This window comes from Schistocerca piceifrons, chromosome 6, assembly GCF_021461385.2.
Source record: "Schistocerca piceifrons isolate TAMUIC-IGC-003096 chromosome 6, iqSchPice1.1, whole genome shotgun sequence".
NCBI classification, from domain to species: Eukaryota; Metazoa; Arthropoda; class Insecta; order Orthoptera; family Acrididae; genus Schistocerca; species Schistocerca piceifrons.
The window spans coordinates 407,616,105-407,677,052 of NC_060143.1; the positions used below are offsets into that span (position 1 = coordinate 407,616,105).

At 39.2% G+C, this 60,948-nt stretch overlaps 1 protein-coding gene across 2 annotated transcripts; it reads left to right on the plus strand.

Annotated features, from left to right (window-relative positions):
- Nucleotides 1-18,087: 18,087 nt before the first annotated feature.
- On the plus strand, nucleotides 18,088-54,371 carry LOC124802590 (conserved oligomeric Golgi complex subunit 8). Of its 2 annotated transcripts, none has more exons than XM_047263466.1 (9): nucleotides 18,088-18,244; nucleotides 25,656-25,727; nucleotides 25,828-25,952; nucleotides 26,375-26,650; nucleotides 30,210-30,423; nucleotides 51,820-51,983; nucleotides 52,067-52,348; nucleotides 52,428-52,772; nucleotides 53,840-54,371. In XM_047263466.1, exons 1-9 carry the CDS (start codon nucleotides 18,190-18,192, stop codon nucleotides 54,089-54,091), a joined length of 1,785 nt encoding a protein of 594 aa, XP_047119422.1. In that variant the 5' UTR covers nucleotides 18,088-18,189; the 3' UTR covers nucleotides 54,092-54,371. The 2 variants fall into 2 exon arrangements, with proteins under 2 accessions (XP_047119422.1, XP_047119423.1); XM_047263467.1 differs by having other exon boundaries at nucleotides 25,656-25,722.
- The last annotated feature ends 6,577 nt before the right edge of the window (nucleotides 54,372-60,948 follow it).

Below are 60,948 nucleotides of genomic sequence, written 5' to 3' on the forward strand. Positions count from 1 at the left end.
TACTGGGAGAGCTGAGACTGGGATGATACATTTGATACCCTCATATTCCCAAAAATATTTCAGCCATTCATCAAGAGACAGTGAAACTCAATATTTTCAGATACATATTTAACAGCATGCTGCACTTGAAACTGTAGAGGCAGGCAGGATTTTCTGACATAATAGCTCACTTAACAACCACAAATAAGTATTCACTTTATAAACTAAAAATAACTCCATTATATAAACACAAACTCTGTAAAGTTACAATGTTTGTTTACTTAAGAGAACAGAACAGGAAATGCTGGGAAGATATAGTCTGATTGTAAACTAAAAAGTGAGCAGAGCTTGTGTTGGAGGAAGCGACCTTCCTCGGGAGAATGCGACAACTGCCATATAGGTTGACTAAGAATCAGTGTCATAGCCACTGTAGAACAGTGTCCAGAGATTTACATTGATTCAGTGCATACGTATTCCATGTAGTGTTAATGCACCTCATGGAAAATAAATGCCCCTGGGCATGGCTGCACACTGTATCTCCAGTGATTCATAAAGTGAGCTGCAGAAGGGTCTTATAACTTTGCGAAACACCTTGCAGTGATGTAGTGGCACAGAGTGAGTTTGCAGAAGTATGAAGGGGATAAGTGCATGACCACAACATGGCGACCTACCTTCCCACACATTTCTAACCTACACTTCCTCTTTCCACCCAGTACACAATTTATCCATTAATACATTCCTAATCCATTTATGTGTGCTACATACACTTAGTATTTGTTCTCAACCCACTTTATACCATTAAAATGCTATTTTTAATAATCTGCAATTTCACATCCACTGCAACATGGAGATTATTCGTCCTAGAGAAAAACTGAATAGGACCCTTTTTGTAGGAAAATTAATTTACTTCAGTTTTGTACTGGGAAACATTTTCGCTAGAAGCTGCCGCTTCTGAGCTATTGAAGAAAAACATAAAAAAGTGGTTCGATTACTACAGTCATTTGTACACGAGAAAAGTCCACAGCTCGTGGTTGTGAGGTAGCATTCTCGCTTCCCACGCCTGGGTTCGATTCCCGGAGGGGTCAGGCATTTTCTCTGCCTCTTGATGACTGGGTGTTGTGTGATGTCCTTAGGTTAGTTAGGTTTAAGTAGTTCTAAGTTCTAGGGGACTGATGACCATAGACGTTGAGTCCCATAGTGTTCAGAGCCATTTGAACCATTTTTGAACAGGAGAAAAACAGCCTGCATCAGTGGATCAACTAATAATTATTAAATTTGGAATTATCAAGAACTATGCACTACTGTAATTGTGCCAAGTCCCATTGCATTTATATTGACTGAGTTAAGATGGATTATTATGACAATTACATATGCTCTGCATTTGGTTGTCTCATATGTGACGAAAATAATTTTTTTATCTATTTATATACACTATCTTTTCTCGTGTGAAGGTGATTGTAATAATCAAAACTGGTACAGAAAAAAATACACTTGTACAACTAATGGCACAAATACACTTTTCCAAATTATCTAACAGCTGTAGACAGTCGCCTACAGAAAGCTCTAGAAAAAAGTGGCCTTTGAAGGCCCTCTCCCTCACACTTCCACTGCCATGCTCACACACCAGCATTCAGTAGTTAGTTTCTTAGTTATTTAATATTCCATGGATCTTTTGCATGATAAATCATAATGATATGGAATGAGTCATTTTACTTTCAAAACTCATATTAATTAGTAACTATGGCAATGCAGAATATTTATAATTTTATTTTTTTATAATTTTATTTTTTTACATATACAAGGTGAGTAATTCCTACCCAACACCTTCTACACATTACAACAACAGAAATTCTTCTGTGGAATAGAAAGCATTGTCGAGGAGGAACTTTTTCCGTTTGTTTTCAAATTTTACTTTGGTGTCTGTCAGACATTTTATATCATTGGGTCAGTGACACAACATTTTTGTTGCTTCATCATGCACCCCTTTTTGTGCTAAAGACAACCTTAGTGTAAAGTAATGAATGACTTTTTCCTTCTGGTATTGTAGTTATGTACATCATTGTTCATTTGAGCTGCACATGATTATTTACAACAAATTTCATGAGAGAATAAATATACTCTGAATCTGTAGTCGGAATGCCCAGCTCCTTAAACAGATCTCCACAAAACGACTGTGGGTGAGCACCACGTACTGTTCTTACAGCACGTTTTTGAGCAATGAAGACATTCTTACTTAAACATGAGTTGCCCCAGAACACTTTTCTGTATGACATTATTGAATGGAAATGCACAAAATATGCCAACTTACTGATTTGTCTGTCTCTAAAACTTGCAAGGGTTGTAAGTGCAAATTTGGACGAACTAAGTTGTTTTAGTAGTTCTGAAATGCGATTGTTTCCAGTATAAATCTCATCACTATGGACACAAGAATTTTGAAGCTTACATCCTATTTCTATTTTCCTCATCATGTGTTACACTTATCATCGGTGTAGTACTCCTTGATTTGCAGAATTGAATGTCTTGTGTTTTTATAAAACTGAGGGTGATACCATTTGCAGAAAACATGTCAATGATAAATTTAGGAACATTGTTTAGAATTTCTTCTTTTTATTAATGTATACTTGGATTTATTGCAATAACAGTGTCATCTACAAAAACAGCTAATACTGCTTTCTACATGTTAGACAGAATATCATTTACATATATGAGAGACAATAGTGGACCCATGATAGGCCTTGAGAAACCCCAAATGTGATTTCTCCACAGCCAGAATTATGTCCCTGTCCTGTATAGGTCGTATTACTGACTACAGGAAAATTTAAAATTTTGTTCATAACGTATCCTTCTACCATTCTACAAAAATTTGCTATTACATGAATTTTTCCCATAATTTTCCTTCATGGAGTGAACTATCAATGGGAGGTGCAATACTGAACTACACCCTTCCCCTTCACTGACAACTCCACCAACAACATGAAGAGATTCTAGTCAACATGTATTCACCATTTCATCTATGATGCATATGCTATAATGTGGCCATTTTAGTCCTGCGGGTGGGTGGGGGGGAGGGGAGGGTGGATTAAGGCTGCATATAAAATACCAGTAGGGCTCAGAACTACCAAGCACAGCAAAGAATTGCGCTCTATCCATACCAAATTCTGTGTGTGCTCCACTTAGTACTGAGTATTACATGTCTCATTTTTTTCTTTGCCTGTTTTGAAATAAGTGAAGAGACTACTCCCAGTCCATCACGCGGTTTTAAGTACAGGTCTCACAATACCAGAAATGTTGACCAAACATCAGTTTTGCTTTTGCATACGCACAGAATGTGGATGAGGGCTCCAGCCTTATGAGAGGGAGGCAGGGCTGGTTCACCCACAACACTGTGTTCTCATTTGTTTACATTCATGGCCAACTGCCTGTGGTATCATCCAGAGATTCCAGTGCCACACCAAAGTCGGCAGTAAAGACATTAGCGATATCTCGCTGCAATCTGCAATGGCAAATAGGAGGCGCTCCTGAAGACTACTCCGCTCTCTCAGTACTGCAGCGCCTTTGCACTGAGGTCAATGTAGAGCCAAGCATGGAAGATCTCTGTCCAGTTTTTGTCCTCAGCTTCAGCATTCAACATAATCTGCAACACAGTGTTACTCAAAGTTTCAGTGGAACATGTAGTTGTGTTAACATTGAACGTTGTACTTCAAGAGAACTGTGATGCTATCATACTCTATGATGGTTGTGGCAAAGATCTGTCTCAAGTTACATAAAACTTTTTATTCATTCATGTAATAAAGTGAACTGATATTTCATCTGTTGTAGTAAAAAATGAACCAATTCCCAGATGACTCAAAGAACTGACAATTATGACCAGACAAAAGTAGTTTCGCATGGTCACAACACTGCTAAGTTATAGTGTACTAAACAGACATACAACATTCACACTTCGTAAAAAAATATTTCCATTACGTGAAAATAAATGAGGCGTGAAGAGGGAACAGATTTTAACGTCATATGGATGATGAGGCCATTACAGGTGGAGCTCAGTTCTGATTGAACGAGGATGGAAAGGAAATTCTTTTCGAGCTTTAAGCAAACCACACAAAACCTACAGCTGGATGGTTACACAGGAAAGTAAACTACCGTGCACTCGTATATGAGTCCATTGTGCTACCGATACGTCAGCTCAGTGAACAAATTAAAGCCCTTCAGAGTAAAAAAGCTGGATCCTTAGACTGTTTCGCAGCCAACAATGTCATAAGGGATTTACACAACTGCGGTGTGTTCCATCCCAGATGATGAGTCGAGCAATTTAATCTCAGTACAGAGTGAAAAAATCCGTGACAAAATAACAAGTTTCAAATTTACCACATTCCTCTCCGTTGCATAGTGATTTTACTTCTGTTGCGTTCCAATATATTTGCAGAGAAGCAAGTAATAATGACACAAAAATATGAAATAAAATGCTATGTGTAAGTGCGACACCAGAGGCAGTGTGGCAGACGTTTTTGCTTCAGAGTAACAGTGCACATCTGTAAGTGAGTTTAAGAACTGTACAAGCAGTAATAGAACCCATTCTCTCAGTTTTATCCCGTTCTCCTCACATGCTCACCTAATGCTCTTGGTCTTCCTCGTTTCTGGCGATGTAAGCCAAAGTAAAGGCGAGGTCTGTGACATCATTTCACTTCTGTGATGGCAGTTGCAAGAAAATAAGGAACTTTAGCAGACAAACATGCACCTTTTCTGCAACCTCGCTATTCACGGTATTGCCACTCCATTGCCGAGTGCGAAGTCGAAATTGATGAAACATTGCTTTCTTGGCTGGTAGCAGTGAATGTGTACTTTAAGTATGCGCCATTGTAAGTTATTTTAATAAGGAGAATTAAGGTCATGTTGTACTGTTACAACGTTTTGCACTTCATAGAGTCTGATCGTCGTCTCCTAATTATCCAACAATCGAATTCTGTTGAACCATTAAGGATACTTCACATTAAGTACATAGAATTTCACCACTCGTAACGTTAGTGCTGGCCGTTAATACAATATGAATGAGTGCACCGTTGGGCGCATTTCGTGACTGACGATGTAATTTATACAATTTTTTGACAACAGTGACGAATTCATGGATTTTATTATTTTATGTCATTGATTTTATATCGTCTAGTATAGTGTAAATATTTTTATGAACCTGATGGTGGTGTGTGGACACGGTTGTTCAATAAAGGAATTTTATCAGCAGCTCTTGGCGGTAAAGCATGATGTTCTACATATGAGCTTTTGCGCACCACCTTCTTAAAATATACGAAACTTTCTTTAGTCATTGTCTTCGTTTTTTCATATTTCATGGAATATATCAAATAATATCCTTGGTGCATCCAGAAACAATTTGGCTAGCCACATTTCTTGACCACCAAAATTTAATTTTCATTAAAATCATATTTACATCTTCTCCTCCACTCTTCCCCCTCATGCTTTCTGTCTTTGTAATTCCCGATGGTATTATTCATTAACAAGCATCATTTTGTAAAAATATTTCACTTATCTCTCTGTCGTAAGTAAAAACTTTTAATAAAATGTTATATAGAACAGTCTTGATCACATAAATACTTATATAAGTTCTATATCAGAGTTCATCAAACTGCAGCCCACTAGCTGCATGTAGCCCCAGTCAAGTATTCGGGAAGCCCAAGGTTCTCAGCCATTTTTTATGACAATAAGCATCTAGCAACAAACAGTCGAATCCAAAAACAGTCGGATAACATTAAAAGCTTCTTAAGAGTTTACTTTTGCTACTCAGTAATAAACAAAAAATGTGCTTAATTTTAATTGATGTTGGTGAATATGGCCATGAAACAAGCAAAGTTGGCTGCTTACGTCAGAGGTAGAGGGATAAGTAAGTGCAACTACTGTGAAGTTAGAGGATGTGAGAGAGGAAAGTTTTCTTATTTGTGTTCCAGTGCTGACAATTCATTGGCCTATGTGCCTCATGTCGATGAGCTGATGCAGCATAAATTTCGAATGGAAGCAACATGGATTCATGATTCATGAATGCGTGTCATAGAGAAGGTCATCTTCAAATGCTGCACATATTTGCAGCAAAGAATGTGATATTACATTAAGGCCATTGTAATACAATGCAGTGAGTAGGAGAAAATGACATTCAAAAATTTAATAAACACTTGTGATTGTGTCTCATACTGCATAATGCACTTAAATATAACAGCTGTTCTTAGGAGTTCAACTGCCAAACCTGTCACTTAACAGACTGTAGACTACCGATCCCGACATGTGACCAGTACAATTTCTCCCACTTCTAAATACGAAATCACATAGATTGATGCTCTTGATAGGTCTTCATTGTGTTGCATGGGACACGTAGTTTCTAAAACAGCCATTTGTTGTATGAAGTCATACTGCTGGAGGACGGCAACTGTTCGTTCACTACGAAGAAGCGAAAGACATAGCTTCACATTTTCTTACAGACGATGAAATTACGCCTGATTTAGAGAAATATTTTGATGACATTGAAAGTGAGTATAACGAAATCGACGATTCTGATGACTGTCCTGAGTCTGTGCAAGATGAATTGTGTCAAACTTCAAGTGAGTATTTCGCGTTTTGATTTCTCAAAGAATTCGCTGGAACACTGCGTTTTTTCTAATGTCTCTTCATTTTCTCAACCATGGAATACTTTTTTATTTGTTGTAAGCAAACAGGAAAGGCTTCAAGAAAAGACACTACATATCAGTGCAATGAGTGCAAAATACTCATGTACAAAAAGTCTTGTTTCAAAGTATATCAACCAAAACACTACTACATGAAAGAAATGTGTCATAATTCATACATGTGATCTAGAAGAAGTAGTTTCAGGCTTCCATAAAAGGTTAGTGCTACAGTTACATGCTGGCTACCATTCTTAATTAAAAAATACTAAAAAACCATAAAAATGGTCAGCATCCTGAGATAGAGCAAGGTTAATGTGTCCAGAGTCATAGTGCTAATCAATTAATCATCTGCTCACACAGCCAACATAGCACCACTTCATCAGACAATTAAAGTGTCACAAATTTCGGGTCGCTGAGAGTCATAGTGGCCGCGGCCTTGCCTCAGTGGATACACCGGTTCCCGTGAGATCACCGAAGTTAAGCGCTGTCGGGCGTGGTCGGCACTCAGATGGGTGCCCATCCAGGCCGCCATGCGCTGTTGCCATTTTTCGTGGTGCACTCAGCCTCGTGATGCCAATTGAGGAGCTACTCGACCGAATAGTAGCGGCTTCGGTCAAGAATACCATCATAACGATCGGAAGAGTGGTGTGCTGACCCTCGCCCCTCCTATCCGCATCCTCCTCTGAGGATGCCACGGAAGTCAGATGGTCCTGGTAGGCCACTCGTGGCCTGAAGACGGAGTGAGAGTCATAGTCATTTGAAACAGAACAGTCGACATGAAGTATTCCGACCCGTACTTGGAGACCAGCAGTTTATCGCGCCCTTAGTATGCCTAGTCTATTAGGGGCTCTAAACATATAAGTACGGAGGTCGAGATACCACCCCACAGTGTCGGTGTTGTCTCTCGAGCAAAAACGTTTGAAGACTCCTAGTTCATTGCGATCGCAGTTTTTCCCAATATGTTTATGAATATTATCAAAATTCTTAACACTCATTAAATTAAAACATATTGTTACAGACTCACCTGAAGTTTTGTTTTGAAAACTGTGCTTCGTTTTTTCTGTTGGTGGTAGAGATGGTACTGAACATATCTAGGGGTGGAATAATCACACACTATGGTGCTTCCAGTGAGGAGGAAGGGGGCAAGTGAATGAGTATCTAGTGTTGGAGCATTGTACTGATCCTCAACATATCTGTGTGTGGAGATGTCACTGGCATAGTTAGACCATGAGTGGCAGACTCTGCAAGAAGACAATGCTGTTGGTTCCAACTGTAGGTTGTATTGTCCCTGATTGGAGTAAACCGTTAGACTTGGAGTCATTTATGAAGCCTGGTGATGCCTCAGAGTACTGTCCATGGGCTGTTCGTTCATAGTAGCTGGTGGCAATGGTGGTTTGTAAGACTGCCCACAACAGAAGTGGTTCTAATGGCTGTACAGGATGTCCTGTGTGGTGACTTGTAAATATTAGTCAGTCATAGGTGGCTTCCACCGTGGTTGAAATTCAGTCCTGTGATCTGCCCAAATTGCAAGCCCATGTTTGATCGCTAAGTCTGAAATGAGAGATAGTAACATTCTTCGCTGTCTCCCATAAACTACTTCAACTATGTTTCTTCCTTTTATTGATAGTGCCCAGCATTGGTTCATGTTGTAACAGTCAGTACTTACCTCATTCATTTGCTTATCTCATTTCTCCGCCATTCTCTCTGTTTCTCTTTTACCATCATGGTGAAATGGTGCTGTGCTTACGCTTACACGTTTAATATTCTGAATTCTGATCATATGGGAAGTTTATTAGTGTCCATACACTCATGGAGTAGAAATGGATTAAAATTCAGACTAGCAAAACCTAAGCAGAAAAGATGAACTCCGTTTTCAAATTTTCTTTTACAAATGAGAATCCAGGGGTATTTCCACATTACAATTTTCATGCCACTGTGAAGATGAGCATTATGGATTTTAGCGTCATGTTGGAAAACAGCTGAGATCTCTAAAACAGCAAGATGTCCGGGGCCCAGTGCAATCGCTATCAGATCCTGTTCCAAATCTGAAGAAGAGATCCTCATTTAGCCCTAATCTACCATAGATCCCTCGAATAAAAGACCATGGCCAACAGTTGAAAGGAACCTACCTACAAGAAGAATAGTAGATGTGATCAAAAACACTGTCATCAAATTTTCTTGACGTCCATTTCTTGTGGAATCTTAGAAAATATTCTGAGCTCAACATAATGAAGCATCTTGAACAGAATGACCCTCACCATGCCAACTAGTATGGATATCGAAAACATTAATCATGTGAAACCCAACTCATACCGTTTTCACATAACAACCTGAAAGACAAGGATCAAGGCAGGCATGTAGATGTAATGTTTCTCGATTTCCGAAAAGCATCTAACCCAGTACTACACCTATACTTATTATGAAAAGTATGATCAAATGGGAATCAACCAAAATTTGTGATTGTATTGATGATTTCTTGTTTGGGAGGACACAGCATGTAATCTTTGATGCAGAGTCATTGAAAGATGTAGAAGTAACATCAAGCATGCCCCAGGGAAGTGTGCTGGGACCCTTGCTGTTCACAATGTATATTAAAGATATCTTAGACAATATAAATAGTAACCTCAGACTTTTTGCAGATGACGCAGTTATCTGTCATGGATTACTGTCTTAAGAAAGCTGTGCAAATTTTCATTCAGGTGTTAATAAGATTTTGAAGTAGTGCAAAGATTGGTAACTTGATGGAAATATTCAGAAATGTAAAACTGTGCACTTCACAAAACGAAAAAGAATGCAGTACCCTATGACTAAATCATCAGTGAGTCACAACTGGAATCAGTCAACTCATACAAATACCTGTTTATAACTCTTTGTAAGGATGTGAAGTGAAAACATCACAAAGACTCAGTTGTAGGAAAAGCTGGTTGCTATAGTTTGGTTCAGTGATAGAATACTAGGGATTTGCCATCAGCCCACAGAAAAGATTGCTTACAATTCACTTGTACGATCCTTCTTAGAAAATGACTTAAGTGTGTGGGGTCCAATTCAGATAGGACTGATAAGGGATACTGAATGTATACACAGAAGGGCAACAGTTTTGTTTGACCTGTAGAGGAGTGTCACAGAGATGATGAAGAAACGCAGTTGACACGTCGCTAACATATAATATGTAATATGAATAATAAAAGTCTCAACACACTGGGTTATAAATAAAGTTACTTCAGCATTTGTCCATGACTCTGCATCCAGTGTAATACGCTGCTTCATCCTTGCTGAGAAATCTTCAGTTTAGTCTAATTTCGTTCCATACCCTTTATGATCGTACTTCTATTAATAAGTGTTGGTATGGTATAGAGTCGAATACAATTGGTAGTGCCATCCATTGTGACTGAGCAGTTCTAGACACTTCAGTCTGGAACTGCGCTACCGCTACAGTCGCCTCAGGCCTAGATGTGTGTGATGTCGTTAGGTTAGTTACGTTTAAGTAGTTCTAAGTTCTAGTTGACTGATGACCTCAGATGTTAAGTCCCATAGTGCTCAGAGCCATTTGAACCATTTTGGTAGTCATGAAATAGCACATCTGCCTGATTGTCTTGATCAATGGCTTTCATGATGTCACTAGGGGAGAGTGGCAGCTGAGTTTTTCATAGTCAGTGCTTTTGGAATCCATACTGGTTGGCATGGAGGAAGTCACTCTGTTTAAGGTACCTCATTATGTTTGAGCTGAGAAAATGTTGCCAGTCTGTAGCAGATCGATGTCAATGATATTGGACGACAGTTTTGTTGATCTTATTTTAGATAGACAGGACTGTGGTTTCTTCCAGTTATTGGGCACAGATTTTTGTTCTAGGAATCTACTGTGTTATGATCTACTGTGTTATGATTAAAAGAGAGGATAATGGGCACATAAAATCTGTATATAATCGAATAGAGATTCCTCAATGATCTGGTTCACAACATCACTGACACTACTAGGTACATCACTCATCTTTGCAGTGGTGTGTGAATTTAATTGATGCAATGCTCCAGGATTTTACTTTGTAAATGAAGCTCTCAGCCGGCCGCTGGTGGCCGAGCGGTTGTAGGTGCTTCAGTCTGGAACCGTGCGACCGCTAGGGTCGCAGGTTGGAATCCTGCCTCAGGCATGGATGTATGTGATGTCCTTAGGTAAGCTGGGTTTAAATAGTTCTAAGTTCTGGGGGACTGATGACGTGAGATGTTAAGTCCCATAGTGCTCAGAGCCATTTTTGAAGCTCTCAAAATTAAGTTCATTTTTATTTTGCTTTGCTTTCCTTAGTTTTTAGTTCCTGTGTCAGACATGAGTGTTTTGACATGATCTTTGACACCACTGATAGATTTTTTGCATATGAACAGAATTTCTGTGTATTTCGGTATGATTTTCTAAAGGTTCTTGTTGGAGGATTTACTCATTGCCTCTTTGAAAGGCAAATGTTTTTCATCTAGCATCTCTGTCTATACTCCTGCACTTTTGTTTTGTACATATTGTGCAATAGCCCCTATTTTTTAACTGAATTTTCTCATTTTGAGAAGACCGAAGGAGCGATCTGTTTTACATGCTAAGAACATTCAACAGTCTAGATTGCATAAATATTTCTTTATTTAAGACAACCGCTTTCAAGAGAATTTGTTGTCATCTTCATATCTTGAAGTAGCTTCTTGTTATGAAATGTGATCATTTTACATTGGACCTCACAGCTAATTATCATATGGATGAAACTCAGCTTATTATGAAAGGTTTGCCATAACTAAAATTTACCTGTTTCTTTAGAAGTCTTCTTACAGAAACTGTATACATGAAGGGCCCCTCCCATCTCAAACTGTTCTACAATTACATACCAAACCAGTGCTCGATCAATTCTTCTTCTAAATTTCAGCTTATTAAGATAAACCATGGGTGAACATTTTGGTAATGGAGATAAATAATTTCCACATCACTTAGGACTTTCTGAGTATATTTTGAAATGTTAGATGAGCGAGTACCTGTACTGCACTACAACTCTTATTCTATATCTTCTTGGTTGTTTATAAATCATGTACCCCATCAGAAGCTCTTATCAAACTGTCATTCAAGTCATAATAACTTATTTGATGTCATTCCTTGTTTGTTTTGATACCCAAGCTTTTGTCCCTCTCCTAGTCATAATACTTAATTGAGCATCAATTAACTGACTGATGTATTATATTCTCTAACACTTTTTCATACTAGTATGTCACAAATAATGATGTGATTCAGTGCACTAAATCTCGGAATCTCCAGTAAAACGTCGTGATTTACATTGCCCCTATAAAAGCCTAAAATGAAAGAAGTGTTACCAGTAGATAATTAATCATTCTACTTTGTGGAAAAAATTATGCAGTAAAGAAGATAGATTTATAATAAAGACCTCCAATTGTCAAATATGCTGTAGGGTACCATAAAAAGACAAGCAACAACTGTCTTCAGTAGCAACTAAGAAGTGCATGGTACATTGATAATATAGGCTATCTGTAAATCATATTTGCTTCAATATTTCTCAGTTTAACTCTACTCTCATATGTTACTTATGTAAAGTGGCAGTTTGAAGATAAGCTGTAAACTGTAATCAGCGTTGGAAAAGAAATAAATTATTGCAGAAATTACTGGTTCAGCCACGTCAGATATTTGGTTACACACAGGGTTCAAGATATATGTACAGTGTATGAGAACTGTCGCAGAATCATGACACCTTTAACATAAAGCCACCAATAATTGAGATCCACTCCACAGATAGACATCTAAATATGATTGTTGATGAAACTCATTATGGATTGGGGTGTTTCAGTCTTTTCTGAGACAACCTGTAAACGAACGAATCACTGAAATTAAACCTTTCAATATGGCGTCAAATGAAATAGTATTGGCGGATATGAATGTTATAGTACAGGTTACGGAATTAGAGCTGTGACAATAGTTAAATACAAGGAAGAAGACGCAACCCATATCTTGGTTCTGAAAACAGATTTCGCACAGGGAAAATGAGGGGTCACCAACACAACTATGAAAGACATAAGACTCAAACATGAAAATACTATGAAACTTCCTGGCAGATTAAAACTGTGTGCCCAACTGAGACTCGAACTCGGGACCTTTGCCTTTCGCGGGCAAGTGCTCTACCAACTGAGCTACTGAAGCACGACTCACGCCCGGTACTCACAGCTTTACTTCTGCCAGTACCTCGTCTCCTACCTTCCAAACTTTACAGAAGCTCTCCTGCGAACCTTGCAGAACTAGCACTCCTGAAAGAAAGGATATTGCGGAGACATGGCTTAGCCACAGCCTGGGGGATGTTTCCAGAATGAGATTTTCACTCTGCAGCGGAGTGTGCGCTGATATGAAACTTCCTGGCAGATTAAAACTGTGTGCCCGACCCAGACTCGAACTCGGGACCTTTGCCTTTCGCGGGCAAGTGCTCTACCAACTAAGCTACCGAAGCACGACTCACGCCCGGTACTCACAGCTTTACTTCTGCCAGTACCTCGTCTCCTACCTTCCAAACTTTGCAGAAGCTCTCCTGCGAACCTTGCAGAACACTCCGCTGCAGAATGAAAATTTCATTCTGGAAACATTCCCCAGGCTGTGGCTAAGCCATGTCTCCGCAATATCCTTTCTTTCAGGAGTGCTAGTTCTGCAAGGTTCGCAGGAGAGCTTCTGTAAAGTTTGGAAGGTAGGAGACGAGGTACTGGCAGAAGTAAAGCTGTGAGTACCGAGCGTGAGTCGTGCTTCGGTAGCTCAGTTGGTAGAGCACTTGCCCGCGAAAGGCAAAGGTCCCGAGTTCGAGTCTCGGTCGGGCACACAGTTTTAATCTGCCAAGTTTCATATCAGCGCACACTCTGCTGCAGAGTGAAAATCTCATTCATGAAAGTGCTGTCTGCAATGGCCAACAAACTAACAGCTGGCGCGTAAAAGCAGGTTCACACACGCAACAAAAGTGTCACCACAGCTAGTGGCATATTGCATCTGCAGTGCAATTGCATGTGTGAACTCCCAGTTTTTAGGTGAGAAACGCAACTTTTTTTCATGTCACAAAAAGTTCAACTTGGTTGTACTTTGTTCCGCCACTTTCCTGACACCACTGCTCCCTGGTGGCCTAGCGGCAGTATTTCGAAACACAGGTATCTATTGCAGTTGTTGTGGAATAATTGCTGCTGTACTCAATTCGATTTCAGAGTGTTTTCATTTTATTACTGAAAAAAGTGAAAAAAGTGATTGGCACATACACATTTGCAGCTTCTGGAAGTATAAGAACAACAACTTATGTTTTATATCCTGCAGCAGTGTGTGTTTTCGGTAGAGGTGGAGGGAGGAGGATGGGAGCAAAACCAATGACTTATCCCATACAATCTTAAAAGATTTTTGGATGAATAAATAAATAAACTTCATATATGTAACCAAAAAATCAAGCGGTATAAACTCTGTGATTTGTGAGACCAAACATGGTTTAAATTGTGGATTATATGCAGTAAATAGCTCCCAAGTGTGATACGGCAGCTGTTAAACTAAAAAGTAATTGTTTGAAAAGCGTGTATTAACGAATACAATAAGATTCTAAAATTTTGGTGTGTCTGCAGACGATATTTGCAGGCCAACTGTTGATTTAGTTTGCCATTGCACACAGAATTTTTGTCTCTGAGTCTTATTTCTTTTATAAATGTTTGTGGCCCCTGATTTATCCTTGTGCAAACACTATTTTTGGATTCAACATTTGGGGTTTGTCTTCCTTGTATTTAACTCCTGTCACAGCTCTCATGCCATAACCTGCACTACAACATACATAGCCATCCATATAATTTCACTTGATGCCATATTGAAAACTGTACAACTACATAGAATTTCTGACATTCTGTGTAAACGGTAACTCATGATGCCACTGTAGAAGCCAGAAGTTGTAGCGGCACATTAGCTGCATGTGCGAACCCAGCTTAAACATCATTTGCAAACGCAACAATCTTCCAAAATATCAGAATCTTATTGTATTCGTTGATATAGGCACTTCATATAACTAGTTGTAGTTAAACAGCTGCCACGTTGCACTTGGAAGCTATTTTCTGCAAATAATCCACAATTTAAACAATGCCTGGTTTCACAAATCACAAAGTTTATAAGACTTGCTTTTTTGGTTAGATATATTAAATTTATTTATTTATTCATAAAAATCTTTTAAGGTTGTATGGGATAAGTCATTGGTATCGCTGCCCCCTTCCGCCCCCCCCCCCCAACCACATACACACTCACTGGTGCAGGAAATCAAACATAGGTTGCTGTTCTTATACTTCCAGAAGCTGCAAAATGGTATCAATTTTGTGTACTGTTTTCACTTGTTTCAGCAATAAGATGAAAACGCTTAAATCTATTGAACTACAGCAGCAATAATTCCACAATAATTACAGTATAATGCTTGTGTTTCGTATTGTATTACTGGCATAGGGCGGGGGGGGGGGGGGGCGAAATGGTGCAATAAATTACAACCAAGGTGAACTTATTGCGGCATGAAAAAAGTTGTGTCTCTTAAGTTGCGCTTCTAAAAGAGTTGGAAGTCCTGTTAGATAAGGCTAGCAGGGAATTCCCTTATATAATTGCAGCTGGTGATCTAAATACTAACACTTAAAAGACAACTGTTACATGAGGTGTTTTCAAGATTTGATTTTAACTTATGGACTTAATTCAGCAGTAGACAGTCTCACAAGGTGCTGTAAAAATACAGAAATATTAATATATCACATGATCACTAATATACCACAGAGCAGGCAGACAGTACACGTCACATACATAACCACTGCAGACCACTATCGGGTATTAATTGAATTAGCAGGCAACATAGGAAGGCCAGAAAAAATATTTAAAGAGTTTAGACAAATGAAACAAACATAGACAGGCTACAACAGCTACTGGAAAAAAGGAGATTTTAGTGAAGTATACTTAAAAGAAAACCTAGATGAAGGATGGGAATCATTCTGCAATACATTAGGCCATAACATAGGTGTTGCATGTCCATTAGTATGTAGGGAAATAAATAAGAAAAATAATAAAAGTTGGGTCACAGTAGAGCAAAAAAGGAAGAGGGAAGAGGTGAAAAGTATGTATCAAAATTGTTGGCTATGGCCAATCTGAGAAAACAGTGATGCATATAGGGGAAAGAAGAAATCATACACCAAACTGTACAAGAAACTAAATCGACATATTATGAAAACAAGATAGCAACTTCAACAAATACCACTAAGACCATATCGTCTCTCATAAATGAAGAGAGAAAAGGTGTAGGTGTGGAAAAGACCGATAACATAACACTTGAGGTCAGTGGGAGGAAACTCAGGGATGAACAGAATGTCAACAACGCTTTAAACAAACACTGTTTTGAAGTTGTGGACAAATTAATAACCCAAAATTATACTACCAAAATAAAAACAATAAATATTCCATATGAGACAAAATGCTTAATCATGACTCCAACTAATGACTCAGAAATTGTAAAAATAATACATAGTCTAAAAACAAAAAACACTGAGGGACTAGATGTTTTATCCCCTAATGCTGTTCACGGTGGTTAGTAAAGCCATTAGCCGGTCTGATAAATTTATCTATAGAAAAAGGAATATTTCCAATGTGCCTGAAAAAGAGTAAAGTAACCCCTATATATAAAGTAGGCTGCAAGAAAGACCTAGGAAATTACAGACCTATAGCTATTACATCAGTAATCTCTAAAACAATAGAAATCACAATAAAAGACAGAATAATAAACTTTATACAAACATCTAATATTCTCAACGATGAACAACATGGGTTCAGAAAGGACAAATCTACCAAAACAGCAATAGCTGAATTCGTAACACTTGTAACTGAAGCACTTGATGAACAGAAGAAAGTCTGTGGTACATTCATAGACCTATCTAAAGCATTTGATTGTTTATGCCATGACACCTATTAGAAAACCTTCATTGTTATGGTACATGAGGAAAAGCAGTAGACACCATTAAATCGTTTTTTGATAAATAGAAAGCAGCATGTAGAAATAAAGCAAAAAATGAAAAATAACATTAAAAGTATCTTTTCAAATTTTGAAATTGTGAAATATGGGGTTCCTCAAGGATCCATCCTTGGTCCACTACTTATACAGTAATCCTGTTTGTCAATAATATGACCAAAACATTATCTAATAGTGTATGCGTTTATGCAGTTGGTGCTTTATTTGTCGTTCCTATATCTACAACAGATGACTTGCAAGAGAAGGCTTCGCTAAATATGAAAAGTAGAAACAATTATTTCAGGGAAAACGATCTCTTTATAAATGGAAACAAAACAGCGTACATGCAGATACACGCAAACAAAAGCAAACTTTGGATAACATTACTGCCAGGCTTGGAGACCTAGAACTAAAGGAGACAGACAGCTATAAATTTCTAGTTGTAATAGTGGATAGATATATGACATAGGAGAATCGTATAAATAGCATTTGCAGCAAAATAGGTTCAAGCATGCTTCTGATGAGAAAAATGTCAAAGCCAGTAAAAAGAAACACTCTACAAACAATGTACTGTGGACTAGTCCATTCACACCTTTCATATGGCGTCCTGGTCTGGAGAAACGCGGAAATGTGCACACACAGAGAGTATGAGAATATTATGAACATAATACAAGAAGAAAAAATGACTCTCGTGTAGAAGGAAGTAGGCTAAAATTAACAGACAAAGAATCTGTAAATGCTGGAAGCATTCTGTACAACAGTTTACCGTAATGTATAAAGATGATAGAAACTATGTCTCTATTTAATAGAAAACTAAAAAGACATGTGATCAATATTTGTGCTTACAGTGCTAAAGGATATCTTGAAATAAAAAAATAAATAGTGTGTCAGTATACATTGCAAAGGGAAACTGCAACAAATGTAAAACTGTGTTTAGAATCACTTCAAGTATGTAAATGTACGAAATAGTATTCCGTGCCAAAACACTGATGCTGCTGTTCTCTACTTTTTCTCCATTTTTCTTGGCAGTGCTGAGTGAAGACCAAGGACTTACAGAAAAATGAACTATATTATCATTGATGCCTTGTATAATGTACTTTTAATGACTTTTTTTGTGAAAATACTATAAAATTTGTGTATATTTACTGTCTTTTTGAAACCAGCAAATACATAACCGTCAGATTATAAATGCAATCATACATAAATTGATATATACCACTGTATTTTCGTTATGTGTATGTAAGCTTTATGTAAACATGACGTGTCCAGTATCACTGTAAGAAATGATCCACGGACAAATAAAGAATAACAAGAATAACCACTAAAAACTGAAAGTTCACACAAGGAACTGTATTTCAGCTGTCAGTCGACTGTGCCACGGACGTGCGTTGACTCTCGTAACATCACATAATCGACTTTACGTCGACAGTCACACTACACCAACAACTTGCTACATCGCTGGAGACGTGGGTCGTGGTTCGTGATTTGTAAACAAACTGTTGGCAAACATATGAAATTTTTTTGAATAGTGTTTTGCATTTGATTGGATTATGGATATCGAAGTAGAGAATGTTCTGAAGCTGATATTTCCAAATGAAGTACCCGGTGTGTTTATTACTATTAAGAACAGTGTTTTGTATTTTTTTGCTTTGGTTTACTATAAACACTTCATCAAACATGTGTATTTTCTTTTGTTGTAAACACATCTATAACAGTAATTCAGAAACTTGATGTAAGTACGACAACAGGGAACGCATTACGCTGTCGGTAATTTCTTGATATAAACAGATGTCATTGTAAATATAAATTACTGAGATCCATAAACACACTTCAGAATCTGAGTTGCGAGTCAGACGATTTTCTACATTGATTTTCCTATCTCCAAATTCACGATTCGTTCTTTCACTTTAGATTACAAAAGCTTAATATATTTCCAGTATCATGGGTAAGGAATTTTATGCTGACGTGTATGACACACATGAATTTCTTTTTTAATTAATTTCCCGAATACCCAGATAAGAATTTGACTGTGGTGATTATGAAGCCTATCAGTAATTGCTGATTCTCTTCCCAGCGATACAGTCTGCTAATAATTAAGATATAAATCTTACGCAACCCTTCTATAATTAACAGTTTGTGAAGAATTGATGTTCTGATAACATATGTTATAAACTGTACTGTAAACTATAAAAATTTGACTTAGCAGCTAACTGTCGTAGTTGCAACATTGAAATGTCACATATTACAAGGTGCTGTTACTTATAATAGCCATAGTTTTTTGATGTTATATGTAGTTGAAAATCTACAGTAGGCCTATTTCCATACCTTTTCATTTTCAGTGTCAAAAATTTTTGAAAAATATTTTCGGATTTTTGAATCTAGTAATGTTTACTACCCTCATATTAATTTCATTTTAATGATTAACTGATGGCTTAAATACCATTCCAAGATCTCACAACCAACTTTAAATCCAAGTGTGATCTCAGACTACAGTAGAGGTCAGCATGTCACCACCCACATTTAAAAATATATATATATATAATTTTTCCCACGTGGAATGTTTCCTTCCATTATATATATATTTTCTTTGTCCTGTTTGTACTTGATGACTTCACATAACATAACAGAACATTAGGATCAAGAGGAATATTCAATACTATCCATCAAGTTTGATCAGTGATGTAGTAATGTTAATGGTTGCTGTGATATCACCTTTTGGTGCATATTTTCACAGTATGGTTATTATTTGGTGAAACCAATCAGTGTGAAACCAGAAATCATGGCTGTGGTGGCAGACTGATCTGTAGCTTAGGCCATTTGAAAAATCACTACTTGTTGCCTATGATGTTGTAGTCACCATGTTTTCATGACATTTGTTGCATGTTTCTTGCATTGTTAGCAAAAGCTGACATCTAGTGTTGAATATTCCTCATAATTTCAACATCATTACATCAGCGGTTCAATTGATGTGGTGTCAATATAGTCATTTTATAGTAGGAAATGAGAAGTTGGGAGACAGAGGGAGATGCCAGTAGTACTAAAACATACCTGAGTCTAAGGCTGGGACAAACAGAAAACAACTCAGGAAGCCCAAGTGACTTTGGCAAATATATATTAATAAAACTAGAAGTATATCAATCATGATTACTCAATTTAGTGTAAGTTGTGTGTTGCAATAAGCCATTGAGCCATGTGCTTTTTTCTGTGACCACTACAGTACTTGCCTTGATGTTGGAATACTAAAATTATGTGTAAAGCCACATAGATCAGAAAAAATTATTCCCTTTAAAAAATTGTCTCAGGTAAAAAAAAAGCAACATGCTAAGATGCGAGACGCAGCACTTGGCTACCTTATTGTTCCATCTGTTCTGACTTCGTCTCACTAAGTGGCCTTCTCATTGCCATTTCAAGTTGCTATCTCTCTCAAGGATGTCTGTTACCAATATTGTTATAGTGATATCATTCCTGATCTCGCACCTGAGATTGATGCACTGCGTCTGCCTCTCCTTTGCTCTTTGTGCACACTGTAACTGATGAGCGTTCATCTTTGTCAGAGACAGTGTTTCCAGATCTTAAGCTGTTAGTAGTAGAACACAGGAATTATACTTAATATATTTTTGTAGGGTCACCCTTGTTGATTGGGGTGAAATGAAACTTTCTTAACACTCTTGAACTCAAATTTTTTTTTTTTTAAGTTTCTTCCCTGTGGTTGACCTTCTCTTGCTGAATTTTATTGCCAACATACTCACTCTGGGACTAGTGTAGCAGGGGATACAACCCGTCGGCTTTGGACAATGACGTCACAAGTGGCCAATTGAAAAGCGATTCTTCTTAGTGTTGTAGCTCCCTTCAGTGGCTGATAAGTGTTTTTTGGCTTTTTAAAAAAAAAAAATCTCACGAGATAGAATAAACAGATCCACTTTATTAAGCAATCAGTAAAAAAACGAAACTGAAACATAACAGCAAAAGCGAAAATGATAAACTGCTCTCTGGCGACTTGTGACGTCAGTGTCCAAAGCCGACAGGTTGTATCCCCTGCTACACTAGACCCCTCACTTTTAACCAGTTGGATGTTTGGACACTGAACTATAGGCCTAGTTTGTTTTACATGCATCTCCAAACCAACTACAGAGGCAGCTTTCTGTCTGTGGATCATATTTGTCAGGCCTTAACTTATGAGCGTGATGATGATGTCAGCAAATTGTAGGTGATTCAGAGACTGGTCATCAGTTTTGATCCCATCACTATCCCAGTCCATATTGTTGGGATACATCTTAATAGTTAGGATAGACAACTCTGGAGATACCTTATCCTCTCAGTGAACTCCTTTAGTTACTGAGATGTTCTCAGCTGTGAGCTCTTCATTGACTTTCATTGTTGCTTAATAACAAATAGACATTGAGTTACTTCATATTTCTGTTTGTCACTGGCATTCATTATAGATTCCATGATTGCCCATATTTCCACTGAATCAAATACTTTACAAAAGTCATTGCTAGATGTGATGCGTTCTTGGGTTTTTTCAAGAAGTTGAATAATCTGATATAGTTAACAGTTGATACACCTTTTCAAAATCCTAGTTGTTCAGCACATTGTTAGAAATCAAGTTATTGAGTTAATCAGTTGGTAATGGCTTTAGTCAGAAGCTCACACACATGTGCTAGAGGACTTACAGGATGATGATTATCATATTTTTCTCTGTCTCCCTTCTTGAACTGTGGTGCCATTTCAGCAGTTTTCAAGATGTTTGGTATTATCTCAGATGTGTCAAACTTAAAAGTGTGCTGATACCTTGACTGCCCTTGTTATGAGTTTTACTGTAAAATTGTATTGTCTATTGGATTTAGTCCAGTTTTCCTTGTGATACTAAGGGCTTGAGAATACATCCAGTGTGATAATTACTGGAGTTTATCTTGTATCACAATTGCCAGTGCACTTTTGGACCTATAACAGTGGTATATTTGCAAAAACACTGGTGCATATTCAAACGGAAAATGGCCCTTGAATCCTCATCCAACTATTCTCATTTAGGTATTCTGTAATTTCCCTATCTCCCTATAGGCACATGCCGTAATAGTTCATTAGAAGGGTGACTAACAATTTCTTCTCAAATTGTATGCTCTGACAGGCCTTAATCAGAAATTAATGTTGTAGGAATGTTCTTGTAGAACGTAAATACTTGAGGATGAAAGGAAACTGCACTCACCAAAAAGCAGAATCATCCAGTTATCAATCCTTAAGTATTTACATTAAACATCAACATTTCTTTTACCTGCCTTGTGCTTCCAAAATTATTAAAAGATGTATCAAATAGAAAAGAAGATATATTACTGAGTTGTTTTTCTGATTAAAACTAGGACACAAAGGGATTAAAATAAATGAGATAAAAAATGCAAGAGCCAAAAACGCTTATATGGAATAATGTCGGCCCATCATACAGTTCCATGCTTTAGCTATATGCCTTTGTAATAGAGAACCAATGATGAGAGGGATGATGAGTATATGCTACATTCAAAGTGGTTGTGCATTATGGCTGAGGAAAGAATACCAGTCAGTTTGCTGAAGGTTTAGCCTGTTAATTCAGCTGATACTGAAATCCACATTTAACATGCTCCTAAGACATCAACAGTATAGGGAGGCTGATATTCCAGTTATTGTCGTTGTCCCGTAAATTGGCCACGATCTACAAATGGAACTAACAGCATTTTAAATACTTCAGGAGTAAAGAAGATCACTAAACAAAAAGCAGCAAAAACCACACACACGCACTCACACATAACGGGATTGTTTTTCCTACTCGTCTGTGTTAATTTAAATTTATCTATGTGTAGGGAAAGCTGCTGTTCATCACACCAGTCAAAAAGTTTTGCTAAATCATCTTGTATCCTCCTACAGTCTCTCAATGACGACATGTTGCTGTACACCACAGCATCCTCAACAAATAGCCTCAGATTGTTGCTCATGCTGTTTGTCAGATATTTATGTGTATAGAGAACAATAGGTGTCATATCACATTTCCATGGGGCACCCCTGATGATACCACTATCTCTGGTGAACATTCCCCATTAAGGACAGTGCACTGGGTTCCATTACCTAAGGAGTTTTCGAGCCATTCACATATCTGGGAACCTATTATGTGTGCTCATTCCTTTTGTTAACAGTCTGCAGCGGATTACTGTGTCAAACAGTTTTGGTATGGCACTTGCAGTTATTTCATGTGCTTTACTCTACAAATGTTATATGTTCCTCTGGCAAGGAGTGTGGTACCAATAAAGAACATAGTGCGGACTTCTGTTCCGTATATGCCAGCTTCCATTTGTATAAAAACACTAAAAATGTGAAATATGAACTAGGAGAGCACTGTAGGGCAATTATATTCTAAGGAAAAATTGCCAGCACCAGTGAAACAGAAAATCATCTGGTGATGCATGTAATACACAAAAGAAGCCTCTGTTACAGAAAAGCAGTGTATTTTACTAAGAATGTTGTAGGCTACATCCAAAGAATCAGGGATATCATACAATCTACTGACCGAGCGAGGTGGCGCAGTGGTTAGCACACTGGAATCGCATTCGGCAGGACGACGGTTCAATCCTGCATCCGGCCATCCTGACTTAGGTTTTCCGTGATTTTCCTAAATCGCTCCAGGCAAATGCCGGGATGGTTCCTACGAAAGGGCACGGACGACTTACTTCCCTAAGCCGATGAGACCGATGACTTCGTTGTTTGGTCTCTTTTCCCCAAACAATCCAGTCCATAGGATCTACAAAAGACTGCACAACTTCTTTTCAATAAGGGGGCTGTGGACCATTGCCTCAGCATAACCAGCAGACCACTTAATAAATATTCAAGTATGCTCCAGAAGAGTTGTTGTAGTCAGTTAACCGCTCATGAGATACAAAACTGAAGAGACTGTTGGAATTAACTTTCTGACGTGAATCAGTAATATGGCTATAGGCTCTCATCATCTATTGACCACTAAGTTTGCCCTATGGACTGTTATGTACGTGGCATGACAGTAGAATATTGTCTGAATGTAATACACCATCAGTTGGGTGTGAAATGAGTTCTGACATGCGGACATGTTTGGTTTCACAAAAACAAATGCTAGTTACTGGTGACCTAATTGTAGAGAGCTGCTGCTCATTATAATGTCCACATCAAGTTGTAGTTTGCTGTTGTAGCCCCCCCAGCTGTACAGGGAGACTTCACTAATTATGTCTAACGTGTGATGGCTTAATGTGTGTCACTGCAATTTTTAATCAAAAGAATGTTTTGTTGCAACTCTCCACTCTTGTCTGTCCTGTGGAAGTATCTCAATAACTATTGCAGGCTATGTTAATTTAAACCTGTTTGCTGTAATTAAACCCTGGTCTCCTGCTATGATTTTTACCTCCTGTGTTTCAAAATTAATTATTGGTTGGTTGGTTGTTTGTGGAAGGAGACCAGACAGCGTGGTCATCGGTCTCATCGGATTAGGGAAGGATGGGGAAGGAAGTCGGCCGTGCCCTTTCAGAGGAACCATCCCGGCATTTGCCTGGAGTGATTTAGGGAACTCATGGAAAACCTAAATCAGGATGGCCGGACGCGGGATTGAACTGTAGTCCTCCTGAATGCGAGTCCAGTGTCTGACCACTGCGCCACCTCGCTCAGTACAATTAATTATTCATCGGGGCTTCAGGTGTGTCTTAACAAACAGTCCCTTCTTTTAGTTAAGGTCTGGCGAAAAGATCTTTTCTCCCTGATTACATTCTGTGCCCCTTCATTGGTTATTTGATCAACCCATCTAATCTTCAGCATTCTTCTGTAATAACACATTTCAAATGGTTCTATTATCTTCCAATCTATACTATTTAGTGTCCAAATTTTATTTCCGTATATGGCAACGCTCCAGACAGATATTTCCTTACACCTAAATTTATATTTCTCTTCTTCAGAAAAGCTTTTCTGGTTGGTGCCAACCTTCGTTTTATTTAGGCTTAATCTCTGTCATATTACTGCTACTTTTAGTGTCTCATTTCCTAATCTATCTCAGTCAGTATCCCCTGATTTAAATTAACTACACTTCATTACCATTGTTTAATTCTTATTAATGTATGTTTCATAATCATTTCTCAAGGCACTATCCATTCTGTTCAACTAATCTTCCATATGCTTTGCTCTGTCTGATACAGCTATTTTGTTTTCATTTCTCCTTCCTGTGCTTTCTTGGATTAGGTCATGACCAATTTACTGCCCTGTCTTCACCGCATCATATCCTACTTTGTAAATGCGTTATATGTAATATATTTAGATGATTTAAATGCCTCTCAGTAAAAAAGTTTTAAACATGGCTTCGTAGTTCAATGACCATTTAAAAATTAAAGTTAAAGCAATTACAGCCCTCAGACACAAAATTTAAGTCTTTTTATCAGGTTCCAACACTTCTATGAGTGACTTCATCAGAAATTAAATATTCTATATGGCATATAACATAAATACAAATTTATGGGACTTTCTTTTTACATTACTTACGTGATAAATATCAAGCATATCTTATACATGACATGTAAGTACTGTTTCTTTCTTTTACTGTTAGTCAGTACTTGCACTTTTATATTAAAAAAATCCCATAAATCTGTACTTATAGACCAATTTGAATATTTAATTTGTGATTAAAGCACTCATAGAAGTGCTGAAACTTGGTCAAAAGACTTAAATTTTGTGACTGAGGGCTGTAATTGCTTTAACTTTAGGCTCTCGGTATCTTGTGGTCTTTTTAAAACTGTCCACCAGTGTAAACAAAGGTAGGGTAATTCATGTGTAGGATAGTTCTGGGTATTGAGTACACCTAGTACTGAGCCTCATTAAATACTGAATTCAAATAATTAATGTAAAATTATTCTTTAATAAATATGATGTACATGAAATGGAAAAGAAACTATACATAATGTGTGCGCACTTCCATATGGATGTCTTACAGTTGTTTTTTTCCCCCCACATGGAACAAGATTACTTATATATACAATTGTTTCAGATAACTGGAAGGAGAATCCAGATGTTGTTTTGTATCTATCCAAGCTTGGCTCATTTCATGTCGAACAGTTGAGTATGTATTACCAAAATTATTAAAATAACTTTTCCATTCAGATGCAGATGTTGGCCAGGGCTTTTTTTGATGTTGGTAATTTTTTTTTCCTTTTTTTCAGTCAAAGAACCAGAGCGTCTCAATGAGGAAAAATCTGCAGTACTGGAACAAACTCAAGAACTTGCATTTTCTAACTATAAAACTTTTATTCAAACTGCAGAATGTTCCAGAGAAATATTCAAACAGGTATATTTTCCATATGTGTTTCAGCTAAATCATTAATATACTGACATCTGTATTCATAGATTCTCCTTCTCATTTTACCGACATCTTACTAATCCAGTTGTAACAGCTGCCAGTAGTTTGGAGTCACATCTTCACCACTGTCTCCCATGGTGTGTACACCAAATAATTTTTTTATCATAATTTATTTTCTGCTTTATATTTGTTTGTATATCACAAACAATACAGAGAAATGTGCAGCATTTTCTCATGAGGATTTGGAAATTTGTCAGAAATATACCCCTATACAGTTTCCCATGTTATATTTCACTGTTAAAAGATTAAGAAATGTTACTGGAACTCACTGACAGCAGTCTCCATGTCACATGAGCAATAGTGATTCTGTTAATTTCTGATTTAAAAACTCAGATATTGAACATTTCCAGTTTGGACATGTTGAACATCACCTGGACGCACTGAAAACAAAGCTACCAGAGTTCTCCCACAAGTGCCAAGAATTTGGGCAGAAGTCAAGCAATATTAATGCACATCGTCGCCTAAACTCTCTGACTTTAACGAGGAATGCTCAGCTCTTGGAAGTGTTGGAACTGCCTCAACTAATGGAAACCTGCATACGCAATGGCAGTTATGAAGAGGCACTAGAGCTAGCTGCGTATGTTAGACGACTTGGAAGAAAACATGGTCATATACCAATCATTGCTGTAAGTAGATTTTTTAATCTCTGTTGAATATAGATATTTACTGTACACAATATTGCACCACTTTCAATCTCTATTATCCACACTAACAACCTCACTACCAAGCATTTGTAGTCGTAGACTGTGCAGCTGGTTCCGGCGGAGGTTCAAGTCCTCCCTCGGGCATGGGTGTGTGTGTTTGTCCTTAGGATAATTTAGGTTAAGTAGTGTGTAAGCTTAGGGACTGATAACCTTAGCAGTTAAGTCTCATAAGATTTCACACACATTGAACATTTTGAACACTACTGAGCATTTTCCATACTTTACAGATACATAATTTTCTTATGGAGCACATGAATAATGCCTAAATTGACTATATTTGCAGTTTGCAGACATTAATATGTACGTGTGTGTGTGTGTGTTTTTTTGTGAGGGGAGGGGGACTGGCTTTGCACAGATTTGTACTAATGGAATGCATCTCATCTCAGTATCATTCTTCAGTTGGAATATAAGCAATTTAGGCACCGAGTATGGGACATTGTGGTGTATTGTCATAGTGCTGTGTATGCTGAAGCTAATAATTAACAATTTAAGCCCTTAAGAATGATAATTAAGAATTGTTGTTAGTGGGAAAACCTGTTAAATGGCGCAGTGTTTTGTTACAATAAGAATGTTAAGAACAGCATATGGATTAGAGTATGTAGAGTGGAGGCATTTAAGTTATAATTAAAAAAGCCTATCAGAATTGAAACAGTGGGGCTGCAGGATGTGTAGGTTATATAGAAAGTTTGGAGGCAGGTGCGGATGGCAGCCCCCAATATTGCCAGCAATCATCATGGCAGGTGAAGCCAGCAGGACCTGGCTGGGAGCAGGTAAAGGGGTACAGGGAAGGGACTGAACATGGAAGTTGAGATGCAGTTCTAGGGGATGGGCACCACTTCACTTCCGTCCCTGCGGACTAGTCCATCAGCAGACCTTGACAGGGGGAAAAAATGTCCACCATACATTTTATTGTGGCTTACAAAAGAGTAGTAGTCATATTTATTAAAGCATTCTTTAGATGTGGTCTCCATGTAGGTAAACCAGAGAGAATTATGTAATTGCAAGCACTGGTAATATTTGGCAAACTGTTGCATCTGACATCACTGCCACCAAGAATCGTGAGCAGTGGGGAGACAGACCATTGTTAAAAGAGACAGAGCTTGGCAGTTGAATGGGATGGACTTGCAGCGAATATTGCTCCATCTTGGGTTCACAGTAAGCTTTGTTTGGGCACATTCTGTACTAGTAACGTCATCAAAGTGCATTTATACTGGTGACAATCTGCTGATGTTTAAAGATAAATAGTTTATGAACAAACCGTATGGCATGTATGACACTGGCGAAGGTAGGTGGGTACGGAGTATTGGCAAGCTGTTAGCTACTGAAGTGTTGTGGTGTTAGCTTTGCCAATGACCATTTGGTTACAACTCATAATACATGGGATTTGTTGACTTGAAGAATACAGAATTATGGCTTTTCAAATTATACTGGTGAGGTGTGGAAATCCCATGTGGCAAAAAGCATTAATTTCACCTGGCCGACATAGGTTAGCAGTGTTGTGGTATTTACGAAACATCAACTTTTAAAGTGAGTGAAGTTTCATGTGTAGCCTTTGAATCACAGATAAATGCACACTCATGTTTGAACAAGCTCTGTGAATTCTGTAGGTTCCATCTTTGAATTTGTTTTGGTGTAAAGACAAATGTATTATCACTTAATTTGACGGCGCTAGGCTCTGTGATAAAGTTCATTTCTACCAGAATTAATTTTGTTTATTGGTAGTTGCATTTTAACTCCCCAGGTGTGGTTGTGTTCAAAACTCAGTTAGGCAGAATTTACATGTTGGAGTGCAGTGTACTGATAACTGCAATAGAGGTAGGGGCAGATGAGCTTCACAGGTCAGAGCAGTGTGGCTGGAGTAGGGTTTGTTATGTTCTGTCAGAGTTAGCCAGTTTACGATTTTGTCGTGTTTGGCAACAACACAACTCCTAGATCCATAGTGTAAATTAATCTGACTGTGAGAGGATATTGTAAATGTTGCAAGTGATCAATAGAAACATAAAGAAGGCGGAAAAACTTTCTTACAGACAGATCTGTCTTCAGAGCTATAGAGCACACACGTGCACTCCCCACCCCCAGATTCCACTTGTAGTGCACCACCGATTGACTGAAATTTAACATCCTGTGCACAGCAGTGTGTTATGCCACTGGGTGATGAACTCTGCCTGTGGCCACAGTTTGGCTGCAGCTATTCATTTGGAGGGACAGCTGGTTGGTGGTCATACCTGCATAAAATGCTGTGTAGAAATTAGAGTTGAGTTGGTTTATGATGTGACTGCTTTCACAGGTGGTCATACTTCTCATTTTCAGCTATTTCAGTTTCTTCAATAAAACTTTTCCAGGCATATGATTGTGTTGTGATGTTGTATAGACCAACATTGTGACCACTGTTGCAAGTGACTTTTTTCACAGTGGAGTTGAAATTGCTCAGGCATTTCCAGATTTACATTTATTTATTTGTTGTCATTCCACACCATTTCTACAAGTGATTTTTTCACAAATAGGAAGTTTGTGTGCAAAACTGTTTTGTGTCAGAGGGCTCACCTCCATCCTCCACCCCACTGGGTCTTCGTACTGTAATATACTTTTCTAAATAGCAAGCCATGTGTATACCAAGATTAGTACAAATTTCTCAAGTTGTTCAAGAGCTACGTTGCAACATGTCCACATACTTCCATCTTAATGCTTCTGGGTAGAGTAATAATGTTGTTATCTTAATTTTCTTCATTTTTTTTGCTCCCCCCCCCCCCCTCCCCCCTCCATAAGCTTTTCCCATCTCGCCCCACATTCTTGTTCTTGCTTTGTTATGTTTTTTTATGATTGTATCATCTTCATCATAATCATGCTTTCTTTCTTCTCCTCTGTCTGTCTGTACCATGTTCTCGCTCACTAAATAGTTTTATTATTCTCACATTTTAGACCTTGACAGCTTCTCACGTATTTCTACACTTCCTTAGTTAATATGGTACACTTCTTACGTGACATGACAGATGGACAAAAGGCACTGTGAAAATGTGTTGATTAATACAGAAACTAAAATAACCTTCATCTCTAATTATTGTGATCCATCTGTACTGAATGTAATCCTGTTTAATGGTCTTCTTTTAGGGACTCAATCTAGTATTTACATTTCCATTTTTATAACAATAGAAGTGTATTCATTACTATGAACTGTTAAGTAAATTAAAGATTATATATAAAAGTGTTTGCAGTCTCAGTACACCAGAAAATTCACATCAAATTTCATTGTGAACTGGTGAAAAATCCATCACAGAATATAACTACCTGTATCAAGCTAAATCACAACTCACCAAATACAAGTAGTGTGCATCAGCAGAGGGTGGTTACTAGTTGGGGTTTCAAAGAAAATTCCTCCACAGATTACTGTGTATCAAAACACACACACACACACACACACACACACACACACACAGGTATTCCATTTCAGTAATATGCACTCCATTTGCTCTCTGTTTTATAGGGCATTGTTAAGGAAGTTGAAGCTGCCTGGTTGGCTATGCTGCATCAACTTCTTGCACAGTTGCGTACTGACCTTCAACTGCCACGATGTCTGGCTGTGGTTGGCTACCTACGAAGAATGGGTATCTTTTCTGAAGCAGAACTCAGGTTGAAATTCCTGCAGGCAAGAGATTCATGGCTCCAAGGATTACTTGCTTCCATACCTAAAGATGATGGTAATATGGTAATTTTTGAGGACATAAATCATGAATTATTAACTTTTTTACTTAGATAGTAAAGATATGGGAAAGCAATTTTGCATGTGTTACATTCCGTAAACTGTTTTGATACAAGTCTACTTTTGAGCGTACTGTCCTTTAATAACATCATATTGTATAAATGGAGTAATGTACTTACAACACGAGTATCTTCTCTGAAGCTAAACCTTGGTCAGAAATCTTTCCTGGAGCCACTTAATGTTCAATTACTGGTTTCACTCACTTTTCAGAATTGCATCATAGTATATAAAATTATTTGCATTTCATGTAGTTTCTCACTAAAAATACATAGTGATAAAGGAAGTGCTTTGTTCTTGAATCACTTCATCATCTCACTCAAAGAAAATGTGCTGTTAAACAGCAACTCATAGTCATTTCTCTCACGCAGTGGGCTCACAACTCTTTCTGTGAGTATGTGTTGGAGAGTGTGGAGCCCCAAACTACAGCAGTACTTCTTCCTTTCCTCTACTGCTATCTTACTTCCGCACTTAGGATAGATACCCTGCTAACAGTGTAGTTTGGTCATAGGCTATCAACTATCACTTTTCCCACACTTTTTTTTTTATTTTGCACTGTTTATTTTGGTGAACTTTTGTTCAATCCCATACTTGAGTTTGACGTCCACCTTTTCAAAATTACAGAAATGTGGGCCATAAGGGGAAGGTCACCGAACACTCAGCATATAGCCAGTCCATGAGGGGTGGTTACTAGGTACCTGTATGGTGCTAACCATTTGGCTATGCGAATGCACTATTGATGCTGCCCAAGTTGTTATGTACCAGTACATGCTGAGATGTAGGTGTCTGTCTATTTGGAGGCACTAGCACTCCGGCCAACAGTTGTTAACCCTCATATTTTAAATCCACATTTACACTCTAAAATTTTGAAAAAATGTGTTTTGTTTTACTGAATTCTTTTGTGATTCCATAAATTTTTAAATTTTTCAGTTAAACAGAACCAAAAATTTAAGTCTTAAGTAGTAGATGTCATTTTCCACAATGAATGTTGTTCAATATTTTCAGGTTGACAATTTTATTTACACAATGGAAACTCTTTAAAAAGGATATTGTAAGTGGAAGTAAACAAAAGGGAATGAAATTTGCCTTTTTGTGGTCATAGAGCTTGGTATCACACTTTATTGAAAATGTATTGATATTGCTAAGAATGTGACTTGTATACTCAGGTTCTGGACTTCACTGATGCATCAGTACTTCTTTAAAAAACATGTTGTTAATATAAGTCAAGAACAACTAACAAATTTTTTATAACTTTTTTTACGGTTGACATAAAGTGCCTGCCCCCCTCCCCATTCATAATGCACTTTATGGAAAATGTGTTGGTATTGCTAGGGTTAAGCCAAGTGGCCATTGCTCTGACCGGCTGGAACTCATGGGGAGAGGCCTCAATCAGAGCACGTGCCATCATAGTGGATATTTGGCACCTTGAAAAGATCTCTTGTTAGCCGGCGGTCATAAAGCTCCAACAGTGTCTGCAGCCATACCAGAATTCTTCAGAGGAGATTGTCCCAACCCTGAGAACTATACCTTCATGGCCACATCTTCGAGAGAAAAGCAAAACCAAGTGGGCTGCAGAAACTTATTCCTCTCTGCTCCGAGTTTGCACCCAGACAGAGGAAGTGTCCTTTATCTCTGCTTGTGGAGAATATTGCAAACATATTTGGAGATATGTCTTTCCATAGTAAATTATGAAGTATTTCCATCTTAATTAAAACAAGGAATCCTATCCAGTCCTGGACATTACTCTCATGTAAAAACACATAGTTATGCCCCTGTCACAATAACAGCCTAAACGTGGTGGTTGTTGTTGTTGTGGTCTTCAGTCCTGAGACTGGTTTGATGCTGCTCTCCATGCTACTCTGTCCTGTGCAAGCTTCTTCATCTCCCAGTACTTACTGCAACCTACATCCTTCTGAATCTGCTTAGTGTATTCATCTCTTGGTCTCCCTCTACGATTTTTACCCTCCACGCTGCCCTCCAATACTAAATTTGTGATCCCTTGATGCCTCAAAACATGTCCTACCAACTGATCCCTTCTTCTAGTCAAGTTGTGCCACAAACTTCTCTTCTCCCCAATCCTATTCAATACCTCCTCATTAGTTACGTGATCTATCCACCTTATTTTCAGCATTCTTCTGTAGCACCACATTTCGAAAGCTTCTATTCTCTTCTTGTCCAAACTAGTTATCGTCCATGTTTCACTTCCATACATGGCTACACTCCATACAAATACTTTCAGAAACGACTTCCTGACACTTAAATCTATACTCGATGTTAACAAATTTCTCTTCTTCAGAAACGATTTCCTTGCTATTGCCAGTCTACATTTTATATCCTCTCTACTTCGACCATCATCAGTTATTTTACTCCCTAAATAGCAAAACTCCTTTACTACTTTAAGTGTCTCATTTCCTAATCTAATTCCCTCAGGATCACTCGATTTAATTTGACTATGTTCCATTATCCTCGTTTTGCTTTTGTTGATGTTCATCTTATACCCTCCTTTCAAGACACTGTCCATTCTGTTCAACTGCTCTTCCAAGTCCTTTGCTGTCTCTGACAGAATTACAACGTCATCGGCGAACCTCAAAGTTTTTACTTCTTCTCCATGAATTTTAATACCTACTCCGAATTTTTCTTTTGTTTCCTTTACTGCTTGCTCAATATACAGATTGAATAATATCGGGGAGAGACTACAACCCTGTCTCACTCCTTTCCCAACCACTGCATCCCTTTCATGCCCCTCGACTCTTATAACTGCCATCTGGTTTCTGTACAAATTGTAAATAGCCTTTCGCTCCCTGTATTTTACCCCTGCCACCTGGTACATAGTTTAATTTTTCACAAAGACTTAAAGCTTCAGGCCCAAACTCTGGGAGAAGCAAGGTATCCATTTTTTTAGGGCAATTTGCTTCCAAAAAGTGAAAATCATTTTTCACTGCTGTGATGTGAAGTCGTATTTCTCAACCCCAATGTAGATGCCAATGCTTCAAGTATATGTCTTCCTAGTGTATGTAAAACCCAGTTTTTGAAGAAATTGGTCAGCCAGTTCATGAAAATGCACCACATGAGCCGCAACCTGTCTGTATCAGTTGCAATCACCCTCTCGGATCCCTGAAGTGTGCTACCCTAATTAAGGAACAAGAAATCCTAGAATTGAAGGCCTCTTGTCATTTTGAAGCCCCAAAAAAGTGTGATCATTTATGTCCTGTCAGCATGATATTGACTTATCCCACTGCTGTGACCAGTTTGTTGGCAGTAATTCGCATGTTGCCTCCCTCGACATCCAGTAGGTGCTCGAGTAAATGTGATTATGTGAAAAACAGGCACACACTGCTTGTGGTTTGGGCAGCACCATCTTCAGGAAAATCAACTCTACACACCTGGCAGGACAAGCAGCTTCCTTCCCTGCATTCTACCAGTGATGGCTCTTTTCCGGGAACACTCTCCCAGAAATCTGAGGACCAGAGATGAAACACCAGCCAGTGACACCTGAACAGGATACCCTTAACATGATGATTCAATGGATATTTACTGTCACCTGCCAGAACTACAAAAACTAATTTCCTCTTATTTTGCTGTCTGTGCTGCTCTCCAAGAAACATGACTGTCTTCCTTGCAATCTCGATTTGTGTTTCCTCGATGATGGTATGCTTACTCATTTGGGTGCTGTCTATGACACCTTACAATTTCTTCTCCTAGTCTCTCATGGCTTTGCTGCAGTATGATTTTTGTGGCAGTTATTACTCTCTTGTGATTCTGTTATTGTCCAGCAGACCAATTACTAGTTTGGGCTCTTCAAAGAGCCAACTTGCAGTTGTATGCCTCTGCCATCACTTTCGCCCCCCTCTGTCAGATTGCATCAACAAATTTGTGGGAGACATGTCCAATATATCCACCTGCACCACTGGAACAGATGTTCCCCTTTCTGCGTGCGTCTTCCACCGCAGACCAATGCCGTAGTGGGCCAAAGACATTGCAACATTGCAACAGCCATTCAGGATTGTCAGAAGGCCCTGCAACAACTCAAGTGATATCCTAGACAGACCATCCTCATCACTTTTAAGCAGCCCTGTGCAAAGGTTTGCAAGTTAATTAAATGCAGTAAGGAGAAATAGTGGGAACAATATGCCTCCTCCTTGGGAGTGTATGCCTCTTCATCCCAGGTGTGGACCAAGTTCTGCAGTATACTGGGTCAGCAGAGATCGATAACTGTTGCAAGTCTCGCCCTTCTTGGAGATATTTCTAAGAATGCATTGGTTCTTGTGGAACACCTCACTTTGTGACAGCATTAGTATCGCATTTGTACCTAGCTACCTTTCGAATGCATAAAAGACAGATTGAAGACTTCCCCGTGCCCTTTCTACATCTACTTCTACATGATTACTCTGTTATTTACAATAAAGTGCCTGGCATAGGGTTCAGTGAATCATCTTCAAGCTGTGTGTCTACTGTTCCACTCTTGAATGGCACTAGGGAAAAACGAGCACTTAAATTTTTCTGTGCGAGCCCTGATTTCTCTTATTTTATCATGATGATCATTTCCTCCTATGTAGGTTGGTGCCAACAAAATGTTTTCACAATTGGAAGGGAAAACTGGTGATTCAAATTTTATGAGAAGATTCCGTCACAACGAAAAACACCTTTGTTTTAATGATTGCCACTCCAATTCACATATCATGTCTGTGGCACTATCTCCCCTATTTCGCGATGATACAAAATGAGCTGCCCTTCTTTGAACTTTTTTGATGTCATATGTCACTCCAACCTGATGCAGATCCCACACTGCGCAGCAGTACTCCAGAAAAGGGCAGACAAGCATGGTGTAAGCAGCATCTTTAGTTGACCTGTTGCACCTTTTAAGTGTTCTGCCAATGAATCACAGTTCTTGGTTTGCTCTACCCACAACACTATCTATGTGATCGTTCCAATTTAGGTTATTTGTAATTGTAATCCCTAAGTATTTAGTTGAATTTACAGCCTTCAGGTTTGTGTGACTTATCGCATAATCGAAACTTAGCGGATTTCTTTTAGTACTCACGTGAATAACTTCATACTTTTCTTTATTCAGTGTCAATTGCCACTTTTCACATCGTACAGATATCGTATCTAAATCATTTTGCAATTCATTTTAGTCATCTGATGACCTTACAAGATGGTAAATGACAGCATCATCTGCAAACAATCTAAGGGGGCTACTCAGATTGCCTCCTATGTCATAGATCAGGAACAATAGAGGGCCTATAACACTTCCTTGGGGTACACCGGATAGTACTTCTGTTTTACTCAATGACTTTCTGCGTATTACTACAAACTGTGACCTTTCTGACAGGAAATCATGAATCACATATAATGTGGTCCACAGGACATCTGGCCTGTAATTGAAAAAGTGTTGTGATGATCTCTCTGTTGGCAATAAGTAACTAACAAAAGTAAAATATTCTATGAGTCAGAGCATGGAGTGTCAGAAGTCTGAATGTGGTAGGGAAGCTACAACACCTGAAAAGGGAAATGGAAAAGTTCAGTCTACATATATTGGAGGTCAGAGAAGTGAAATGGAAAGAAGGTAAAGATTTGTGGTCAGACAAATATAGGGTAATATTAACAGCAGCAGAATATGGTGTAACTGTAGTAGTATCTGTTATGACTAGGAAGCTAGGCCAGAGAGTGAGTTACTGTGAGCAGTTCAGTGAGAGTGTTGTTTACCGCAGAATTGACTGCAAACAAAAGTCAACAACAATAGAATATGTATACGTGTCAGTATCACAAGCACAGCCTGAAGCAAAAGATAAAATATATGAGGCTATTGAATGGGTAGTTCAGTATGTCAGGGGAGATGATAATCTAATAATCATTGGGGATTAGAATGTGGTTTTAGTGGAAGGAATAGAAGACAGCATTTTGGAACGACATGAGGCAGGAGAAAGACTATTTAGTTCTTCCATAAATTTGAGCGAATAATAGGAAATACACTGTTCAAATAGCACAAGAGGAAGAGATATACTTGGAATAGGCCTGGGGATATGGGCGATTCCAGCTGGATTACATCATCACCAGAGAAGAGACTTTGGAACATATTCTAGAGTGTAAGGCATACCCAGGAGCATATGTAGGCTCATATCCCAATTTAATGAAGATGAAGAATAGATTGATTCATCTAGGGAAGCAGTGTAGAAAGAAATATGATATTGAAGTACTGAGGAATGATGAGATTGTTTAAATTCAGTAAGGCTGTAGATATTTCAGTAATGGATATCATAGTTGGCAGTTCAGTTGAAGAGGACTGGGCACCTCTAAAAATGCCAATCACAGATTGTGAACAGAAAAACATGGGTACAAGGAAGGTATCTGTGAAGAAACCTTGAGTGACAGAATAAATATTTCATTAGATTTTTTTTTTTTTTTTTTTTTTAAGAAAAAGAAAAAAAATTAAAGGAAGTGCAAAAATGTTCAGGGAGATCTCGGAATAAAGCAATATAGATTATTCAGGATTGAAATAAATAGGGAGTGTAGGGAGATGAAGGCAAAATAACTGCTGGAAAAATGTGAAGAAATCGAAAAACAGGGTGTATACGACCTGAGAGATCCGGGAAAAACCCGGGAATTTTTTCATCCGGGAGAAAACCGGGAAAAACCCGGTATTTTTTTAGAATTCCAGGAATTTTCATTGTTTTAGCTTTCAGTTAAATTTTTGTAACATTGACTGGTAAGAACCAATACTCTAACAAAAGATATTACTGTATCTCACTAGTGCAGAATAATACTGCAGCAATAAAACATGAAAGAGGAAAAAAAAAAAAAACTAAAATAAAACTAAGTTACCAAGGAAATGCGCCATATACAGCAACAAAACAAAGTGCTCACACAAGTATCTGCCAACAGCAAAATGTGTCAACAGCTTTAGGAAGATTATGCAATGCTTCGAAACAACAAATTGCCTCTGATGAGCGTGACGTCACAACTGTTTACATTTGATTCATTTGAGCGGTTGTGAGCGAGCGCATGCACAGTTGTGTCGCGTATGAGTAGTACCTTCTCGTGCTTCTAGCTTCAGAAGTGTGCCAGTTAGCTGTATAAGCAATAGCGGCAAGCAGTCGGATGCTACCCGGAAAAAAAATTTACTGGCGCGCCTAAGCTGTCAGATTCACACATATGCAACAGGCCTGGATGTAGGAGTCGGGGGGACAAACCGGGATATCTGCCCCAGGCAGGAATTTCTGTTGGGGGGGGGGGGGGGGGGGGAGGAAAAAAAAACATTGTTTCACAAAGCACCTAGCAACCAGCGCACGTCGGTCTATCGATTATTCATATGATTTTGAAACTCATCCCTGTTGAATAACAGGTAAGGAAGATTAAGTATTATCTTGTCGGTGTAACCAAGAAAATGAAATTTCGGCAGAAATTTTTTTTCCAGAACGCTACACTGGTAAAGGCCAGTTGTACAGTCTCTGCCTAGCAACTGCTAAAGTTCTATCCTGGGAGTAGCAACGAAAACAGGTATGAACACGTAATAACGTGTAACCGGAGAATAAACGCGGGATAACTGAACCGGTGATTGTGGCAGGGTTAGTCAAGTTAACCAGAAAATAAGTTTTAACCCTGGCAGGAATAGTTAGAGAATTGGTGATGACAAGATTGTTTGTTAGCACGAGGAAGGAGAAGAAATGGGGACATCACACAAATTATGGAAGAATATGACAATTGCAAATTTGTATAAAAAATTTGTACTACTACTTTTCGATCTCATGCTTCAGAAGCTAGAGCATATGAATGAAGTGTGAAACTATTTTCTAACATGAAACTTTTTGCTTGTAGTAGGCCTGATAGGCATTTAATATTGGTACACCGTGATTATATTCTGTTGTGTTATAAAAATGACCATTTGCGCCAAAACAGTGGCAGTGTGTGTTACAATTGCTGCAATATTAGGCAGACCAAATTTGTGTTATCTAGCAGACAGTGACGAAATTCACGTAATCAGATCGAGAAAGCACACCAGTCTTGGGTACTATTCATAGGTATTAATAGCTTTTTCAGTATTAGCCAACGAGATTTTTTTTTTTTTTCATGTAGCAAAACGTTTAACAAACTTTGATGAGCTAATGGATTCTTTCCCAAAAGGAAAGCACTGCATGTAAAGCTGTATTAAGGTTAGTGAGAAAACCAATGTTAGGACTTAAAGATTGAAGAAATATGTACTGTCTTGCTTGTCTATTGTCTTTACTGGGTTTATGTATTCTATATTTAATTTTATGTCACACAAAACGTAAAGTTATTAACTAATAGGCAATAAAGAGTGCAAATTTTGTGAAGAATTCCTGTTTTCCCGGTTACAAATAAACACATCCAGTATTTATTGAGAGTTTTTTTTTAAACAGGGGCAGGTTGTCAGACCGGCTGACTGGGAGCAGGAGAGGCACCACAGGACATTTTAATTGCCAATGTCCTGAATACAGTCTGATGGCATCTGTTAGAAAATGTTACGTGTTTGAGTTCCACAGAGCGAAATACAGTGACGTGCAATAGAAGAATGCTGTGTGAAGAGGCGTGGCAATACACTTGAGCGCATTTAAGACCAAACATTTCCTCAAACGCATACGTTGTACGTATCAGACTGTTCAGAAAAATGTGCGCTACAACATGGACATATTTTTGAAAAGTCGATTTTTAAAGTTTTTGGCATCCTACCTCAAACGCTCTAGGGAGGAGGGGCACCACTATCTAGTATTGCCCTGGTTCGGAAATACCGTAGATCCGCGGCTGATCCACAGAGCAATATTAAGTTGTAACGGGGAGGTGGGTAGTCCCACGTGACCCGTGTTTAAGTTTAGTAAGTTTGCTGTTTCCTTTTCGTTTATTGCTCTCACATCACATGAAAACAAAATGGATTTCTGTGGCCGGAAGCTATCAAGTCAATTAAAATACATTTACGTAATTACGGACGGCTAAAATATGTTATTAGTTTCAGATTTTATTTTACGTCCCCTTTCTGACAGTCAAGCATTAATTGTCTTGCAGAGCAATGAAGCTATTTTTGTCGATTTGCTACAGAAATTTGGCTTTAATTAATCTTTTCCTCTGAGCCAGCCAATTTATTTGAAATGGAGTGTTTAATTCCACACTATTGGCCAGTTACAACTATTCGCTGCATTTCAAGTGCACGTTTTCATCTTCTAGCACGTATGGCATTATGCCATAATAAAGACCCAAACATGATATAATACAGTACTGGTACTCCAAGAAAATTTACATCCGAATCTGGACATACGAATGTGCACTTTCAGCTGAATTATGCATTTTAGTATGGTGCACGAAATTCCCATGCTCTTGGAGTATCCTTTAATGTCTTGTTTCTTTTATGGCATTATGTAAGATCTTTTAATGTTTTACACATACAAACATACGGGCTTCCTGCATAGCTGCGCAAGCGCGGTGATGCTGGTTATCTGGTGCTCTCTGGCAACCGCTGAAACGAACCTATTTCTAACAGGTCGCGGGAAAATATTGCGAATGGTGGTTTGAAAACACTTACTTTCAAACTAAATTTCCTTTTATGCGAGATGAACTATGTGTGAGAATGTACGATGAATTTCTTAAATCACAGAGCATTTGACTCTCATTTAAAAATCAGCTCTTTGAGTACGATGATTTAGAATAATTTCGAGCCCAGAAGATCTGACATTTATGTCCTCAAAAATTTTACTTTTGGGTGATGTATCTTAAAGTGTAACACGTGCAAAAATGGGCAACATTATATGTGAAAGCTCTTCTTTCCATGTGGCAAAACTACGTATTTAATTTAAACCATTAACTTTTTCTATTTGTGTGTTCACGCTACTTAACAGTGATGTTGCTATTGGCTGACTACAACACGTGTCCTATGTTCTGAATATCCGCTGTTATCGGCTGGTGAGATTACGTGACATTAGCTATGAGTAGCTTACAAAAGCGCATCACGATCACTATTTCAATACTTTGGAAACGGAAAGTAACATGCGGTGTTTGGTGGAATTCAAATTTATACATTCATAATATGAAAATACAGTGTACACGTTGCTGCACGTCAGACATCTTCCCAAAACGTGTTTTGTTACCTCAGTTTCTTTTAAAGTGCTGGGAAATTCTACGCCAGTGTATAAAACCATAATCATTCAAAAGACTGATAACTTTTACAGTTCCGAGGAAAAGTATACTCTCACTTAACACGGAAAAAGTGTATTTTCACCCGGGAGGAAGGGTACTTTTAACCGGGAATTCCGGGAAAAATCCGGGAATTTTTTTTCCTCGTCCACGTACACACCCTGAAAAAGAAATAGTTCTTGGAAGAACTGATCCAGCATATGTAGTCAAAACGACCTTTGCTAACATTAAAAGCAGGTGTGTCAGCATTAAGAGTGCAGCAGAAATTCCCCTATGAACACACTGGAGAGAGCAGATTGGTAGAAAGAATACGTGTCAGATGAGAGAAGACAAAATGGGAGTTGATGTGGAAGGCATAGGGGATCCAGTAATAGTCAGTTTCACCGAACTGTGTAAGATTTATTTTCAGATTAAGTAGAGATGACAGGTAACATGGCTATGTATTTTCTAAAATCATTGGGGGACATGGCTACCAAATGACTGTTCAAGTTGGCATGTAAAATCTATGAGCTGGAAGAAATACCCATCACACATTTGGAAAAATAACCATCCATCCAGTCCCTAAGATACCAAGGGCAGATAAATGCAAGAATTTTCACAAAATCAGCTTAACATCACACGCGTCCAAGATGCAGACAAGAATAATATACAGAAGAATGAAAAAGATGGATGAATTTCTCTAAGATGTTGATCAGTTTGGCTTCTGGAAAGGTGAAAGCATCAGAGAAGCTGTTCTGACATTGGGCTTTGATAAAGGAAGCAAGACTTAAGAAAAATATAAGGGGCATTCAAAAAGAAATGAGCCGAAGGCATCATTACAGAAACCAGCACCTTTATGTTAAAAGTATTGACCCTGGCTGTTGAGACACTTGTCTCACTGTGTCACATGGCGGTGAATGGCTGTTTCATAAAATTCCTGGGGCTGTGATGTTAACTAGTTCCACACGTAAAGCTGGACGTCATCATCCGAGGTGAATCGTTTGCCCCTTAGATCCTTTTTAAGGGGGCCAAAAATGGCGTAATCACAGGGAGAGAGGTCCGGACTGTATGGAGGGTAGCCGTGAACCTTCCATTTGAATTTCTGCAGGAGTGCTGTGACTGTGTTGGCCGTATGAGGCTTTGCATTATCATGGAGCAGAATGACCTCACGGGTGCGATTGCCTCATTGTTTTGATTTGATCGCTCGATGGAGGCTGGTCAAAGTTTGCGAGTAACACTGGGCATTCACTGTTGTCCCATGCTGCAGGAAGTGAATCAGAAGAGGGCCATCTTGCTCAAAGATGACACAGAATAAAATCACTAACTTGGCAGCATGAGCTTCCAACAAATGTTTCAATACCACAGGGTGCAGAGAAAAGAAGAATGTCAGCATAGGGGCAAATAATTCACCTTGGACGATCACGACGTCCAGCTGTACATGCGGGACTGATAACATCGCAGCCCTGGGAATTTTATGAGACATTCATTCACCACCTTGTGTCACAGTGGGACAAGTGTCTCAACAGCCAGGGTCAATACTTCTAACATACAGGTACAGGCTTCTGTAAATATGCTTCCTGCTCGTTTCTCTTTGATCACCCTTTATAGATTTTTTGACCTCTAGAAAGACAGAAATGGGGTAATACAGATCATATACAATATATACCGTATTTTATTGGCTATAAGACGGACTGTTTTCTTTGAAAAACTGTCTACAAAATTCAGTTTCATCTTACACTAAATTAATATAAAAATGTCCAGTGTTTGATTTAAAATTTCTACTAGTCTTAAAAATGGCCATATATTCAATGCCGCAGGAAACTGATCTCTATCTTGCAACACTGGATTCAACTGGCAGCAGCAGTGCACCAGTGCAATGAACAAGAGTTGTGGGGATTCCCAGGCTTGCTAGCACTGTCTCCCTCCTGCCCCACCATCACAAACCTGTGTGTCATTGTAGTCTACAGTGCCAGTGAACTTGAATTGAAAGTGATTTGTGTTATTGATAACAGTACAATATTTTTGTTAGTAGCTAGTTTTGTAATCATAAGAAAATAAAAAGTATTCATACAATGCGGGCCATAAATTGAAAGTAATAGTATATGCAGAAGAACATGGAAACAGAGCAGCTGAGCAGCATTTTGGCCCTCCACCAACAGAAAAAAACTGTTCATGATTGGCAGGCTAGTAAAGAGGAACTGAAAAAAAAAAGGAAGACTAAATGTGCAAATAGAGGACTGAATGCAAAATGGCCAAATCTAGAAGGTGATGCATTGAAATGTATTCAAGGACACTGTCAAAATTGCATTGGAATTAATACAAAAATGATTCAAACTCACACCCGTATGCTAGCTCTACAGTGGAACTTATCCCCCTGCAGGTTCTGGGCTTAGAATAGGCCCGAGGTATTCCTGCCTGTCATAAGAGGTGACTAAAAGGAGTCTCACTTGTTTCAGGCTTTATGTGATGGCCACCTGTGGGGTTTGAGCTCCATTCTTCCAAATTTTTCTGAAGAGCGAGCCAATTGGGGAAGGGCGCCTTACACGGTGCATCGTGTCCATCATGCACTGAGATCTTTATTGTCGTGGATTTGCAGTTCTGCTCATTCTCTGGTTGTTGAGTGAGGACACCTTCTCGAGTGCCTTTTCCTCCATCCGCTGTGTGGTATCTTCTTCTGCACCGATGCTGATCATGGACCTCTTTGCACTTTATGTCCAACATGGTAGCTAGTCCTTTCTGGTGGGACCCCCATGTACCCTATTGGTTGTAACCCCCTGAGTACACAGGGTCGCTCTGCTGATGCCTGCACCATTAACTCCCCACATATGCCAAGGAATAGATGCCCATCTCCCTAATGCATCAGGACTCCAGGCAATGGCCATTGTGCCAGGTGCTTTGCTTTGTTGAGGCTGAGTGGCGCCCTTGGGAAGGGCCCCTGGTCGGAGTGGGTGGCATCAGAGTGGATGACTTGCTATGAAGTGTAGTACATCATTTCTTGCTGGTGGTCCAATAGCAGCAGTCTCTAAGCAGTCAAGGCCTAACTTTAATGCAAAGAAGTACGACTCCCAATCATTCCCCTCCTTGGTCACACCATGGGAGGAATGCCAGGCTAAGGATGGCAGCGAACCTTATTTGCCCCAGTACCGTATATGTATGAGAGCAGATGGAGAATCTTTCATGTCAATGAAGCCTCAGTTTTTTGTGGAGCATTTAGAGGACAAGTTTGGGGAAGTGGAAGGATTGTCCAAAATGCAATCTGGGTCAGTCTTGATAAAAAATAGCATGCTCTGCCCAGTCACGGGCATTACTCGCCTGTGACAAGCTGGGGTATGTTTCTGTTTCCATCACACCCCATAAGAGCTTAAATATGATCCATGGTATTCTATTCCACAGGGACCTTCTTTTGCAGTCTGAAGACGAGCTGTGTACCAACTTAGAGCAACGAGGTGTTCATTTCGTCCAGCGCATCCATCGGGGTCCGAGGGATAATCACGTTGTCACCGGTGCCTTCATCTTGGCCTCCGAGGGTGACACATTACCTGAAAAGGTCAAGGTGATGGTATACCACTGTGATGTGAAACCATATATCCCTCCCCTGATGTGGTGCTTTAAGTACTGGAATTCTGGTCATTTGTCTTCTCACTGTACTTCCAGTGTCAGCTGTTGAGATTGTGGATGTCCTTCACATCGCAATACTCCATGTGCCCCGCCTCCCATCTATGTCAACTTAGGAAAGCGCCATTCCCCTTGCTCACCGGACTGCAGGATTCTACAGAAAAAAAGGAAAATCATGGAGTACAAGACCGTGGACCGACTGACCTACAATTAGGCTAAGAGGAAATTTAAGCTCCTTTGTGTATGACATCCACTTACGTGCTGCTAAGAGAACAGGTCTTGCATCTTCAGTTCCGCTGTGTATAGTTGGCTCTCAGAGCTGTAAGACTCCACCTGGCCCCGTGATGGTGGGGGCACTTCTATCCTTGTCACTCCTGCACCATCTACTTCGGGAGTGACACTCCCCCAACCATCGGGGACATCAGTCCCCACTTCTCAGCTGGATAAGCAAAAGTCTTCTTTGGCTCCTCTCACTAGGAAGGGGTCCCTTGGATCACTCCCATCCCAGGTTCCTACCAGTGACAAAGCAGACACCTGCCAATGGCTGAAGCACCCACAGGTATCTGGTCGTAGGGCTTCACTGTCCTCCTCAGTCCCTGAGACTGAATCAGTGAAGCCCTCCCAGCCTAAGGAGCAGTGAGAGAAACCAAAAAAGAAAAAGACCCCCAAGAACCAAGACATTGCGGTGGCATCCATGCCACCGCTACCTACGAGCTCTGCATCTGAGGGTGAAGTGGAAATTCTGGCATCCGCTGAGGACCTAGATCTCACTGTGCCCCAGCCTCATGATAATGTCATCCTTCAGTGGAATTGCTGCAGTTTCTTCCACCACCTCACTGAGCTACGGCAAATTCTGTTAAGCCTACACCTGCTTTCTGCAGACCCCTGCCCTTCGGCTATAGGGGATATTATAAAAACAACAGCGAATATAATAGTGTGTAAGGTGGAGTTTGCGATGTCTTGAACTCGCTATGTAGTGAACCTGTGTCCCATCAAACTCCTCTTGAAGCTGTTGCTGTCAGGATAAGGACAACGCAAGAAATAACTGTCTGCAACGTATATCTTCCTCCAGACGGTGCAGTACCACTGAATGTACTGGCTGCACTGATTCATCAACTCCCTAAACCTTTCCTACTTTTGGGAGATTTTAGCATCCATAACCTCTTGTGGGGTGGCGCCATGCTTACTGGCCGAAGTACAGATGTCAAAAATTTACTGTCTCAGCTTGACCTCTGCCTCCTAAATACTGGAGCCCCCCATATTTCAGTGTGGCTCATGGTACTTATACAGCCATTGATTTATCACTTTGCAGCCCAGGACTTCTCCCATCTCTCCACTGGAGAGCCCACGATGACCTGTGTGGTAGGGACTACTTCCTCATCTTCCTGTCACTCCTCTGGCATCATGCCCATGGACCCCTACCCAGATGGGCTTTAAACAAGGCAGACTAGGAAGCTTTCACCTCTGCCATCGCCGTTGAATCTTTCCCACGCAGTAACATCGATGTGATGGTTGAACGAGTCACCAGGACAGTCATTTCTGTGGCAGAAAACACAATCCTCCTTCCTTAGGGTGCCCCTGGCAAAAGACAGTACCTTGGTGCTCGCCGGAAATTGCTGAGGCCATTAAAGAGTGTAGGCGGACTCTTCAGCAGTATAAGTGGCACCATTCCCTGGAGCTTCTAATTGCTTTTAAATGGCTCTGTGCCCACATTCGCCAGCTTATAAAAAGATGGAAACCGGGGTGTTGGGAGAGGTACAACTCGACCATTTGTTTCCATACATCACCTTCCCAAGTCTGAACGAAGATCAGATGTGTTTTTGGATACCAGACCCCAGCAGGTGTCCCTAGCGTTAACATAAATGGTATGTTATCTACTGACAGAAACGCAATTCCCGTGCACTTTGCTGAGCATTATGCTCAAGACTCTGTGTCGGAGAATTACCCCCCACCAGCCTTTTGCACCATCACATGTTGGTTGAAAGGATAGGTATTCTTGTTCACTACATGCCACTGTGAATCCTATAACTCCCCATTTACAGAGTGGGAGCTTCTCAGCACCCTTGCACTTCACCTCAACACAGCTCTTGGGCCAGATCGGATCCACAGTCAGTTGATTAATCATCTCTCATCAGACAAAAAGTGACATCTCCTCATCATCTTCAACCGGATCTGGTGCAGTTGCGTCTTTCCATCACAATGGCAGGAGAGCACCATCATTCTAGTGCTCAAAACCTGCTTGATGTGGATAGCTATCAGCCCATATCAGCCTCACCAACGTTCTTTGTAAGCTGTAAAACATATGGTGTGCCGGCAGTTGGGTTTGGTCCTGGACTCGTGGCTTACTGGCTCCATGCCAGTGCAGTTTCCACCAGGGTTGCTCTACCACTGATAATCTTGTGTCCCTGGAGTCTGCCATCCGAACAGCCTTTTCCAGACGCCATCACCTGGTTGCTGTCTTTTTTGATTGATGGAAAGCGTATGACACAACCTGGCGACTTCATATCCTTACCACTTTATATGAGTGGGGTCTCTGGGCCCCTTTCCCAATTTTTATCCAAAATTTCCTGTCACTTCATACTTTCCGTGTCCAAGTTGGTGCCTCTCATAGTTCCCCCCATACCCAGGAGAATGCACACCTGCAGGGCTCTGTATTGAGCATATCTCTGTTAACAGCTTAGGAGCAGCTGTAGGGCCATCCATCTCATCTTCTCTGTATGCAGACGACTTTTGCATTTCGTACTGCTCCTCCAGTACTAGTGTTGCTGAGCGGTGCCTGCAGGGAGCCATCCACAAGGCGCAGTCATGGGCTCTAGCCCATGGCTTCCAGTTTTCAGCCGCAAAGTCGTGTGTCATGCACTTCTGTCGGCATTGTGCCGATCAACCAGAACCAGAACTTTATCTTAATGATCATCCACTCATTGTCGTGGAGACATATCGATTCTTAGGACTGGTTTTTGATGCCCGATTGACTTGACTTCCTCACCTTTGTCAGCTTAAACGGAAGTGCTGGCAGCACCTCAATGCCCTCCACTGCCTAAGCAACACCAGCTGATGTGCAGATTGTTCTACACTGCTGCTGCTCTACAGCGCCCTTGTTCAATCCCACCTTGACTATGGTAGTCTGTTTTATGGTTCGACGGTACCCTAAGCATTGCTTTTTTTCAACCCAGTGCACCACTGTGGCGTTCGACTAGCGACGAGAGATTTTAGGATGTGTCCGGTGACCAGCGTCCTGATGGAGGCCGGAGTCCATCCATTGAAAGTTAGCCGTGCTCAACCGCTCGTCAGTTGTGTTTCGCACATTCGTAGTTCTCCTGAGCATCTGAATTACTGTCTCCTTTTCCCACCCATGGCGGTCCATCTCCTACATCAGCAGCCCAGGTGAGGGCTTACGATCATAGTTCGTACCCGATCCCTACTGTGTGAACTAGAGTCCTTTCCTTTATCATCTCCCCTCCGGATCCATCCGCGCACACCTCCATGGTGTATACCTAGGCCGCGGCTTCATCTGGACCTCTCACATGGGCCTAAGGACTCAGTTACTCCCGCAGCTCTCTGCTGTCACTTCCTCTCGATTCCTGCCATGTCCCGGGGCACTGAAGTGGTTTACACCGATGGCTGATGGTCATGGCTTTGCCTGTGTTCACAGAGGGCATATTGAGCAGCACTCCTCGCCAGAGGGCTGCAGTGTTTCCACTGCAGAGTTGGTGGCTATATCTTGTGCTCTTGAACACACTCGCTCATGCCCTGGGGAGTCATTTTTCTCCATACTGATTCCATGAGTAGTCTCCAAACTATCGACGAGTGCTACCCTTGCCATCCTTTGGTCGCGACCATCCAGGAGTCCATCTATGCCCTGGAACAGCCCGGTCATTCAGTGGTGTTTGTCTGGACCCCAGGTCACATTGGTATCCCAGGAAATGAACTGGCCAAACAGGCCAAGCAGAAACCGCTTCTGGAGATCAGAATCCACGTAACTGACTTGCATTCATTATTATGCCGCAAGGTTTTTCGGCTTTGGGAGACAGAATGGCATAACTTCAGTACGCACAACAAACTTCATGTCATTAAGGAGACTAGACACGTGTGGGAGTCTTCCATGCGAGCCTCTCGCAGGGACTCTGAGGTTCTCTGCCGGCTCTGCATTGGCCATATGTGGCTAACACATGGTTACATCCTCCATCGCGAGGACCCACCTTGGTGTCGCTGTGGCACCCCTATGACTGTCATCCACATCTTGCTGGACTGCCCAATTTTAGCTGCTCTGCGGTGGACTTTTAACCTTCCCAGCACTGTACCTTCGGTGTTGGGTGGCAATGCCTCAACAGCAGATTTAGTTTTACGTTTTATTCACGAGGGGGTTTTTTATCATACCATCTAAGGGTGGGTGTTTGACCTTCTCTCTGGGGCATTCACCCTCCTTCCATTTTAACTCTGTGTCAGCCTTTCTTTGTGTTTGTCCTGGTAGTCATCTTTTCCCTTCATGTGTTCATCTTGTCTTGTCTTTTGGGGTGGACATACTTTTGCTTGTGGAGTACATTTTCCCCGTTTTTTGTTCGTTCTATTCGTTTTTTTTTAGGTATGGTTCCACATTCCTTTTCACTCTTTTACTTTCCCAAACGTACTTTGGGTGTTGTTTCACCCTGAGCCTTGTTCGTGTCAGGAAGAAGGGACTGTGACCCTGTAGTTTGGTTTCTTTATACCTCAAACCAACAAACCAACCAGTGGAACTTAATAGACTATAAGGATGGAGTTGGTTGGTGCTACAGGTTCATGAAGCATCTTGGACTTAACATGGGAACCAAAACCAAAATCTCTCAGAAAATCCCACAAGAATATGAAGAGAAAATATTATCTTTCGATCACTTATTTATTCAACATCGAGTGAAAGCCAGTGTGGAACTAAGCCAAATAGCAAATATGACAAAACTCCTCTGGCATTTGATAAGCCGAGTTACAGAACTGCTGCCATGAAAGGTGCTAAAACTGTAACTATAAAGCAAACAATGGAAAATCCAGGATGGAATGTAACAATATTAAGAAAAGGAAAGTTGCCACTCACCATATAGTGGAGACGCCGAGTCACGGATAGGCACAGCCACACAATGTGGCTACAGTTGCCTTAGACTGCAGTCATGTGTGTGTGAGTTGTGCTTGAGTGTGTGTGTGTGTGTGTGTGTGTGTGTGTGTGTGTGTTTGTTTTTGACGAAGGTCTAATGGGCCAAAAGCTTTATTTGGAACAGTCTTTTTGTTGTGCCTATCTGCTACTCAGCATCTCTGCTGTATGGTGAGTGACAACTTTCCTTTTCATAATATTGTAACTATAAAGCAAGTGGAAATGAAAAAATGCACTAAACTGTTGTCCTTTCATATTATTCTTATGGTACTAAACTTAATCCATTGATCATTTTCAAGTGCAAAACAATGTCAGAACCTTTTGAAATACTGCTAGGTGGTGGTGTTCATGTACATGACAAGGGATGGAGGGACGACGCTGGAATAAAATTATGGTTTAACAGAGTGTGGGAGAGAAGGAACGGTGCACTAGACCAGTTTAGTAGTCACTTGAAAAATTCTGTGAAAGAGAAATTGAGATGGGAAATACAAAGCTTGCTGTTATTCCGGGACAACTTACTTCACAATTGCAACCTCTTAATGTCTCGATAAATAAACCATATAAAGTGTATATGGTAGAAGAGGTGGGTGGGGGAGGATGAAATTTCAAGGTTAAAAAGTTGTCCTCTACAGGGAGAGCTTCTAAAACTATTTGGATGCAACATAGCACCAAGTGCAGTCTACACAGTAATGTGACCAATGGAAGGGATGAAAACTGTCTTTGTTCAATATAAAATGTCAAATCAAAACATTGTCTGCCATCTAAATTTGCAGTTTTATTTTATTTGAGCTACAAGCATTACATTACACCATTTTCAGGCCATCTGATTGATATATAGGAAGAATCCCACCTCTTGTACAATAGAAATAGGAGCCAGCATATAGTCACTGGTATCCGTAGACTTCTCCTTAACACTGTTGATCATTACTTGCACCAACCAACCCAAAAATATAGGGTTCAGAGCACCTTTTATTTGACGTTGATTGTGCTCATAAACATTAAGAGTAAAAAGCAATTAGTTAATGAAGTAAATCCATGAAAACAAAAATTTATAAGCAATGAGCAAACAAAGTGTTATAGATGTCATCAAAAATGAATAAGTAGATTTTTTCTCCACTTTTAGGAAAATGAAATTGGCATATTGGGGTGGTCATTTTTATTGAAGAAAGGGATTTTCTATGACTACCAGTATTTTTATGTTTTAAATTTTAGTGCCACCCTTATATCACTGGAATATAATAATTTCTGTGTACATTTTCTACTCCAGATGTCAACTTCATAAAAGGAACAGCTATATTACAAATCTAGAAATCCTGTAACAGCTAGTGACCTTCCAACTCTTTGTTTATCCTGGGTGTAATGATTTGAGGATATCATTTCCAATTGTCGAATGAAAAAAGTTAATGTCCATATTCACTTTGATAATACCATAAGATTGCATACACTATTTAAATATGCATAACGTTTAGATATCAAAGGAATATCCCTTAAATGTACTAAGTGGTTATTACCAATTGAGATACAGTTGGTCTTATGTACTTCCCATCAAAATTAGTGCTTGGAGCACTACAAATTTTCAGTTTCACTTAACCAGTTATTTCAAAACTGGCAGTTTTAGAATCTTGTTCCCTCTTTGGTAAATTTCTCCAGACTCTCATAGCTGGATGTGATGTGAAACATTGCTGTGATTGGTCACTGCCACTACCATGCATTAAAGAAGTCACATGTGCATGTTGTTGGTGACTGGACACAGAGAGCAGTAAAAAATACAAAACGCTATTGTGTCTGTAAAGGTACACCGTTATTCTTGCTCAGGCAGTTGGACACTAATTCCTGGTTGGAAACCAAGTGTTTTCTCTAGTAATAATATTTTTGGCAACATCTTTATAATGGTCTGTAAACTGATGCCACTGCAATATAATAGTTAGGTGATCCCAAGAGAGTACTTAAGATTCATAAAAGAGTTTTGCAGGCATCCCTGCTGAAAAAGTTGGTTGTGTTACATCATATCTCTTAAAATAACACATGCTTTCCAAGTGAACTTGCAATGTTAGGAAGCAATATGTCACTATCTGGCCTGCCAGTGCTCAGTTTTTAAGTTTGTGCCTACAAATGCATTCCCAACTGTGATTTTTTTTTTTTCTACTCCAGATGTCAACTTCATAAAAGGAACAGCTATATTACAAATCTAGAAATCCTGTAACAGCTAGTGACCTTCCAAATTGTGTCACTGGAATCATTTCCATGAGATTTTAGTTCTAGTATTGGTGGCGACAATTGGATGCTGTGAAGGTTTTTAAAATATGTGGTATGAAACCAGAGTCTGAAACAAATTGTACAGCCACATATATACAACTACAGAGAAGTCTTTCAATTTTCCTATTTGTGTGCTCATTTATTAAGTTCCCATTTAGGAAATCTTTCCATGTTAGGTTCCTTATCACCCTTTTAAATAATACCAATATTTATGTTTTGTTTTTATAGCAAGTCAGCATTTGAATAAAACGATTGAGCTTACCAGAATACATCTTTTTAACATTGTAACACAGTTCAGAGCTATATTCAGTGATGAAGAACCTATTCTTCCATCTCCGAGAGACCAAAATGTAAATGAAACTGCTATTTTTTATTCTTGGATAACAGAGAAGGTGAGTATGTCACTCCTTACATCATAATTTTTAACTTTTCAGTAAAACTAACAATATATAAAAATCTATTTGATTTTTTGTAGATTCACAATTTTTTGAACACCTTGGAGAGGGACGTGGATCGTGCCAATACTTCTTTAGACTCTGTTCTGGGTCAGTGTATGTATTTTGGATTATCATTCAGCAGAGTTGGTGCAGATTTCAGGGGTCTGCTAGCACCCGTTTTTATTAAAACAGTCACACAGAATTTTGAGAAGGCAGTCCGTAAAGCAAATAAAAAATTTGAACAGGACATGGAGTCTTTTACAGTTTCTAAAACACCATCAAATGTAAGAACTTCTCCATCACCTACCACAGGAAAACAGGTAATTATGACATAGGCATTGTCGATATAAAAATCTGTGCTATTTAGAAACATATGAGTGAATCTAAATTTATTTGCAGGATCATCCACCAGAAAGTCTGATAGAATTTTATCCCCTTGCTGAATACTGTAATGGTCTGCTGTCTGCACTAAATGAATTAAGATTGTGTGCACCTATTGCTGTTGCAAATAGCATTACAAAATGCCTGCAAGAGTCTCTTGGTAGTGCGGTCAAGACCATTCTTGGATATCACAAGCAGGAACAAGGAACGCTACTTCCCGCTGAAAGAGAGACATTCAGCAGATTTTGTTGTTGTCTGACTGAGGACTTGTTTCCTCATTTGCAGAGGTGCCTGCATGCAATATTTCCACCAGCAACATTGGCAACACATTTGGGTGTATCAGTGCAGCAAATACAAAAAGAGGTGAGTGTGCTTATATAATGCTCTATTAGATTATTTATTGCTTCTGTAAAATCATATTAGAAATGTATTTAATTTTCTTATAACAATATATCTTTTGACTGATCAGATGTTTTTCTCTTCCTTCCTGTTTTGTGTGTTTTGTGCTGATCTTTTCATCTCTATGTACATACTAGACCTGATGTACTCTATGTTATGTTTCAAAGTTTGTGTGGTTTGTCTGACACTAGCACTTTCCACATCTTCCTCTATGCCCACTACTATTCTAACTGTAGCACAGACACTTCAGTAACTTCCAGTTTCTTTTGATTACAGTGGTACATACTTCGTACTAAACCATTCTCTATAACCACACTCATGACCTCATCTGCTCCATTTTGATATTTGACCACGGTAGAGATCATTTCTTGAGGATAGCTTTCTTTGTCTGCAGCAGTCTACATCTGGTATCTTCCTTGTTCACCTAGCTTCTATAGCCCTGCTCCTTAGACAGTCTTTTATTTATTTATTTATTTACTTTCAACTACTTGATCTTGCCGGATTTGTGCATTTGCTACATTAATGTGCTTGGTAACATTGCTCCCATTGTAGTAGAATAATTTCTTTTATATTTTAGTTTACACAGTAGTTTGTTATATCTGATGTTGTGAATGGACAGTCATGTGGCACAGGTCGCAAAAACTGTATTGTGTATTTGCCATGAGGAGCTTCTCTGCAGAATTTGTGAAGAAAGGAACATATGGGAAGTACTGACAAGAAGAAGGGTGAGGATGATGGGACATTCGTTAAGACATCGGGAGCAACTTCCATGGTTCTAGAGGGAGCTTGCTCACTCGCTCACTCACTCACTCACTCACTCACTAACTAACTAAATAACTAATGAACTAACTAACTCTGGTTATGCTCTTAGAAGTACTATGATCACACTTCAAAGCAAGCTCTGTTTATGCTGGGTTCCTAACATTTCTTAGTTTCATATCATTACTAACTAGATTAGCTTTTGACACAAATCTCCATGTGGGTTGAAATTGCTGCTCACATTTACAATATTTCCTGACTTTATTTTTCAGGGGCTGACATTCCTGGATCGAATGGCAGTTGTGGAGCCCATCCGACACCTTTTGCCTTTGCGAGTGAGTTCCACATCAGTTACTCAGAAACTTCTTACCACAGCAGGTTCAGAAGAAACTGAGAACATATTAGAGAAAAGTACAGAGACCCAAGATGATGATTCGAGTTCAGTGCCAGATACTACACCGACTGATGTGGCTCAAGAAACCACTGGTTCTATACAACAAAATGATGATGAAAAGAAGACTTAGTAGACTCACGTTGTTTGAGTCAATGTATACGGAAGCAAACTGTTTTCTGTACTAGAGTATAATACAGTATCCATATGCTATTCTGTGTTACATATCAAATACAAGGAATGGAAGGGAGATATAAATACATGAAAATAAACATTTACAATTATGAGATGCATTACCAAAGTGGTAATTAAGTCATGGTGCTATTGAACAAAGAGTAGTTTACAATGCAGGTTGATAAATTATGTCCTCTGTAGAAATATACAAAGTATTTATTACTAAATGAAACCGAAGGCTGACCTGTAAAAAAATGAGAGGGGGGGGGGGGGGGGGGGGGGCGCTTGTAATCAGTCTCCTACCCTATTTCACCCATCAGCTCTTTGTGCATTGTACAGATAATACATAGGCAACATGTCCAAAGACTTTATTTATTGATGATACATATTTAGTATCTACATGTGTTCCTGATTTGCAAAACTAAAACTTGTCAGAATATTGTTGTATGGATTCAAACAAAAACAAAACAAACAAAAAATGTTGCTTTCCAGATTGCCTTGTATTTATTTCTTTTCCTCTCATGTCACTGTGATTTTGCCATGTAGAATTACTGCAGTAGAGACAAATGTATGTGCACAACATCAGATTGATGACTGTAAATCAATAGCATAAGTTCATAACAATTTACTGCTGACATTCCACTGGAAGTTAATATTAAGAAAATATATTTCTTGACAGCAAAATGATGTAGCTCTCCTTCCAGTGATAAATCAAAATGAATTTTGGAATAACTGGGAATGATAGTGCCTTTCTATACTTTAATACAGAATGTTACTGCAGTTTTTTTGTTTTTTTTAATGTAAAATCATCACATAATGTTACCACAGTTGTATGAATGTGCAGCTAAACAGTGACACTCAACAGACTAAAAAAATCTTACCTTAATATAGCTTCTCATCAGATGCACTGATACTGATTGTTACAGCATTATTATTGAGGGATGAAATTTATCTTGCCTTTATCATATGAAGGGCTCGGAGAGATAGAGATTTAGTCATAAGCCACAACTTTCACGAAATTGAGTTTCTCATGTTGCGGCATTCTTAACAATGTCTTCTTCACAATGTGTTGAAAAAGTTCCGTGTTACTGCAACAGATGGCAGGCTACGATGGAGTGCAGTTCTATGTTGTGCCGTCTGGTGGTAGTTTCAGAAGATACATAGTCACAAGCCACGGCAAAATGGCAGGTGGGTCAGGAACGTCTGAAGTGCCTTTGGGTCTTCAACGCATATTTGACACAGACAGTAGTGGAAGTGAAGAGCTTTACCCTTTGGATCCTGACAGTGATGAATCTTGGCATCCATCGACCAGCAGTTCCAGCTCAGATGATGTTTCAGTAAGTATATAAAACGGTTTATTTCTGGCGATTAATTTCCTGTGGCTTGTGACTTTGTTTCTCTCAACATTGCCAACACATTTGACAGCCATCCTGTGTGTTAATGATGAAACTTGATGGGCACATTTATATTACTGCTTGATGGTGCAATAATGTAGTTTCAAAGGCAAAAGAAAAAAATATTTTCTCATTAATGTGATTTTAGCAAAATTTAATGTTTTGTGTGGCTTATGACTATATCTCATGCAAATTCTTAGACTATTTTGCTCTTCATATTATAACTTGAAATAAGTAGAATAAATGAAGAATCACTCGAAAAACCAAAACCCTTCACAGAAAAGAAAGCGAAATATTGATCAGTGGAAGAAAAATAAAGCAAAATGTCGAAATGCTGGTCATCAGTACAAGTCTTTAAAAACCCACATGACTGTTCAGGTTGCTACTAGAGGAAGTCCCTGTACTTGTTTAAATAAATGCTTCACAAAACTGCTTGGAGAGGAAGAAAACATTTTTCATTCATTTTGGGACATAGGAAACTTTAACGCCCAGAATACTTACCTAATGAGCTGTATGAAAATGTAACCGAAAAAGCGGAGGTGTATTCACTATTTAAATAAAAATGGTTTAATATTTTGTATATTTATTTCATTTTGTTATATTTGTCATAATTTCTTTCAAAGCTATCCAAAGAAGACTTCCAAGAAAATATCATCCAGGGATGTTACATTTTCTTATAATGTGAGGGTATGCAGAATAGAAGTCATGATCTGCAAGGAAGCTTTCCTAAGGGTTCATGGCTTACAGATACATGCATGAAGAGTGAGGAATTTGCAACATCAAATGAAGCAGGGATTTGCAGTGCCAAAAGAAGATGGAAGAAGTTTGTATGTTACTCTGTGCTATAAGTTAGGGATGTACTCAAACTGAGTACTATACAAATATTTCTATTAGGAAGAGGATATAAGCTCATCTTTTTTTCCTTTCAGGAAAACATGGAAACTACCCACATAAATTTCAAGACGAAGCTGTACAAAGTGTTAGAGAATTACTCAACGCCATAGCCCAATTAAGTGTATTTGGATTGTGATCTCACAATTGCTTCCTTATTTTGAGATAAATACTCAGAATACTGCAAGGAAAAGCAGGTTCCTGCAGTATCTGAAAGTAAATTCAGAGAAATTTTCCTATCTGAATTTAACATAGGCTTCAAACTACCAAAAAGTTACACCTGTTCAAAATTTGATGTGTTTCTAATTGCAATAAATAACCCAGAATTATGCGCAGAAGAAGTCACAGAAAAGAAACAACAATATCAATCGCATCTCAAAAAGGCTGACAGAGGACAAAATATGACTGCGTCTTTAACTGCTCTGGCTAAAGAAAATTCGAAAGAGCATCATGTGATAGCAATGGACATGCAGCAAACGTTCCCCACACCTAAACTAACAGTTGGTCCAGCATTTTACAAGAGGAAAATATGGACATATAACTATGGTATCGACTGTAGATCAAATAACGGTTATATGTTTCTGTGGAGCGAGAAAGATGGAGGACGGGGTTCAGATGAGTTTAGGAGCTGCTTATTGAAGTACTTTGAGATAACTAATCCTCAGACAAAACATCTCCACATAATCACAGACAACTGCAAGGGTCAGGCAAAGAATTGGACTATTATTGCTTTGGAAAGGTCCCTTGTTGCTACCAAAAGATTTGATTCTGTCCAGCATATCTTCCCTGTGGTAGGACACAATGCTACCTAGCGATCGTGATTTTGGTCGCATTGAACGGTATGCAAGAAACAGACATCCAGTAGTGTTCACTCCAGATGAATGGGAAGAAGTAATAAAATCTGTGAGTCCAAAACATTTCATTGTAACTAAAATGGAAAGAGAAGACTTCAGAAGTTTGGAAAGCCTGACGACATTGATCTCAAAATGTACAGAATCCACGTCTGGACATTCCCACCATTTCAGTGAAGCTACTCAATTTAAGTTTGAGTCTGAAGATCCCTTCAAGCTGAGTGTAAAGCACTCTTATTCAGACATAGGAGCTTTCATGTCAGTGGATATTTGTGTCAAAAAGAAAGGAAGGCTAGTTGAACCAAATCCATATCAGGTGCCAATAAAGTACAGAAAGCCACTACCCATTAACCAGAAAAAAATTGATGATGTACTGTCTCTTATGCCATACATACCTGCAGCAAATCAAGATTTCTTTCGGACATGTACTGGAAATAACGTGTACAATGATGAGTTAGAGGAACTTCCTTGATGTAACTGTATCAATGGAAAATTAATTTATACATCTCAGATACCTGATATGTATATACTAATGTGTAAAAATTATTTATTCTGCTTGCTGTGTAAGAGTAGTTAAAGTAAATCCTTACAAAACTTACTTTATGTTTTAAACAATTTGTTGGGAGATATAGTCATAAGCCACCACTGGCTACATCTTAATTAGAATCATTCTAAAATTAATATTTTATAGCATGCAGAGAGTTGACTATTTAACAACATGCTTCGCAAATATTAAGCAAGTGTTTGCAGTAGAAATAATTTTTATATTTTGTATTAAACATTTTCAGACCTCTGTGGAACTTCAAAGTCGCTGTATATCAAAACTAGTTCGATGTGGCTTATGACTATATCTCTCCGACCCCTTCATATATATCTTTAATTTTGGAAAGATGAGGATTTGTATGTAATTCAGTTCATTACTGTGGAAATTCTGAGTCTTTATCCCTTATAAAACAATCACACATCATCTTTGTTTTTAGATATATTTTTCCCACGTGGAATATTTCCCTCTATCATATCCAAATATATAGACAAAGATGATGTGACTTACCAAACGAAAGCGCTGGCAGGTTGATAGACACACAAACCTACACACAAAATTCAAGCTTTCGCAACCAACGGTTGTTTCATCAGGAAAGAGAGAAGGAGTGGGAAAGACGAAAGGATATGGGTTTTAAGGGAGAGGGTAAGGAGCCATTCCAATCCCGGGAGCGGAAAGACTTACCTTAGGGAGAAAAAAGGACAGGTATACACTAGCACACACACACATATTCATCCGCACATACACAGACACAAGCTGACACATATCCATCCGCACATACACAGACACAAGCAGACATTTTCCGCTCCCAGGATTGGAATGACTCCTTACCCTCTCCCTTAAAACCCATATCCTTTCGTCTTTCCCTCTCCTTCCCTCTTTCCTGATGAAGCAACCGTTGGTTGGTTGCGAAAGCTTGAATTTTGTGTGTATGTTTGTGTTTGTTTGTGTGTCTATCAACCTGCCAGCGCTTTCGTTTGGTAAGTCACATCATCTTTGTTTATAGATATATTTTTCCCAATGGAATGTTTCCATATAAAGTTTTAAAGGGAAACATTAATCAAATACCATGTACCCCACAGCAGCGCAAGACATAAAACAAAATGTTACTACTGTACTTGTAAACTGAACTACTTAGTAATTTTTGTATTCTCTCATTTGACTCTGCCCTGTTGCATTACTTTCTGACTTTTTACTTTAAGGCCTGATACAGAGCACAAGAAAAACATAATGTAGATCAAGGCTGTGATGTTTATGAGAAGAGCTAGGAGTATCTTCCCACTACATATTTCCCTTGTAGCAAAATCACATTACATTTTTCCCTGTGTGTTTCAACTGACATGTAAGAAAAGTAGCTACTGCAGACTATTTTTGACCAAACATGGAACTGGATTCTTCTTCTTCTTCTTCTTCTTCTTAACTGTTGCCTTGGCCTTGGAGAACACATGCATTCCTCCACCAGTCATTTCTGTTCCTGGCTTTTGTGACCCATTCTCGTTTTCTCATGCCCTTCGTCTCTGTATCCCTGTTGATTTCATCCTTCAACTTGCCTGTGGCCTTCTTTGGGCCCTTGTGCCCTCCACAGATCCTGAGAATGCTACTTGTGATAGTTTTTCATCTTCCATCCTAATTAGTTGTCCTGCTCACATCAGTCTTCTTTTCTTCATCCTTCAGACAATATCAGATTGTGAGTATAGGTTTGCCAGTAATTGGTTTTGTAATATCCTCCATTCCTGTGATGGGGTGTCCATTTTGGGGCCAAATATTTTCCTTAATGTGTTTCTCCCAAAGACTAGCAGTTTTTGTTCATCTGTTTCTCTTATTGTAAATGTTTCAGAGCCATATAGAGATGCCAGGAGAAGTGCAGCCACATGCCGGCCCACATGATCCGAGTCCTAGTTCCTTGGGTCGGGAGAGACTATTGTTGGCTGCAGTGTTTAGTTATGATCATTGTGCATGTGCTGTTTGCTGTACATCCGCTGCCTCTGTTGACCTCAGTTGTATTCACTGTGTTGCTTCTTGATCTTCCATCAGCAGCAGATAGGTGTTGATTTATAAGCTGGCATGTTATCGAATCCATTCTTGAAATAGTGTCAGCTATATTGTCCAGAATCTGCCATTCAGTATTTCCCTGACATCGAGTCTTCTATGACAATTCAGTTGCTGCAGATTGATATCAGTAACATCAACATATAATGACAGTATGTTCTGGTGTGCCGTCTTCTCCGCAGGCACATTTGGAGATTTCTCTTTGCCCAATTCAATGCCAGTAGATGGCATATAGTCCATGACCCATCAAGAAGTGTGTCTTGCCTCTTGAAGGATTCAGGTGTGTCATTCCCTGTCTCTTGTTTTGTGTTTGGGAGAAAATAGAAGGTATGCCTCAATGTTTGAGCTTCAGCTCATTGTTTCTTCCACAAGAGAAGGATCTGATGGTGGATTAACTGTTTGCTTGTGGCCCATATATCCATTAAATTTTGCAATTCATGTTGCTCTTCTTTCTTCAGTCAGTACATCACCACTTTTTTCTGTGTCTGTATATCAAGCTGACATATCCCAAATATCACTTGCAACGTGGCAGTTGACACAGTACCAAAAGCTTCCATTAAATGAAGAAGTAGTCCATGTTGCACCCTGTTAACTATCTTTGCTGGTGTTATGAGTGGAAGTCTGTGTGCCAAAGTATTCACACAGTATCCCATGATTGCAGTTTAGATAGTGTCATGACATATTCTTCTTGTTTGCATAGGTAATTTATAATCTTTAATAATTTTCACTGCTTTCCTGCCTCTTTTGCTCATTTATTCAGTATATGCACTAATATTTTGTCACTCATCAAAAAAGGTACTAACCTATATGGTGACAGTCTTTTTCTTTACGGACTTGTCACATAATTTCATGGTAGGTCTCTTAAAATATTTCATTTTAATAACATATACAGGATTTTTTCAGGTGCAACAAACAGTTTAACTCCTCAGAACCACTGTGTGTCACATCCTTCTTCCAAATTACGTCTGGAGATTCCCTTTACAAGCATCATCACTTTGTTGGCATATGCTATTATTAAAACTGCTTTGTTGTCTTGCAGCTTTCCTAATGCCGGGTCGAGTACCAGTTCCAGGAGGACAAGCCCACTCAC

Excerpts from the sequence above, each read along its gene's own strand:
- LOC124802590 (XM_047263466.1), top strand. The coding sequence starts at position 18,190 with ATGGATATCGAAGTAGAGAATGTTCTGAAGCTGATATTTCCAAATGAA. Across the intron at positions 30,424-51,819 it reads TTCCATACCTAAAGATGATG|CAAGTCAGCATTTGAATAAA; the intron begins GTAATATGGTAA and ends TTGTTTTTATAG. Across the intron at positions 51,984-52,066 it reads ATTCTTGGATAACAGAGAAG|ATTCACAATTTTTTGAACAC; the intron begins GTGAGTATGTCA and ends GATTTTTTGTAG.